Source organism: Hyperolius riggenbachi, chromosome 12 (genome assembly GCF_040937935.1).
Source record: "Hyperolius riggenbachi isolate aHypRig1 chromosome 12, aHypRig1.pri, whole genome shotgun sequence".
NCBI lineage: Eukaryota > Metazoa > Chordata > Amphibia > Anura > Hyperoliidae > Hyperolius > Hyperolius riggenbachi.
The window spans coordinates 38403934-38464881 of NC_090657.1; the positions used below are offsets into that span (position 1 = coordinate 38403934).

Here is a 60948-nt window from a genome sequence, read left to right on the forward strand (position 1 = left end):
AGCACATACCCGGCATCCTGGGGATCAGAGGCTGCGGGCCAGCAGGGAGCAGATCCTGTCTTACTCTTGGAGGAAGCAGTGGGAGGTAAGCGTAGTGCCAGTGCCTGCAATGCACAGCCCCATCTCCAGTCTGGCTTTGTGCATACATGGCGGGGGTATGCGGGCATCCTCAATGTATTGTTCCAGGCAGCAAAAAGTGTAGAACCGGCCTTGGCAACACATTAAGTGTAAAAGGGCCCTTAGAGGGAAAAAAACACCTTGGAATTTACTTTCGTCAATGCAAAATAAAATACACACAAAAATAACATAACCCATATTATGTGAACACAACTTAGAGGCAGAAGTTCAACAATAAACCAGCACTTTTTGCAGGGAAGTAAAAATGCACCTTCTATACCCCTCTCACTTCAGGCATCCTTCAAGAGTTAAGATATCTAGATACAATAAAATCCCCCATTAAACCGAACCAAATCCAGGGACTCAGCAAATCAAAGTCAAACACTTCAAAATCTAATAACCTGCAGCCTCCATTTATTGACCAACAGCCCACAACCCATCAAGCTTACACACTCAACCTGCGCAGACTTATTACATCAACCAGCAAAGCAAATATATGGATTGAATAAGACAAATGTCTTGTAACTCAAACTAAACAGGGGACAGCCACCTATTTGCTCTATATGTTTGCTTTAATATTTCCCATTCAAGGAAACTTTTTTTTTAGTATGTCACTTCCTCCTCCTCAGCAATCTGGTCTTATCAGGAAATAATTAACCCCAAATGCTAAAGGCTGATCTAATATATGGTATTTAGTGATACCTGCAGACCTTTGTACCTCTATGAAATGCCAGTTCTGTTTATTCTACTTATACAGCCTCAGTCATGTGGCAGGAGAAGAAATATATAACATACAGAGGGACTGCAGCACACAACAGGAAAACAGTGACCGGGGCTCTTGGTTAAGCTTTAACGCGCTTAAGCTCACCAACTGCGCCAAAGTGTCCCCGATCTGGTGAGTCGTACTCTAACCATGCAATGCTAGTTTTTATCAGCAGTCTAGTGGGAACTAATGCAAAAACCCAAGAGTCAACTAAATGGGAGAAAAGGAAATTAAAAACACCTCACCTTCCACTAGCTACCAAATGAACTCTCTGAACATGTGCAATCCACTCATTTATATGCTTAACTGTGCTAGAGGTGGGCGTGGTTATGTAGGCTCACAGGGGGAAAATTATAACCAAATATCAAGGGGTGAGCAGCACAAACCAACTTTTAATGCAATTTTTTTTGCAAAGCATGCACGCAGCAGTGGAGACCCCAATCCCCACAAGAATTATATATAACATACAGAGGGGCTGCAGCACACAACAGGAAAACAGTGACAGGGGCTCTTGGTTACGCTTTAACGCGCTTAAGCTCACCAACTGCGCCAAAGTGTCCAAAAACCCAAGAGTCAACTAAATGGGAGATGCCCACCTCTAGCACAGTTAAGCATATAAATGAGTGCATTGCACATGTTCAGAGAGTTCATTTGGTAGCTAGTGGAAGGTGAGGTGTTTTTAATTTCCTTTTCTCCCATTTAGTTGACTCTTGGGTTTTTGGATTAGTTCCCACTAGACTGCTGATAAAAACTAGCATTGCATGGTTAGAGTAGGACTCACCAGATCGGGGACACTTTGGCGCAGTTGATGAGCTTAAGCCCGTTAAAGCGTAACCAAGAGCCCCGTCACTGTTTTCCTGTTGTGTGCTGCAGCCCCTCTGTATGTTATATATATTTCTTGTGGGGGATTGGTGTCTCCACTGCTGCGTGCATGCCTTGCAAAAAAATTGCATTAAAAGTTGGTTTGGGCTGCTCACCCCTTGATATAGGAGAAGGAATATATGCATATTATTTTTTTTTTATCTGTGTATGTGTGTGTTCAGAGAAAAGCAACATACCCAATCTGCCCACAGTCAGGGATGGTTCTAGCTACAGTGGGGCCCTGGGGCAAAGGTAATTTGGGGGCCTGACCTTGCAACCAGATCACCTCTGAGCTGTCTGCCAGGCCTGATCCAACCCCCCCCCCCCATTCACGAAATATCATTAGGTGTCCATCATCTGACCCCTAAAAGACAATTTTACGGTGCATTATTCACCTCCTCCTTTTCCTAAACTGAGCATACAAACAGTATCCCCGCTCTCATGGGCCACCATAGCTGGAAGGGAAGGGGGCACTGTGGGGGGCCCCCACATGCTCCGGGGCATTTTCCCCCTTTGCCTCTATGGAAGTGCCGGCACTACCCGCAGTGGAAATGAAACTTATTGGTGGATCAGTCAAGAATCTCAGATTTATGACAGCAGCAGATGCTCACCAGCTCATCGCTATGAACTGAAAACTTTTGTCCAATTGTAGACACCAGAGAAAACTGGATGCCGGATTTCACAATGGTATTAGGCTTTAGAATGCATGCACATTACATTTTGGCTGGTCAATGACTAGACAATTTTACCACAATCTCTTCATAGTATTCAAAATCAGTTGACCTTCATACTACATGTAAGTGGTAAAATTGTCCGCTCAGCAGCTGGTCGGTAGCCTGTGGAAACTTGAGGTCAACGCTCATTGAAGGACACAGAGTGCGACCAGCATCTTTGTTTTCATAACCCTACTTAGGAGGGAAGCAACCTGGCTTTTAGAAGGAGGAGGGTGGGAGTACTTTCTTTGGTGGTGGTTCTAGAGAATTATTGTTTTTGTATTGCAGATTGCCAATTGCCAGATGGATTGTTGCATTATTGTACCTGATTGTCGCTCAGAATTTGCTGGCTTTGTTCTTTATTCTCTTTTTTTACGCAATACTTAATAAAAAATTGTTTGAAAAAAAATTGTCCACTCATTGGCCAACCAAAATTGAATGTGTGTATGCACCCTTAGAATAACACCAGAGTTATTTGACCCCATCCCAGCTATCTACCCACCTACAGAAGACACCTCAAGTCTTCCAAGCTAGTTCTCAAGACCGTAAGAAAGTGGACAGAGGAAGCTAAACTGCAGCTACAGGCCTGCTTTGATTGCACCGACTGGGAGGTCCTTCAGGCACCCTGCCTGGAAGAATGGACGGAGAACGTCATCTCCTACATCAGCTTCTGCGAGGAGTTGTGCATCCCCACAAAGACATTTAGGGTCTACCCTAACAACAAGCCTTGGTTTTATGGCAAGCTACGCCGGCTTTGGAAAATCAAGGAAGTAGCGCACAAGTCCGGCACACCAGAGGAGTTCAAGGCAGCCAGGTACACCCTTAAGCGTGAAGTTAGTGCTGCAAAGAAGGACTACTCCAGTAAGTTAGGCCTCAGCCTTCGATCCAACAACGCATGGGAGGTCTGGCAAGGCCTCAGGGCAGCCACAAACTTCAAACCTCCTCCTCAACACGCTCCCCCGAGCCTTGCACTAGCTGAAAAACTAAACGAATTTTACTGTAGGTTCAAAAACCAACCTTCCACCATCTGTGACCACGGAGCCACCCCCCCCCCCCCGGGCACCCCCTTCATCCACTTCCCCTAGTACGGACAGGGCCCTCCCAGTACCGTTAGAAGTCCAAGTGACCGATGTTCTCGGACACCTCCAGAAACTGAATCCAAGGAAAGCCTCTGGCCCAGACGGCTTGTCATCCATGTGCCTGAGAACATGCGCTAGCCAGCTAGCCCCTGTACTGACTGCCATTTTTCAGAACTCCCTGACAAGGGGTAAAGTACCCTCCTGCCTCAAAAGGTCCACCATCATCCCTGTACCAAAAAAAACAGGGGACACGGACCTCAACTACAGACCCGTTGCCCTGACCCCAACTGTCATGAAGATCTTTGAAAAACTGGTCCTCAGACATCTGAAAGCCTCCACCGATGCTCTCCTAGATCCACTTCAATTTGCATACAGAGCAAACAGGTCCACAGAGGATGCCATCAGCATCAGCCTGGAATTAATCATGGAACATCTGGACAGACCCAACACCTACGCTAGGATCCTCTTCTTAGACTTCAGCTCTGCCTTTAATACAATCAGTCCGGTCATTCTGCATAACAACTTAGTGCAACTTGGGCTTGATCGAACTCTCTGCGATTGGATCAAAGACTTTCCCACAAATAGGACGCAACGAGTCAAACTCGGCAGCTGCCTCTCCCGAGTGAGGACCACAAACACTGGCGCCTCCCAAGGCTGCGTACTGTCCCCGATCCTTTTTTCCCTATATACGAACGGATGCACCTCAACTGCCGACTGTGTAAAGGTCATCAAATTTGCGGATGACACCACCATACTGGGACTCATCAGCGGTGAGGATGAACGCTCCTACCACAGTGAGATCGAGCGCATCTGCAACTGGTGCAAGGATAACATGCTTGTCCTTAATGCTGCAAAGACTGTCGAGATGGTTGTGGATTTTAGGAAGCGCCCTCCCCCACTTAACCCGATCTTCATCGCAGGCACAGAGGTCACCAGAGTATCAAGTGTTCGGTTCTTGGGCACTACCATCACCAATGACTTGAGATGGAGGGAAAACACCACTAAATGCCAAAAGAAGACTCAGCAACGGCTGTTCTTCCTAAGACAGCTAAGGAAGTTTGGCATGCCGCAGGAGCTGATGTCAAGCTTCTACACTGCCACCATCGAGTCTATCCTGTGCTCCTCCATCATCGTCTGGTATAGTGGCGCCACCACAAGCGACAAGTACAGACTACATAGAGTAATCAATGCCGCAGAAAGAATTATCGGTACACCCTTGCCACCACTGGACCTCCTCCATGCTACCAGGCTGAGAACAAGGGCAAATAGGATCAAGCAAGACCACCTCCACCCCGGCGGTCGCTTTTTCAACCGCATGCGGTCCGACCATCGCTATAGAGCTATTTCCACCAAAACCTCCAGACATAGAAACTCCTTTTTCCCCCCAAGCGCCTTCTGAACTCGAGCCATGCACACAGCAAAGCTAAATAGCAGGTCTGTCACCCAGACCTAAATAGCCTGTATGTACTTAACCTGGGGCGATTCTTCATTTTTATTGTACTTGCACCTAGGACTAATTAATCAAATAGCAGCACCAGCTGCTACGTTCTACGTCTGTTCATTTTGCACATGTACTTGCACTACTATGTTTTCAATGCCTGCATCTGTTCTTCAATGCATTTCTGTATTGCTACTTGCTAGTTATGTTCTGTTGTTGTTGTTGTTGTTGTTCTTGAACTATGCTCTATGCCAATATGTACCACAAATAATTCCGGGTGCGGCAACCGCTGCACTTGGCGAAATAAATTGATTCTGATCTAAAGCCCGGCACACACTTTCAGTTATGATCGGCCAATCACTGACCAATTTTAACATCTCCATATAGTATAAGCGTCAACAGATATTAAATACTATGAGAAGATTGTGTAAGTAAACTTTCATACTACAAAAGAATAGGTAATATTGGTCAGTAATTGGTCAATCATAATGGAAACCACCTCGAGTGAAGTTAGGGTGGGGCCTTGGGAGGCCTACATGTGGCGCCCCTGTTGAGATGCAAAGTATTTTGCATGGGGCAACTCCTGCAGAGTATAGCAGGAAGTTCATTTAAGAATGTGCACATTCTGGCAAGCCGATGCAATATGCATTTGCCATGCCCGTTTAAATTTGTCAGTAGACATTTTGGCGGCCAGTATATAAAAGTCAGGCGATTCCTGGTTTGAGCCACACCTCTTTTTTCTTTTGTATGTGTGCGGATAATTGAAACTGTACCAGGCTTAAAGAGGAGCAGTCAGCCATACTATCTGAGAAAAAACAACAACACATATAGAAGTAGATAAATACTTGCTCAACTTACATAAAATATGTATTGCACTGTCCACGTTTTGCTTTTAGTGATTTTTCTACAGTTGAAAAAAAAATCCTTTTTAGCATTTCCCACTTTAAGCGTGGCTATTTTGAAGCCAATCCTGATGTAATTTCCTGCCCTGCTCTTTTCAGCCCGATTTGCCCGCCCTTCACTATAGAAAGTGCCCAATATTTCTCATGCTGAGACAATGCAATCAGAGAGGAAAAGAGGAACAGAGGTGTGGGAGGGGAAACCAGGAGGGAAAGAGGCTTCAGCCAATCAGGCTGCATTAGTTAAGTCTGAGGGGAAATGGAGAAAGAAAAAAGGACAACCCAGCATGCCCTGCAACTTCCTTTTTTTGTACCAAATTTTGTTGTGTACCAAATAAGAGTCAGGTAAACAGGGGAATGATTATTTATCAACAAGAAAAGTAATAGTGATTTTAACTTTTGGATTGCCTGGTTAGCATCCCCATTACTTGTTTACCAGATAAAAACAAATAATTGATTTTTGATTTTATGCCCGACAGTTACACTTTAACTAATTTAAGTTAGTAACTTTGTTAAGATACTGCGACCCATATGCAATTCACTTTTTCTCCTGGGTTATCTCCTAGGAGATAATTTTTCATTTTCTATTTAAAGTAACTTTTCAGCACTTTGAAATTGAAAAAGTACCAAAAAAGTACAATCAAAATTAATTTGAGTGTTTTCTTGCTTGCTGGTGACTTAAAAGTAATTTTATTAACACGTTGTGAAAATATCACCAAGTAGAAAACGCAGGAGAAAAATTGCCTATGGCCCTGTGTGTCTATTCAGATTTTGTTGCATTTGTTCTAAAATATTAAGTACTGTTGTCTGTAGTTATTGCTTATGACCGATTTTGGAAACACTAAAATTTGTGCCACCAGAGTTGGTGCTCTGTTCGTCCATTCTGGTCTGGTACGCCAGTGACAGATACAAAATTCATAGGATCGTCAGTTCAGCAGAATAATCAGGAAATCCCTTCACCATTTTGACCTCATCTACAACACCAGACTGTGCTCTAGAGCCTAGGTTCTCAATGTGTGGTACGCGTACCCCAGGGGGTACTTTCGATGGTTCCAGGGGGTACTCCGGCTTGATATACTTAAAGGGACTCTGTAACAAAAAAGTACAAGTACAAGTGCAAGGGGTACTCGGCAAGGGGAAGCCTCAGGGTCCCAATGAGGCTTTCCCCATCCCTGTAGCTGCAGGCAGTCCAGCGCTGGCTCCCCCCGAAGCTTCCCGAAATCCTCCTCAGACAATATTTACATCCCCGCTATTCGGAGGGGCACAGCGAGACCGCCGTGGGACACAGGAGGACGGGGGAAGCCTCAATAGGATCCAGAGGCTTCCCTCACCCGAGGCGAGTACCCCTCAGGGGAACTTCTTTTAGTCACAGGTTTTCTTTAACTAAGAATGACAAACTTAGAGCTTTAGAAAATGATAAATCTTATTTAAACAACACTTAATTAGCTAAAACACTAATTTGAAGCAATAGTAAATGCTTGGAAACTGTTTAGAAGCAATTATGTACTAGCATTAAATATATATTTGTCAATGGGTAGTTGTGATAATGTTTGCTATGCCAGGGGGTACTTGGTGAGTGAAGGGTTTCAAAAGGGGTACATACCAATAAAATGTTGAGAAACACTGCTCTAGAGTAGTGTTGGGCGAACAGTGTTCGCCACTGTTCGGGTTCTGCAGAACATCACCCTGTTCGGGTGATGTTCGAGTTCGGCCGAACACCTGGTGGTGTTCGGCCAAACTGTTCGGGTTCGCCCGAACTGCTGAATGCCCGGCCGAACAGGGCCCCTGTTCGGCCAAACAGGGCCCTGTTCGGCCGAATACGGCCCCCCTACGGGGTCGCAGGCATAAGGGGGGAGCATGCCCCGATCGCGGGGGGGGGGGGGGGTCTTAAATTCCCCCCACCCCCTCCGCTAGCGCTCCCCCCTCTGCCCGCTTCCCCATACAAAAGTTTGACGAAAGTAAAATAGTACCGGTGGTGGTGGCTGGCTGCTGCAGTGGCTGGCTGGCACTATGAAGTGACTGAGGAGGAGAAGTCGGAGTAGGACGCGTTGAGGGAGGCCGGGCAGCGGGCGGTTCAGCGGTAGTACCCTTGTGGTACTTCCGCCCTTTCTCTGACCTCACGTCCTCTGCGTGATGACGCATACGAGGGTACGCGTGATGCGTACCCTCGTATGCAGAGGACGTGAGGTCAGAGAAAGGGCGGAAGTACCACAAGGGTACTACCTCTGAACCGCCCGCTGCCCGGCCTCCCTCAACGCGTCCTACTCCGACTCCTCCTCCTCAGTCACTTCATAGTGCCAGCCAGCCAATGCAGCAGCCAGCCACCACCACCGGTACTATTTTACTTTCGTCAAACTTTTGTATGGGGAAGCGGGCAGAGGGGGGAGCGCTAGCGGAGGGGGTGGGGGGAATTTCCGACCCCCCCCCCCGCGATCGGGGCATGCTCCCCCCTTATGCCTGCGACCCCATAGGGCCCCCAAAAGCGGGATGTTCGGGGAGTTCGGGGTTCGGCCCGATCATGCCGAACATCGCGGCCATGTTCGGTGAACGTTCCCGAACCCGAACATCCAGGTGTTCGCCCAACACTACTATAGAGCAATGAAAATTGCCGGTGACTGCCATTGATCCTAAATTATGTATTTCTGGGATTATGGATGAACTTGACAGCTAACATTATTATTATATTTTTCTTAGAGAATCTTTATTTCTAGCCAGAAAGGTTGTCATTCTCAATTGGTTTGCCCCGTTAGTCCTAGATTACCTCAATGGATATTATTGGTAAATGAGTCCATTCAATATGAAAAGTTACTGTACTCCCATAGGAAAAGCCCCACCAAATGTACTTATATTTTGAACAAGTGGCTTGATTCTCTTGATACTCTTCTTCCAGCCTAGGCAAAACACTTTGACCTTGATCTTTGAGCACGTACGCACGCACGCACACACATGCACACACACGCACGCACACACGCACGCATGCACCATGCACACACGCGCATGCACGCACGCACGCACACACATGCACACACACACGCACACACACACACGCACACACATGCACGCACGCACACACACGCACACACCACGCACACACGCACGCACATACCACACACGCACGCACACACATGCACACGCACACACACAAGCACGCGCACACACACACGCACGCACACACCACGCACACACGCATGCACACACACGCACGCATGCACACACCACGCACAGACGCACGCACGCACACACGTACGCACACACGCGTGCATGCACGCACGCACACACACACACACACACACACCTTGTTGTTTTTTTGGATTATTTTGTGTTATTTCATGTCACCTGTTGGCGTATTTTGTGTTATTTACTTTCATTCTGTGATACTATGTTGAGCAGCTGGTATATTATTTTGCCATTTTCATTGTTGCAGCTAATGTAGTTATCCTCTCTGATATATTTGGAAGGTATTGGTCTGCTTTATTGTCTAATTTTTTCCCAGCTATTTTCAATAAAACAAACACCCAGGCCACAGCTTCTTCAGTCTACTCCCATTGGGCCAGAGGTTCCACGCCATCTCCGTCAGGATCGCAAGGCATCACATTTTTTTTTTGCCTTTGCTGTAAGACTTTTGAACTCGGTCCATGTCCCTCTTCCCACTGCGGGGACCTCTCCCATTTCTCCCCCTTACATCATAGTGGATGCTGACTGTTGTGATACTGTTGATATTGCACTGTTCAATGTTTGGGTCTTGCTACGGAATTTAATTTTTCTACTATACTCTTGTTATGATCTGTGCAATCTCCTTTGTATTACTTCCACTGTGCCTTGTGGTTGCCAAATCCATTTCGGGGCATGACCCAGTTGTGCTTGCCAAATATAAAGAGATTCTGAATTTGTGCTGCACAATACTTTTTTCTGTAAACTGTTTACATAACTCAATAAAAGTCTAATGGAGGAAAAGCCTGCCCCATAATGCTACTCGTCTCGTATCCTTCCCATAGTCCAGAGACCAGAAGTCTGGGTGGTTGGTGAAGATGCCGTGGGCACTTGCGGAATAGAGATGTTATTTTTTGTGACAAAGTAACCAAGAAAAGAGAATTGGCTCTCGGGTGCATGAAGAGGATGAAAACTTTAATCACATATATATCATAACAAACAATATACAAAATACAATAATACAAAAAAACCCCATAAATATAGAAATAAACCCCATAAAAAACTCCTCAAAAACCCTCCAGAAAAACTAGGGGCTGCAGTCCCCCAAAAAGGATGAAAATGAGCACTCTGCACACGCTTGATGGTGGTATCATTATTGTGGGCAAATCAAGAGGCCACAGGCGTTCAGGCCCAGCACATAATGGACAGCAAACAGCAATGGGTGCCAACAAAGGCTCCTAAGTAATGTTCTTGAAATGTGTAGCAGGCACAGGGAAGCAAGTTGAAAAGCGGCATCCGAAGCAAAGCAAAAGCAAGCTCATGAGCTGACAGCATAGATAACATCAAGCAGGCTAATAGCATGCAGTATTGATAACTCGTAATGCAGATGGATGGCAGATGATGAGCCTGGATAAGCAAGCAGTCCCTCAATCGCAGGGTATAAGGTGGTGAATCAAAGCACAAAGATCTTATCCCAGGATAAACACATATAACGAATGTTCTGCAAAGTCCCCCAATCGCAGGGTCTGTATGGTCAAACAGCCATATCTATGCGCTAATGCTGCTCACAAATAGTTACCAAACTTCATTGATGAAATCCGGAGCCCATGTGCATGTCAGCAGGGTTCCCTTGATGTGGCCATGCAGCTGATCCAAAGGCCAAAATGTAGAATGTCCGTGGAACCAGGAGGAACCGGAGAGGTGCAGGTGCCAGAGAAGGGAGGGATGGAGGAGAAAATCCGCGCTGTCAGGAGGAGCCTGACATGTTTCGCCGCCACTAGCGGCCTTTTCAAAGGCAGACAGCGTGGAGATAAACATGGACGCCATAACGGCGTCCATAAATGCTGAATGCGCCCGCGCGGCCCGCCCCCCCGGGCACGCCCCCCAATTCCACGCACCATCACCCCACGCCCGGCAGCTTGTCGGCGTGTGGGCGGCCCCCATCCGGAACGCAAATGCGCTCCAACCAACGCGCATCACGACAAAGCGCCACATGGCGCCCAGCGGATGACGTCAAAGGGAGCCGTCCAATGGGGAGGGTGAGCGAGCGGGGCAAAGGGCGAGGCGGGCACCGCGGGCGCATGCAGACAGACCTGCCACAAGGCAATAAATGTAAAAAAGCAACTAGTTAATAAAGAAAAAAGTAATAGAAGAAAAAAATGAATAATAATGATAATGAAAAAATACCAAATAAAGCGAACAAAACCCTTTTAAGTCTAAATTGAAGTATGTTAACTGGCGCTATGAGCCCAAATATCAGGCACCAGAACGCCAATCGCATACAATCAAATAAACCTATATATATATATTCAAACAGAGAACAAAAAAACACAAAAAAAGAAAGAGAGAGGCGGAGAGAGACCTGCCCTTAATAATGACATTATAATAATATCAAAGTGGGTATAGGTATCACACCCACATATAATAAGTGGCCCTAAAAGGCAAAAAGCCTACCGTAGGAGGAGAAGATACAGCAGCAAACAGGGAAAAAGGCGAGAGGGGCCCAAAATGGCGGGGGACCCTCACTGATGTCAACCAAAGTGCATCCAGGTGAGACAACTCGGATGGACAAAGGGTAGGGGGGGGGGGAGGGGAAAGGGGGGGTTGGAAAAAAGGAGAACAGAGCAGACAATACATAAAAGCTTCATAAACTGAGACCACATCTCATGAAACTACACGGGCAAAAAAACCCGGTAATTTATACTGTCATTTAGACCCTTAGGTTCAGTGGCTCTAAGATCAAAAATCCAACGGGACTCCAGCTGTAAAAGGGCTTTGTCAATGTCGCCACCTCTGGGGTGGATATGGACCCTATCCAGGCCTATGAAACTGATAAAGCTGGGATCACCTCTATGCTCCAAATGGACGTGTCTGGAAATCGGGGATTTAAAGTTGCAATTTGCAACATCCCCCACATGGTTTTTAATTCTTTCTTTAAAAGCTCTCGATGTTTTACCGACATAAAAACTGCCACATCTGCAGTACATAAGGTAAATAACACCCACAGTGTTGCAGTTAACAAAATGCTTGAGTTTCCATTGACGTCCATTGGGTAAGGTGATATCCCTGCCTGTTTGTAGATAGCGGCAATAAACGCACCCTCCACAGCTGTAAGTACCCGTAACAGTGCAATGTTTCTTGGGGCCGTTTTTCCCCCAGAAATGACTTGATGTAACATAATTTCGTAGTGTTTTACTGCGTTTAAAAGTTACCTGAGGGACAGGTGAAACAAACTCCCTTACCACTCTGTCATTTGTCAACACATGCCAGTGTCGGCGGAGTATCCTGTCAACCTCTCTGTTTTGATCATTATAGCGAGTTATTAAACGTGTATTATTGCTGCTGGGGATATCTTTGCTTTTTTTAGTCAAAAGGGCCGTGCGGTCTGACATCTTAGCTCGTTTATAGGCCTTTTTTAGCCAACGGTCCTTATAGCCTCTTTCTCTAAAACGAGAACGTAGTAGCTTAGCCTCTTTCTCAAAAGTGGTTTCGTCACTACAGTTCCGGCGTGCCCTCAAATATTGACCCGTGGGAATCCCACGGATCGTATGAATGGGATGTGCACTATCAGCATGAAGGTATGCATTGGAAGCTGTAGGTTTACGATACAGGTTGGTTGACAGGAGTCCATCCGGCCCGACATTGATCTTGAGATCCAAAAATGCCAAAGAGTGTTCGTTGTATTCCACAGTGAATCTCAGGTTCCAATTGTTGTGATTCAATATTTTTTGTGACATGGTGCAAATATTGTTGCAATTTGTGTGCAGCTTGAAAATGGGCCAAACAAATGCAGCGATTGACTTAGAAGCCGACCTCCATAACGGGAAAAAAAGTGTGCTGCGGCGGGGGAACGGAGGATCGGTCCAGGACTGCGAGGGCACAGGATGGCTGCAAGGGCTTGGCAAAAGCCCCAGGTAAGGGAAACTAATTTTTACAGAGTTTTCAGTTCCGCTTTAAATCCGGTGTTAAAGGACCATTATCACAAAAAAATGTTAAGAAAAACAAAAGTTTGCTTTCTTAAAACAGAAAGAATTTGCGATGATTCAGGTTAGAGTGAGCTTGAGATGTCTCCCACAATGCATCACTGCTGAATATATGCAAATGAACCATTGTTGCCCTTAGAAGCTAAACACACCCCCAGAACCCCTGGAATGCAATGATGTGTCAGCTTGTTAATTTGTACAGAGCCATAATAATCTAACATGCATACAGACTGTTTCGGATTGTTTGATCCTCATCAGTGCATGGCATGGATTAATTTGGCTCTATGCAGTAGGGCTTGTAACACCGAGAGGCACAGACCAACCAGCAAGCTCATGGTGACCCAGAACTCATTGGAGTGTGTAACGGACTACAATGGTCCTAAAAGCCCCCTTACTAAAATGCTAAGAAAAACAAGAGTTTTCTTTCTTAACACAGAAAGAATTTGCGATAATTCTAAAATGTAAAATACATACTGTAGATATAAAATGCACATTTTTTTTTACAATACCCACTTACAGTAGGTATTAAAAATCTGACAGATCTGACAGGTTTTGGCATAGTACATATCCACGTGGGGGATTTTCAGGGTTTTCATTATTTTCAAAACCACTTACTGAATGGCAGTTGCTCAGCACAGCTGCTAAAATAATGTGGAGAAGAGTAGGGTGGCCAGCCACCATCTTTGTATACAGCCTTTCCATGGAATGGTTTTGGAAAGAATATAGAAAATACTGAGAATCCCCCATGAAGAGATAGACTAGTCCAAAACATTCCAGACCTGTCAGATTTTGAGTGCCTACTGTAAGTGACTGCTACTATATATAGGAAAAAAAATAATGTATAGTTCATTTATTCATCTCATATGTAAGTAGTTGAAATTTTACAGTGTTTTCACAATAGTGGTCTTTTAATATGGACACAAGGTAAAGGTACAGCAGCCAGGACTGGAGGGTCCCTCTCTTGTCTTTGTTCATACTAGGCAAGTCCTTACTGAAAGAACCACTGAAAGAAGCAAGATTGCCGGAACACTGACAGCAGAGTTTGAAAGGTCAGAACACAATTGTCGGCTAATCTATTGATTCTAAATCATATATGTATACAGTGTGACTGGTGCCACCTGTCACTTCAAATCATCCAAGCACAGTGACCGATGCCCCATACACAGAAGTGTGCATAGGAAAAGGTGAGCGGATGGGTAATATGATTTCTGAGTGTACGGTTATGAGATTATTCAATCCCTCTATCCCCTTACTCATTCTTCCTCAGTACTCGAAGGCAGAGGCTAATAGGCACACGGCCCATATTTCTACAGAAGATGCTGAATGATGACGAGATAAGTCGCTGAAACTAGGATAACAGATGGATTGTCAGCTAATGCCTCAGGAGATGTTTTTAGATACCTACTGTCAGATACATCAGTGATGCAACCAAATAGGCTGGGAATTTAACCCACTACTCGTAGCTTCATATTTGCAAACAAAGAATATGAGTTGGGCCGAACCTCCGATTTTAGGTTCGCGAACCTGGTTCGCGAACTTCCGCGGAAGGTTCGGTTCGCGTTAAAGTTCGCGACCCGCAATAGACTTCAATGGAGATGCGAACTTTGAAAAAAAAATAATTATGCTGGCCACAAAAGTGATGGAAAAGATGTTTCAAGGGGTCTAACACCTGGAGGGGGGCATGGCGGAGTGGGATACATGCCAAAAGTCCCGGCGAAAAATCTGGATTTGACGCAAAGCAGCGTTTTAAGGGCAGAAATCACATTGAATGCTAAATGACAGGCCTAAAGTGCTTTCAAACATCTTGCATGTGTATACATCAATCAGGTAGTGTAATTAAGGTACTGCTTCACACTGACACACCAAACTCACCGTGTAACGCACCGCAAACAGCTGTTTGTGTAGTGACGGCCGTGCTGGACTGGTGCGCACCATGGCGAGAGTGCAGGTTTTGGTGGCTTTACAGCCCATATGGTCGCCTGGCTGATGTAGCTGAATGACAGAACAGTGACTGTCCAGCTGATCAAATTTGGTCTGACCACAATGAGGCAACGACCTTATTATCGTGGGTGTGCCCCCCGAGACACTCATCTAGGCGCCGGTCATTGCTTCATTGTGATACGCAAGCCCCTCCACCACGGCAAGGTAATGATCACGAAGGGGAATGGGCGCATGTACATGCCTTTTCTTTTGTTGTTGCAGCTGCCCGCTGTGCAGCCAGAAAAATTAGGCAGTCATGTACACGCACCAGAAAAATTATTACAGCGGCCGCTGCTAGCAGCGGCCTAAAAAATTCAGCAATCCGCCTGGAGTCCCGGACCCTGTTGGTGGTGGCGGAGAAGGTAGTCAAGCGGCCTGCAGGCAGACATGCTGTGTGGAGGGACTGGGAGCAACTTAGTCTTCTTGGGGCAGGCCAGGCAGCCAGTCACACGGCGTGCAGGCAGAGATGCTGTGTGTGCGGGGACTGACTTAGTCTTGGGGCGGGCAGCAGCCCTCCGGGATCCATGCCTCATTCATTTTGATAAAGGTGAGGTACTTAACACTTTTGTGACTTAGGCGACTTCTCTTCTCTGTGACAATGCCTCCAGCTGCGCTGAAGGTCCTTTCTGACAGGACGCTTGCGGCAAGGCAGGAGAGAAGTTGGATGGCAAATTGGGACAGCTCTGGCCACAGGTCAAGCCTGCGCACCCAGTAGTTCAAGGGTTCCTCATCGCTGTTCACAGCAGTGTCTACATCCACACTTAAGGCCAGGTAGTCGGCTACCTGCCGTTCCAGGCGTTGGTGGAGGGTGGATCCGGAAGGGCTACGGCGAGGCGTTGGACTAAAGAACGTCCGCATGTCCGACATCACCATGAGATCGCTGGAGCGTCCTGTCTGACTGCGTGGACACGGGAGGAGGATTAGTGGCAGTGGTACCTTGCTGGCGTTGTGCCGTCACATCACCCTTAAAGGCATTGTAAAGCATAGTTGACAGCTGGTTCTGCATGTGCTGCATCCTTTCCACCTTCCGGTGAGTTGGTAACAGGTCCTCCACTTTGTGCCTGTACCGAGGGTCTAGTAGTGTGGCCACCCAGTACAGGTCATTCCCCTTGAGGTTTTTTATACGGGGGTCCCTCAACAGGCAGGACAGCATAAAAGACGACATCTGCACAAAGTCGGATCCAGTACCCTCCATCTCCTCTTGCTCTTCCTCAGTGACGTCAGGTAAGTCAACCTCCTCCCCCCAGCCGCGAACAATACCACGGGAAGGTTGAGCAGCACAAGCCCCTTGCGATGCCTGCTGAGGTTGTTCTCCTGCCGCTGTCCCCTCCTCCTCCTCCTCCTCCTCCCCCAAAGAAACACCTTGCTCATCATCCTCTGAGTCTGACTCGTCTTCTGCACACGACTTCTCTTCTTCCTCCTCCTCCCCCCTCTGTGCTGCCGCAGGTGTTGAGGAAACAGCTGGGTCTGATGAAAATTGGTCCCATGCCTGTTCCTGCCGTAACGGTTCCTGGTCACGCTCATTCACAGCTTCATCCGCCACTCTACGCACAGCACGCTCCAAGAAGTAAGCGTAGGGAATTAAGTCGCTGATGGTGCCCTCACTGCGGCTCACCAGGTTGGTCACCTCCTCAAACGGCCGCATGAGCCTGCATGCATTTTCCATCAGTGTCCAGTTGTCGGGCCAGAACATCCCCATCTTCCCAGACTGTCTCATTCTACTGTAGTTGTAGAGGTAGTGGGTCACGGCTTTCTTCTGTTCTAGCAGGCGGGAGAACATGAGCAGGGTCGAGTTCCAGCGAGTCGGGCTATCGCAAATGAGGCGTCTCACCGGCATGTTGTTTTTGCGCTGAATTTCCGCAAAGCGTGCCATGGCTGTGTAAGACCGCCTCAAATGCCCACAGAACTTCCTGGCCTGCTTCAGGACATTCGCTAAGCCAGGGTACTTTGCCACAAATCTTTGAACCACTAGATTCATGACATGTGCCATGCAGGGTATGTGTGTCAGCTTCCCCATATGCAAAGCGGCAAGCAGATTGCTGCCGTTGTCGCACACCACGTTGCCTATCTCCAGGTGGTGCGGGGTCAGCCACTCATCCACCTGTTTCTTAAGAGCAGCCAGGAGAGCTGCTCCAGTGTGACTCTCCGCTTTGAGACAAGACATGTCTAAGATGGCGTGACACCGTCTTACCTGGCATGCAGCATAGGCCCTGCGGAGCTGGGACTGTGTAGCTGGAGAGGAGAACTGCCACTCAGCCAAGGAGGAGGAGGACAGCGAAGAGCATGTAGCAGGAGGAGAGGAGGTGGCAGGAGGCCTGCCTGCAAGCCGTGGAGGTGTCACAATTTGGTCCGCTGCGCCCTGCTTGCCATCGTTCACCACCAGGTTCACCCAATGGGCTGTGTACGTAATGTAGCGGCCCTGCCCGTGCTTGGCAGACCAGGCATCCGTGGTCAGGTGTACCCTTGACCCAACGCTCTTCGCAAGAGATGACACCACTTGCCTCTCAACTTCACGGTGCAGTTGTGGTATGGCCTTTCTCGAAAAATAAGTGCGGCCTGACATCTTCCACTGCGGTGTTCCGATGGCCACAAATTTACGGAAGGCCTCAGAGTCCACCAGCCGGTATGGTAACAGCTGCCGAGCTAACAGTTCCGCCACGCCAGCTGTCAGACGCCGGGCAAGGGGGTGACTGGCCGAAATTGGCTTCTTCCGCTCAAACATTTCCTTCACGGACACCTGACTGCTGCTGTGGGCAGAGGAGCAGGAACCGCTCAAGGGCAGAGGCGGAGTGGAGGAGGGTGCCTGTGAAGGTGGAAGCAGATAATGCACCTGATGGAGGAGGAAGAGGAGAAGGAGGGTGGCTTTGCTTTTGTGTGCTGCTGCTGCTTTTGCTCAGGTGGCCATCCCATTGCTGTTTGTGCCTTTTCTCCAGGTGCCTTCGTAAGGCACTTGTCCCTACGTGAGTGTTGGCCTTTCCACGGCTTAATTTTTGTTGGCAGAGCGAACAGATGGCTTTGGTCCGATCTGAGGCACACACATTAAAAAATTTCCACACCGCTGAGCCACCCTGGGATGTGGGCACTATGGGGACCTCAGCAGCTGATGCTGAAGGGCAAGTTGGCTGGCTGTACATAGGTGGCGATACATGGTGCCGGACACTGCCACCAGCTGTTTCTGACGAAGAGCTGCCCCAGCTTCTTTCAGCAACTTCTCTCCTCCTACTACTCTCTGACTCCCCCTCTGAACTGTCCCCCTCTTCATCTCCTCTATTGGGAACATACAGAGGATCCCTATTACCGTCATCATCGTAGTCATCCTGCCCAGCTTCGCTTGCCTCAGACAAATCCAAACTTGCACCATCAGTAGGTCCTTCATCCTCCTGACACGTTACATCCATAGTGTTGCCGCGTAACTCAGACATATGAGCTGGTGAAAATTCATCTGGCTGTAACAACAATGGCTGTGCATCAGTGATTTCACCACTAAATAATTCTTGCGAAGTGTCAAATGCAGCGGAAGTGGTGCTAGTAGTAGCGCTGGTGGCTGAGCAAGATGAGGTGTTCTGTGTCGCTAAATACTCAACCACGTCCTGACAATCTTGGGAGGTGATGGGACGTGCCTTCTTCCGAGCACTGTACTGTGGGCCAGGTCCACACGAAATTACATTTACACGACCTCGCGCAGACCTGCCGGGTGGCCTTCCTCTGGCTCTGGCACTACCTTTTCCTCTACCTGTTTTGTCCATATCGGGTATGCACGGAGTGGTATATCACACTGCGTGCACTCACGTAGGTAGGTGGGTTCACTTAACTGCACAGGTATGCGCACTGATGCGGTGGGTTCACTGAACAGAACAGGTATACAGTGGCGGGCTCACAGAACAGGTATGCAGTGGCAGGTTCACTGAACACAACAGGTATGCAGTGGCGGGTTCACAGAACAGGTATGCAGTGGCGGGTTCACTGAACAGGTATGCAGTGGTGGGTTCACAGAACAGGTATGCAGTGGTGGGTTCACAGCACAGGTATGCAGTGGTGGGTTCACAGCACAGGTATGCAGTGGTGGGTTCACAGCACAGGTATGCAGTGGTGGGTTCAATGAACAGGTATACAGTGGCGGGTCCACTGAACAGAACAGGTATGCAGTGGCAGGTTCACTGAACAGGTATGCAGTGGTGGGTTCACAGCACAGGTATGCAGTGGTGGGTTCACAGAACAGGTATGCAGTGGTGGGTTCACAACACAGGTATGCAGTGGTGGGTTCAATGAACAGGTATACAGTGGCGGGTCCACTGAACAGAACAGGTATGCAGTGGCAGGTTCACTGAACAGGTATGCAGTGGTGGGTTCACAGCACAGGTATGCAGTGGTGGGTTCACAGCACAGGTATGCAGTGGTGGGTTCACAGAACAGGTATGCAGTGGTGGGTTCACAGAACAGGTATGCAGTGGTGGGTTCACAGCACAGGTATGCAGTGGTGGGTTCAATGAACAGGTATACAGTGGCGGGTCCACTGAACAGAACAGGTATGCAGTGGCAGGTTCACTGAACAGGTATGCAGTGGTGGGTTCACAGCACAGGTATGCAGTGGTGGGTTCACTGAACAGGTATGCAGTGGTGGGTTCACAGCACAGGTATGCAGTGGTGGGTTCACAGCACAGGTATGCAGTGGTGGGTTCACAGCACAGGTATGCAGTGGTGGGTTCACAGCACAGGTATGCAGCCAGACAGGAACAAGTTAAGCCTAACTAATCTTTCCCTGAGAGACAGTCTGCAGCAGCTCGCCCTACTCTCACTAACGCAGGCAGCACACGAGTGACCGTAATGGCCGCCGCTGCCTGCCTTATATAAGGGGGGGTGGGGCTCCAGGGGCTAGTGTAGCCTAATTGGCTACACTGGGCCTGCTGACTGTGATGTAGAGGGTCAAAGTTGACCCTCCATGTGCATTATGGGGCGAACCGAACTTCCGCAAAGGTTCGCCTGCGGGACGCGAACGCGAACCACTGAAGTTCGCATGGAACCGTTCGCAGGCGAACCGTTCGGCCCAACTCTATAGATGAATGGGAGCCATTTGATGGGACAGTGAGAAGTGGTCAGACAGCTCTTTACAGTACGTTCAATGGTCAGCCCGCCTCAGTGGCGTATCTGGGTAATATAGCGCCTATGGCAAAAACCTTAATTGCACCCCATATCCATTTGCGCACCATATCCAATTGTGCCCCATATACATACTGAAAATGTCCCTCCAGTATTGATAGCCAGAGGTACCCCCAGTATACGTAGTGAAAATTAGCCTTCCAGTACTGTTAATCAAAGGTAGCCCCCAGTGCAGGTCACCAAAGTTAGCCACCCAGTATAAGTAGCCAGGTAGCCAGAGGTCGCCCCCTAGGATCAGAGGCGTCTGAGCCATTAGGCAGCTATAAATTCTTGACTAGTGGGACAGGAGGAGGGAAGGGTGCTGCTGAACTGAGTAGTGAGAGGAGAAAAGCCTCTCAACTCACTCAGGTATCAGGTTACACAGCAGCAGCAGCACCTGACTCATGACTGATTTACTGACTGATTCATTCATTTCCTTCAGCTCAATGATTCAAAGAACCACAGTAATGAATGAGTCAGTGAGAGAAGGCACTCATCCTAGTCAGGGATCCGAGTACAGCATCAGCTCCTGAAATTCATTCAGTCCCTCTGCTACTGATAACTGCGTGGAAGTAGAGACTATAGCAGCCAGGCATTGACTGCCCCCCAGGCCGCCTTTCATTCAGTGATTTAGGGTTGGTCCTGTGTCTGCTGTATTCAGGTTTGTTGTTGTAAGGCATTATAAAACACTAGGCTAGCTGATAAAAGTGCAATTAGAGGGCAGGCAAGCTGGTAAATATACACATCATGATGCAGAGGAGGGTCCGTGGGAAAAAATCTGTCTGGTCTCTCCCCATTGTTAAAATGACTGCATGTGCAGATAAGGTGTTAAACAGGTTGAAAAGATTTGACAGTCCCTAGACTCCAGGAGGGCTGCTTTCTGACTTGTGTGATTGTCTGGCAGGGACAGAAGTCCTATTACCAGCAACTAGCCTCTGTGTAATGTGGTACTGCAATACAGATAAGCTCTCTGCTCCATCTCAGGCTTTCCTCAGTCTCACTCCACTCCTCCTATCTCTGGGCTAGTGCACGACAAAATCGCAATCGCTAGCAATTCGCGAATGCGACTTTGTGAAGTGATTTTTGAAAGAATCGGTCCAATAAATGCTACCTGCAGCATGTTTTTGCGATCACAACACTGCTGTGGGAACACCCTCATAGGGTAACATTAGCCCAGCGCTTTTCAAATTGCTGTAAATTTGAAAAGCGCTCAGAAGCACTCTTGGTGTGCACCAGCCTTCTTCATTCACCTTTGTTTCCCTCTTTCCCTAGTGCTGGGTGTCTGTGTCTTCTTGTCATACAGGAAAGCTAAATAAAAGTGCAATCCTGGTGAGGCAAATATCTTCTTCCCTCTCTTTCAGCTTTTCTCTCCTCATTATTTCTCTGCATAAGGGATCAGACACACTATAAGGTAGTGAAAACCGGGATTAGTATAATAGTATAGTGTATGTCTACTGTGTGCTGTGTATAGTGTGCTCTGTGTGTGCGTGTGTATAGTGTGTGTGTGTGTATAGTGTAGTGTGTGTGTGTGTGCGTGTGTGTATAGTGTGTGTGTGTGTGTGCGTGTATACTGTGTGTTGTGTGTGAGTGGATGCCGCAATAAGTATATTTTATGGTGAAACGCTCTGCTGCGTTACAACTATTTTCTGGTGAACCCATGCCGCAATAAGTGTATTTTCTGGTGAAACGCTGCTGCATTATGATTTTCGGGGGTGGGGTTCACCACAGGAGTGGGGGGGTATGGGGCTGGGGGCAATCACGGGGATTTCTCGCCTGGAGTGACAAAATGTCTAGAGACGCCCCTGCCTAGGATAGATAACCAGATGTAGCCCTTCCTGTATAGGTAGTAAACACGTTTAGGTTGCCCTCCCAGCATAAGTAATTAGACGAGTGTGACCCCCCCTGTAGGTAGCCCCTCCAGTATAGGTTGCTAGAGTTAGCGCCCCCCCCCCCCCCCCAAGTATAAGTTATGAGCTGCATTTATCAGTATGGTGGTGGAGCATGTGGGAGGAAGAGGCAGCCATGGGTGCCTATGGTGTTGTGGCGCCCATAGCACAAGCCATGCCTGCACCCCTCTAGATACCCCTCTGGTCCGCCTAATGTAGAACGTTCAGATTCTGGTGGAAACTGACGGGCTGAATGCTTTTAGGGCTCATTTACATGAACAGTTATTCACTTGAATCTGTCAAATTACCGCTGGGAAACTGTATGAAATAGAACTGTATTAAATTGTCAGATTGACTTGATCAATTAATAGTGGTTTGTAGACAGTATATAGATCATGGCCTGTAGCACTGTGGACACCTAGAGGTCAAAAACTGGCACAGATAGCATCCCAAAAAGGCAAATATCTCTCAAAGTGGTCCTGAACTCAGAACTTCCTCTCTGTTCTAAAAGATATGCAACAGCATAATAGCCTTTAAATAAAAACATTTATTTATTACAGTTGATACAACAGAGATCCTGTAGAGCCATATATATCCCTGCCATGCACTGAGGAGGACCAACAGTCCGAAACAGGCTGTCTGCCTGTCGGGTTCTTGTGGCTCTGTAAAATGTAAAGCTTTAGGCTTGCTATACACCATCGCTTCTGGATGTAAGCCTGGCTTCAGGGGCATAAAGAGATCATTTACATATTCAGCAGTGTGCATTGTGGGTAACCACAGTTGCACATTTAAATCTGAATTATCACAAGTACTTACTGTTTTAAAAAGGCAAACACTAAGCATTATAGCGGATACAAATCCTGCAATAAATCTGCAGTGTGTCTACTTCCTGCTTTCATGGAGGCAGAAATATTGTTCATATCCTGGGCTTACAAATTAGATGCTCTGCTGTGGCAGAGGAGATGCCTGAGCTGACACAGATGAGAGATCAAATTATGGTGCACAGATGGGGCTAAACTCTCTAAATACATACAGGGCACATTTATCTAGGTTTTCTTTCTATCCTGTGCAAGAGTTTAGGTCCTCTTTAAATATGCACTTTTTTTATTGAAATGGTTTTTTTTTTAAATAATTTTCCAACATTTCCTACAGAGTCTTCACTCCAGTTGCAAGGAACAGAACTCTGTGAATCCCGGGTGGGGCTAATGAAAAAGCGACAAGAGACAGTCAAAGCAAAAGCCTGCTGTACAATCTTTGTGTATGGGTGCTTAAGGTGAACCAGAGGTGAAAAACTGATGAGATAAACAATTATAGTTGTCATCCTACTCCTAAAAATGACCTCTAAGTATTTCATGGTTTACTTTTATATTTAAACAATTACAAAGTAGGTTGTATGTTTTACTGTCTCTATTCAGTGACAGCTTATTAAAGGGACACTATGGCGAAAAATTGTAAAATGTAAAATATGTGCAACCATATACAAATAACAAGTACTTTTTTCCAGAGTAAAATGAGCCATAATTTACTTTTCTCCTATGTTGCTGTCACTTACAGTAGGTAGTAGAAATCTGACAGAACAGACAGGTTTTGGACTAGCCCATGTTCTCATAGGGGATTCTCAGCAAGACTTTCATTCTTTATAAAGATATTCCCTAAAAAGTATTTAAACAATGATGCTGGCCAGCTTCCCTGCTCGCTACACAGTTTTTTTGTCAGTTGGACAGAGCAACTGCCATTCACTAAGTGCTTTTGAAAATAAATAAATCCCTGAGAATCCCACATGATGAGATGGACTAGTCCAAAACCTGTTGCTTCTCTCAGATTTCTACTACTGTCTTTCCCCTAAAATAAGACCTACCCCGAAAATAAGGCCTCTCTTATATTTCAAGCATGCTTGAAATATAAGACCTACTTCGAAAATAAGGCCTAGCTGGGGTGGGGGGGGGGGGGGGGGCGCTGTGTGTATGGGAAGGTGTGTGGGCTCTTACCGCACCTCCCTTGTGGCTGCGTCCCCCTCCATTCCAAGTAATTTCTCCGGTGGTGGCGGCGGCGACATGGCACTCAAGCTATGAGGGCGCCCTTTGACCCTCACGCTGCACGCAGTACGCTTTGCCGGCTTGGCGCTGACGCTCCCCTCATGTAATAATCAATGTGCGCCTGGGACGCATCAGCCTGGTGCACGATTATGATAGGAAGGGAGCGCCAGCGCAAAGCCGGCAAAGCGTACTGCGTGCAGCGTGAGGGTCAAAGGGCACCCTCATAGCTTGAATACCATGTCGCCGCCGCTGCCACCGCTGGAGAAATTGCTTGGAACGGAGGGGGACGCAGCCGCAAGGGAGGTGCGGTAAGAGCCCACACACCTTCCCATACACAAAGCATCTAGACCCTCCCTCCCGAAAATAAGCCCTAGCACATATTTCCTCCCCAAAAAGAATAGAAGACAGTGTCTTATATTCGGGGAAAGACGATACCTACTGTAACTGACAGCAACATAGCAGAAAAGTCATTTATGGCTCATTTTACTCTGGAAAAAACGTACTTATTTGTTTATGTTTGCACATATTTTAAATGTTAACATTTTATGCCATAGTGCCCCTTTAAGTGTCCCAGACTTAAAATACATGAACTATTGACCATTTTATCGTTCTCCCCTGAGCTCAAAAGTTGTATTCTGCTAGAAAAACTTTTATTACTGGAATTTGCTCATCAGTGATGCTTACTATATTCCTGAGAAGGTACAGACAAGACAGAAGCTGTCACTTCAATGCCCAGAAATTAACTCTTTCAGGCAGCAAAATAAAACTAGTAAAACAGCCTGGTTATTATGTGTCGCACTGTACATACGCTGTTTATCTCATCATGTCACATGTTGCCTCGGGTACACTTGAAAATGGAGCGCCGAAATTCCATGATTGCTTGTGGGTCTTTTTAAAGGCGATATTTTAAATACTGTAGAGATCTGCTTCTGTTGTAGGTTATGGAAGGATCGCTGCGACTCCCCCCTCCCCCACTACTGCTGCTCAAGCAGACAGCAAGCAAAGGATGGGGGGAGCATGAGAATTTTACAGGGAACTCTGAAAGGAAAAATATGCAACAGAAAAAGGAACTTACCTGTGCCTAGCAAAACAGATCCCACTTCTGCATTGGCTGACCTAATAAACAAAAATAAAATTAAAAATTATTGTAGTTCAAAAAGACACATGCCCTGTTACATTTTTGATGCAATGTTGGCGTGCCGAACCAATAGTGGTATCATTTTGGATTTATATAGTGCCAGCTTCTTCTGTGGCACTGCACAATAGAGAATACAAACTATGGACAGTTACAAAGCAAGTATTATGGGACTTGGACTTGTTTCAAGGGCTCTGTGTGAGGCACATGTTGATATGGATTCAGTGTGAACCTTGGCAAACCCTGCCTATATACCTGCAACAGCATCCATTCCCAATGCATAGGATTTTACTGCCACTGGTTGTTGCTTTGGTATGGACAGTGACAAGTCTGTTATCAGCACTATGGACAGTGGCAAGTCTGTTAGCAGCACCATGGGCAGTGGTAAGTCTGTTAGCAGCACCATGGACAGTGGTAAGTCTGTTATCAGCACTATGGACAGTGGCAAGTCTGTTATCAGCACCATGGGCAGTGGCAAGTCTGTTATCAGGACCCTAGGCAGTGGTAAGTCTGTTAGCAGCACCATGGACAGTGGTAAGTCTGTTAGCAGCACCATGGACAGTGGTAAGTCTGTTATCAGCACCATGGACAGTGGTAAGTCTGTTATCAGCACCATGGACAGTGGTAAGTCTGTTAGCAGCACCATGGACAGTGGTAAGTCTGTTAGCAGCACCATGGACAGTGGTAAGTCTGTTAGCAGCACCATGGACAGTGGTAAGTCTGTTAACAGCACCATGGACAGTGGTAAGTCTGTTAGCAGCACCATGGACAGTGGTAAGTCTGTTAGCAGCACCATGGACAGTGGTAAGTCTGTTAGCAGCACCATGGACAGTGGTAAGTCTGTTAGCAGCACCATGGACAGTGGTAAGTCTGTTAGCAGCACCATGGACAGTGGTAAGTCTGTTAGCAGCACCATGGACAGTGGTAAGTCTGTTAGCAGCACCATGGACAGTGGTAAGTCTGTTAGCAGCACCATGGACAGTGGTAAGTCTGTTAGCAGCACCATGGACAGTGGTAAGTCTGTTAGCAGCACCATGGACAGTGGTAAGTCTGTTAGCAGCACCATGGACAGTGGTAAGTCTGTTAGCAGCACCATGGACAGTGGTAAGTCTGTTAGCAGCACCATGGACAGTGGTAAGTCTGTTAGCAGCACCATGGACAGTGGTAAGTCTGTTAGCAGCACCATGGACAGTGGTAAGTCTGTTAGCAGCACCATGGGCAGTGGTAAGTCTGTTAGCAGCACCATGGGCAGTGGTAAGTCTGTTAGCAGCACCATGGGCAGTGGTAAGTCTGTTAGCAGCACCATGGGCAGTGGTAAGTCTGTTAGCAGCACCATGGACAGTGGTAAGTCTGTTAGCAGCACCATGGACAGTGGTAAGTCTGTTAGCAGCACCATGGACAGTGGTAAGTCTTATCAGAAATCCTGACAAGTGGAAACCGTCCCATCCACTAGTATTGTCTATGTGAATCTGCATGCAGGAAACACATGCAGATTTGCTCTAGTGGAAACGGGCCCTTAAGAGCTCAGTCTCTGACACAGGACACCTGGGTTTGAATCTCGGCTTTGCCTGTTCAGTAAGCCAACACCAATTCAGTAGGAGACCTTGGGCAAGTCTCTCTAACACTGCTACTGCCTATAGAGTGCGTCCTACTGGCTGCAGTTTTGGCGCTTTGAGCCCGTCACGAGAAAAGCGCAATATAAATGTTCTGTGTTTGTTTGTAAGTCTGCTATCAGCAGTATGGAAGGTGGTCAGTCTGTTATCAGCACCATGGACAGTGGTAAGTCTTTTATGAGCATCATGGACAGTGGTAAGTCTGCTATCAGAACCATGGACAGTGGTCAGTCTGGATAGTGTAATGGTTAAAGGGAAGGTTCAGGGACAATAAAAATAAATAAATCCAAATCCACTTACCTGGGGCTTCCTCCAGCCCGTGGCAGGCAGCAGGTGCCCTCTGCGCCGCTCCGCAGGTTCCTGATGGTCTCCGGTGGCCGACCCGACCTGGCCAGGCTGGCGGCCAGGTCGGGCTTCTTCTGCGCTCCGTTATGCGTTTCACGCCGGCGCGCTGACGTCATTGGACGTATTCAAGGGCTGTACTGCGCAGGCACAGTAGTTCTGAGCCTGCGCAGTACAGCCCGGAATACGTCCGATAACGTCAGCGCGCCGGCGTAAAACGCATAATGGAGCGCAGAAGCCGCCGACCTGGCCGCCGGCCTGGCCAGGTCGGGTCGGCCACCGGGAGCCTGCGGAGCGGCGCCGAGGGCACCTCCTGCCTGCCACGGGCTGGAGGAAGCCCCAGGTAAGTGGATTTGGATTTTTTTTTATTGTCCCTGAACCTTCCCTTTAAGGGCTCTGCCTCTGACATGGCAGACCAGGGTTTGAATCTCAGCTCTGGCTGTTCAGTAAGCCAGCACCTATTCAGCAGGAGACCTTAGGCAAGTCTCCCTAACACTGCTACTTCCTATAGAGCGCGTCCCAGTGGCTGCAGCTCTGGCACTTTGAGTTTACCAGGAGAAAAGTGCTATATAAGTGTTTGTCTTTAGCACCATGGACAGTGGTAAGTCTGTTAGCACACAGCACAGATGCTGACATTTCACTGCAAAGGCGGCCACTGTTGATACAATTGCTGAATGATCGTCATGGACCATCAGCAGACAAAACTCTCCTACCAATCCAATCGGATTAATGAATTCGGTCAGATTTTTCAATAGATCCTGTCAATCTGATTGGTTAGGATATTTTCATCAGTTTGTGCTCCTGAACGATCAATACTGTTCGATGATATGATTAATTAGAGAGAGAACTGCACCATTAGTGGCCACCTTCAGAGAAGCTGCACTTTACAAGCACTTTCCTACTAAACTAATAATGCATCTTTTCTTGTAGGGCTTCAAATGAACACTATCATTAAAGCAAACTTGTGGTGCTGGTGGTGTTTTGGGAGATTATTCTAGCGCACAGTCTCTCCTCTTGTCTGGCTGAGGACAAGTGCATCCGCACTGGGCATGTGCAAGTAAAATCTGCGTATGCCTCGTAGAATGAAGCCACTCTTGCATGGCATGGCTGTTCTCCTTTGAGCACAAGCACTTGGTTGTTCTGGGCATTCTCAGACTTTACTCTTACATGCCCAGTATGGATGCACTTGGCCAACAAAAGCATGTGGCCAAACTTACTCCTGGAAAAGGTTTAGAGGGACCCTGCAATGGAACGGTGGGCTGCAGGGTGATCCAGGAAGCCTCTTGACTATCCAGAGGCTTCCCACTACTGGGATAGGAATCTAACTTTGTAACTTATTTTTCCTACAGGTACACTTTAAGCACAAAGGGTTTGATTCACTAAGACAAATAGCATGCCTTATCAGAGTTAATATGCCTTATCAGCATTAACATGCCTTATCAGAGTAGCATAGTGAGCGCTATGAACTTATGCCTGCTGATTAGCAATGACGAGAGCTCCACTCATCCTGCCCTGGGCCCATGTGGGTCCAGTCACTTTAAAGGATATAATACCCGCACTTTGATTGGCCCAATAGGCTGCCTGTCACTTGACAGAAAACTTGACAGGCAGCCTATTGGGCCAATCAAAGTGCAGGGATTATGTTCTGTAAAGTGATTGGACCTGCAGGGGCTCAGGGCAGGATGGATGGAGCTCTCCTCATTGCCAAATAGCAGGTGTAAGTTCCTAGCGCTCACTGTGCTACTCTGATAAGGCGCGTTAATGCTGATAAGACATGTTAACTCTGATAAGGCATGCTATTGTCTTAGTGAGTCAACCCCAAAGTATCAAATCAGACCGTACAATAGGCATGGCTCTCAATCAATAGTCAGCACATCCAATCAGCTCAGCCATTGGTTTTCCCAGAATGCATATATAGCAGTTTGCGGCTGGTCACTTTGGCACAGGGTGAGCCTAACAATGGCTCACCTTGCAGCCGGTGAAATTCCGGGCAGCATTAATTACTATTTCCCCCTCCAAGTCGTAGCAACTCGGGGAGAAGTAATTTGGGGTCTGCCAGTCACCAGAACCCCAAATTATGGCTACACAGGCCACGCACTATAGCTTTGTAGCTATAGTGGCGGCAAATTCAAGTGCCATGTGTGGCACACGCTGTGTGCCAAGAAGCCTTGCCTCACCTAGAAAGCCATATTAGTGATGTTCCTGCCATACCCTATAGCTGAATGAAAGGTCCTGTTGACATATATGCATTTGAACATAGCTGATCGGCCCGGTGCACACCAAAACCCGCTAGCAGATCCGCAAAATGCTAGCAGATTTTGAAACGCTTTTTCTTATTTTTCTGTAGCATTTCACCTAGCATTTTGCGGTTTTGGGAAGCGTTTTTGGTGTAGTAGATTTCATATATTGTTACAGTACAGCTGTTACTGAACAGCTTCTGTAACAAAAACGCCTGGAAAACCGCTCTGAACTGCCATTTTTCAGAGCGGTTTGCATTTTTCCTATACTTTACATTGGAGGCAGAAACGCCTCCGCAATCCAAAAAATGCCTCACCCTGGGAGTATGTGTTTCAGCAAAACGCCTCCCACTCTGGTGTGAACCACCTGATTGAGATACAATTACCAAGCTGCAAAAAACCCGCTCGGTGGGCACCAGCCCTACCTTTGGATTTTATACAAAATAGATTTATAATTTAGACAGTATGAAAGAAGAAGTGCTCACATTCACTTTAGCTATAAAAGTGACAGATCAGTGCTGCATAAGCCTTTTTGAAATTTAACATAAAATATGATCTTTCCATTTGAATTTGCAGCCATCTAAGAAACTCCAAAACCAGCAGTAAGCCCAGCTTGTTCTTTCTTTCTTTTTTGGCAACAGTGTTCTGTGTAATCTGAAGTGCTGTTATCATGAGTCTACTTACTAATGGCAAACTGACACTCCTATTTGTCAGTTTCCATTAGAAAGCCAGTTGAAAAAAACTGCCTTCTATGCACATTAACCTCTTGCCGACCGCGTCACGCCGGTAGGCGTGGCCGCGTCGGCAGCCCCAGGACCGCCTAACGCCAATTGGCGTAAAGTCCTGGGGCTCTGTTTTGCAGGAGATGCGCGCGCAGGCTGCGCGCGCATCTCCTGCTTGGGGTGTGGAGCTCCGCCCCGCCTTCAGTCTCCGAGCGGCTATTGCCGCTCGGGAGACTGTTAGACGGCGTAATCGCCGTCTATTTACTCTGTGCAGCGCTGCGATCGGCAGCAGTGCTGTACTGGGGACAGCCGTGTGACACGGCTGTCCCTCTGGGGGACAAGAGAGCGATCGGCTCTCATAGGCAGAAGCCTATGACAGCCAATCGCCGTAATTGGCCGGCTGTGGGGAGGGAGGGAGCGAGGGAGGGAGGGGATTTAAAGGAAGAGGGTTTTTTTTTCTTTAAAAAGCGGCAACACAAATATTTATTTAAAAAAAAATAAACATGGGGGGAGCGATCAGACCCCACCAACAGAGAGCTCTGTTGGTGGGGAGAAAAGGGGGGGGCGGGGGGGAATCACTCGTGTGCTATGTTAAAGCTGCAGTGGCCTTTTAAACTAAAAATTGCCTGGTCACTAGGGGGGTTTAGCCCTGCAGTCCTCAAGAGGTTAATACAACAAAATGAATCTGAAATTACTGTAAGTCTCTCAATTAAAGTACCGTAGTTTTTCTTTAATATACTTGTCCTCTTACCTGGAATGCTGAAGATCCAACCTTCTGGTTTCTAAAGAAAAAACAACAAAAACCTTGAGTAAAATTAGTTTTACTTTAACAAATTCTTATTAAAATACACTAGAGTAAAAAGCTAACTGAGTCGAGGACAAACTTTGAAGAATATACAAGGAAAAAAATAGGGTACTGTCAGGGCAGACATTTTGTCACTACTCCAAGTAACTTTTTATTTGGAATCAGTTTAAAAACTTTTAAAAAAAAAGTTGCTTGTGGTAACAACAGAAGGTTTTCTACACACACAGAGCTGTCCAATTTTGTCTTTGGATACACCTTGACCTAGATAAATAACAGCCTTCACAAATAATTTGTAAGAAATTTAACAGCTTGAAGAGACACTGAAGCGAAAAAAAAATATGATATAATGAATTGGTTGTGTAGTACGGATAATTACTAGAAGATTAGCAGCAAAGAATATATTCTCATTTTTATTTTCAGTTATATAGTGTTTGTTTTTTTATAACTTTGCATCGTTCTTTAATATTTGCAGTTTCCACACTACTCAGGGCTCTTTCACACCAGACAACACGTGCAGGAGCCGTTCTCCTGCATGCGTCGATAGCCTGCGGCATGTCGTCGGGTATCTGCGGTGCGACGCAATCAGTGGCGGTAGCTATGAATTGAACCAGACGGGAAAACGCCGGTTCCCGGCACATCAATGCTCCCGGGTGCGTCGGAATCGAAACGTACCGAACCGCAGCGTCGGGTGTGAAAGGTAAAATTAAAGTCTATGGACTTTCATTTTACCTTGGTTAAGGCATAGACCTGCCTTTGCGTTACAATGCAGAAAAGGGCTCTGGTGTGAAAGAGCCCTCAGCATTCTAAATGTTTTTACAGAGCAGCCTTGTGAACTATTGACCTGTCCTCTGGCAGAAAAGAAGAAATACCTTGACTGACAGTTGAGATAATAAACTTCAGAAGATAGACCCCTCTGCCACTTTCAAAGTCGTGGAGCTTAATGGCTTTTTTGCATAGAGATACCAACTGGAGTTTCTTAACTCTTCCTGTACTGGAAACAATTAGACTTATGTCTCTGCTCATAATGTTTTATTTCTAGCTGTACTATACATACAAATATTTTTTTTTCTTGAGTGTCTCTAAAGCAGAACTGAACCTGGGACTTCTGCCAGCCCCCTGCAGCCGACCTGTGCCTATGACACGACATGCTGATCTTTCGTTCCCATGCTGCAGCTCACTTTGACTTCACGCAGTAGATATCCACTGCACCTGCGCGGCCCTGGCCATGCGCATCCTTGTTCACACTCCCATCACGATTTTCTCATACTTTGCCTGTGCAGGATGCTCCTGGCCGGGGGAACGCGTACGAGGATAAGTGTAACCAGGGCGCAGTAGAGTTCGACTTACAAGTCTGCTACCACTATGAGAAGAAAAGTGACCTGAGGTGGGGGAGCGGAGGGTCGGTATGTCACGCACAGGTCGGCTGCAGGGGGCTAGCAGAAATCCCAGGTAAGTAAAACTTTTTTTTTCTTTCTTTAAGACCTTTCAGTTCCGCTTTAACTTTTCAATACTGTAGCAGATCATTCCTATGTTTGACATAACTAAGAGTCTGAGAATGCAGTCTCTAGAAGCTGCTACCACTGTCCTCTTCCTACCAGGTAACATAACTACCTGCTCTGTTACTGCGACAGGAAGTAGATGTACGATGGGGTGCTGAAGTTCCTGGCTTTCCCCATCCAGACAAAATAAAAAAAATTAGTGTGGGAGCATATGACAGCCTGATCTTAATTCCTTCCTAACCGCCTAAAGCCGATAGGTGTCTGGAAGGTGGCTCCCCCAGGACCGCCAGGGGCGTAGCAATAGGGGGTGCAGAGGTAGCGACTGCATCGTGGCCCTTGGGGCACAACTACAGTATTAACTCTTTATTGGTGCTATGCTCATAACAATATCTTTTAGAGATACTTTGAATAGTGGTAATCATTAACAAACTGTTCCCCATCCCCTTCTTGCACCTCTGACACTGTGGTTGTTCTTGGCAGATTTTGGTGCACCGTATCAATTGTTATGTATAGAGTGCTTGGAGGGGCCCATTGTAAAACTTGCATAGGGGCCCACAGCTCCTTAGCTACGCCACTGAGGACCGCCTAACGTTGATCAGTGTCAAGTCCAGTGGGAGTGTTTTGCAGGGGATCGCACACTAATGCTCACACATCCCCACCTGAGTGACAGAGCTGAGCTCCGTCAACAGACTAGCAGACTGAAAAAAAAAGTCTGTTTCATACAGCGCTGTGATCTAATGCAGCGCTGTACTGGGCCTGTCGATCAGCTGTCCCCTGGAGGGAAAAGACAAAGGATCGCTCTCTGATGCCTATGATAGACAATACTGCTGATTGGATCTCTGGGGGAGGGAGAACATATTAAAATTAGAAATAGATTAATAAAAAAGAAAAAACTTAACTCTGCAGCAGTGATCAGAGCCCAACAGAAAGCTCTGTTGGTGGGCAGGAAGGGGGGGGGATCCATATGTGTACTAAGTTGTATGGCTCAACAGCAATCTATTAAAGCTGCAGAGCACTGAATTGTAATTGTGTGTGTGTGTGTGTGTGTGTGTGGGGGGGGGGTGGGGGGAGTTGCTATGGTCCTTAAGTGGTTAATATGTAACTGTGCAAATATAAGGTGTTTTTGCGATTCTTTTCCTTTAGGAAGAAGTAAAGTTGGAGTTATGGACAACCATAAGTTTTGGTTCTCCAAAGGACATTTGCGCAGAGATGTCACAAACACTCGGGGAAGAATTGTCTTTCTCACAACAACACTTTCAAACCCTGGATATGTTGTTTCAAGACTGGGCATTTCACCCTGAAGATGAGCCCCGCAGTAGGCGCCCACCCAACCTCAACTGACCTGGCAACCAACGATACTGTCCATGAGCTGATTATTGAGGACAGGTAAATATCCACAAAAAGGATAGCCCAGATAGTGGACATCTCATTGGAGCGTTTTGGGTTTGTCATCAGTTCCATCCTAGACATGGGTACGTTTTTAGAAAAGCAGGTGCCAAAATGTTTGAACAGTGATCAGAAGGAACGAGTTGAAGCATCCAAACCTATTTTGGCCCTTCTTGAAGCTGCAGTGGACTTTTGTCTAGTTAGCGACAGAAGATGAAACCTGGTTGCACATCCATGATCTTGAAACAAATGAACATTTAAAGGAATGGCACCACAGAGGCTCTCCGTTGCCAAAGAAGTTCTGCACCCAGAAATCAGCCAAAAATTCATGGAATTTTTTGTCTGGGACAAATATGGTATTCAGTTAGTGGACTACCTACCTCAGGGCTTTAGTATCACAGGGCAGTACTATGCTAACCTCCGGGACCAGCTGGAGTTGGCAATTAAAATGAAACGCCATGGAAAGCTGACCGAAAAGCATCTTTTTTTGCAGGACAATGCACCTGCACATGTCCAACAACACACTTATCTGACCTGGTCCCTTCCAAATATCCGTTTCTGAACTTGAAGAAACACCTGAAAGGGCAACGTTTAGAGAACACTTCTGACATCAAACATGCTGCGGAGAGCTGGTTTGAGGCTCAACTTATTTGAATGGTCTACAACAACTGAAACTACACTGTATCAAGCGCATCGGTCTCGGGGAGGAAATATGTCAGATTGTTTTTTTCTTCATAACTCTGGTTCTCTTCTTTCTGGGCAAAGCCAGGAACTTACACAGACCCCCCTCGTGTACGGGAACATCTCTTTTCTCTTATTGCCAGTCAGTGCTGCCAGTTATTGTACCATTTTAAGGGTGTACAAGACAAAGTGCAGGTGACATTTAGGACACAATAGGACTGACAAGAAATTGGAATAAAACGTATAAACCGTGATTTGACCACTTCTATATGACAATTTAATGACTCTTTCAGGTAAATGCACTGATAATCGCCAGGTTTACTGACATATGAAATATAATAAAGCAATGATCAGAAATTAAATTGGGAACAAATGGACTAAAACCAAATTTTACAGTTAACAGCTGCGTCCCCAAGTGTGACGTGTGTTCTTGGTGCCAATGACTGAGTGCAGGCAGCACGTTTTACAGGCTGGAGAGGAGGGTTATTGCTTGCATTGTAAGCAGCATGGGAAATGGATCCATCCCAGCCATGCTGTCTATGCAGCCCAGTACTATGTATTGCCACACACTGCCCTGTACAAGGTTAACTAGATTGAGGCCCCTTTCACACTAGCCTATTTTCATTGCGTTACCCTCTTTAACTGCAGGGTAATGCTAAAACATTGCAACTGACGCAAAAGCAACAGTGCATTATCGGGCAACATTCACTGCGACATGCACTGACCGAAAGTCATGCAAGTTAATGGCGGCACACACATTTAACATTTTTTCATTTTATCGTTGCAATGCGCATGCACAGAAGCGTATTTTTTCAATAAACATCCATGCAATTTTTATTTCGGCCCCAGGAAGTGAGTTTGGTTTGCAGCCAGATGAAAGATTACCCTGCACTGCCCTGTTAAACTCCAATGCCTATTTTTAACGCTGGCTGTTGGTGTGAAACTGGCCAGAAAAGTACAGAATGCCCAGGACAAATTTGTAAGCGGACCACTGGATAGAAACTAAAAAACCCTGATTGGGGCTGATCAAACAAAGCGGGTAGCCGGAAGCAAAAATGGAGCAGGTGCCGAAGTGATCAGAATAACGGTTCTATTCAATAACCGAAACCCAACTCATTATGCCGGCAGCTGCTTCCCCTTTGCTGCAGAGTCCTTTGTGCCGGTCTTCATCAATCAGCCCACGTGTTTGTAATTCAGCACCAATCATGGTTCCGCTGAGGGTGGGATGTAGTCGAGTTCAAGGTTGACAACTCTGGCACTTCCTGACAGTCAGAGTACCATTAGATGATGATGGCAGGAAGTTCTGCCAGCCTGGAGAGCTGTATTTTAGAAATCTGTAGCAAACAGGAATGACTTATTCTGCCTAGTCACTATAGTGCACTAAAAAATAGAATTACAATTCGGCATAGCATACAATAGAAACCGGTTTCTTTGCCCGTATTGCTACTTGCCCAAATCCCAAGGTGATGTCAGCTGTGTAAAATTACATTCCTCGATCATGGTGCAGCAGTGCTGAGAGCCGCCATCAGTATGTTAAACCCTGTTTATATATAAAGCTTTTCATGAAGAAATAACACTAGCACTCTTCTGTCGACAGTCAGTGAAGCTTGCACACAAAAGCTCTGAATATATTTGTATTTTGATTACTAATTGCAGAAGGTAAAGCTAAAGCAATCTCGGCAACCCAGAGAGTTCAATTCGGTATCTGCACAGAGATTGAAAAGCCTCCAGGGCAAAGTGAATGTAAGGGTCTCATCCACTGAATACACTTCGCTTAGATTTTCAGATCGCTTTTGTCAATTGCAAGGACAAGGCAAGATAATGGAGATGCGATTTGATGATTTACCAAGCCCAAACTTGGTGTATTTTTTCCATATTCTTATTAGTCTATGGGAGTGCACAAAACTGCATATCAAATAGAGTACTATGTAATATCCTTGTGATCGCCAAGTTTATTTCTTTTGTAAAAAAAAAATGAATAATGAAAAAAAATCACAACAAAAATTGCATGAAACCGCATAGAGAAAGGTGTGTTAAAATGCGGAATTCAGGATTGCAAGCATGCTGCAGTGCATTTGCGATAGTGAGTGGGAGAGGCACCTTCGGCTCAGTTCACAGTAGTCCGTTGTACACATGCATTTATAAAGGCTTGTGAACTGCAATGTAGACTGGACAGAGACTTTAACCCTCTGGGCGATACAATTATATCGCCCAGGAGGTGGCGCAGCACTATTTTTTTTAATTTTTTTGTTTTTTTAAATCATGTAGCGAGCCCAGGGCTCGCTACATGATAGCCGCAGCGCAGCGGCATCCCCCCACCCACTCCGATCGCCTTCGGCGATCAGAGTAAGCAGGAAATCCCGTTCAGAACGGGATTTCCTGCTGGGCTTCCCCGGTCGCCATGGCGACGGGGCAGGATGACGTCACCGACGTCTTGGACGTCGTGACGTCAGAGGGAGTCCCGATCCACCCCTCAGCGCTGCCTGGCCTGATTGGCCAGGCTGCGCAAGGGGTCGGGGAGGGGGGCTGCGCGGCATGGCGAGCGGCGGCGGATCGGCGGTGAGCTGCGGCGATCGGAAGTTACACGCAGCTAGCAAAAGTGCTAGCTGCGTGTAACAAAAAAAAAAAATGCAAATCGGCCCACTAGGGCCTGAGAAATCCTCCTGCGCGATATACCCCGAGCTCAGCTCGGGATTATCGCTCAGGAGGTTAATGCAAAGCCTGCACGCACCGAGTAAGAATAAAGCGATCAGTTACAACAATGCAGTAGTGCGAACAGCAGTGGCGTAGCTAAAGAGCTCTGGGCCCCGATGCAAGTTTTACATTGGGGCCCCCAAGCACTCTATACATAATTGATACGGCGCACCAAAACCTGCCAATGGCAGCTACAGTGTCAGAGGTGCAAGAAGGGAATGGGGAGCAGCTTGTTAATGATTACCACTATTCAAAGCATCTATAGAATTTAATAATATCAGTACAAGACCAATAAAGAGCTAATACTGTGTAAGAAAGAGGGCCCCTCTGGCCCAAGGGCCCCAATGCAGTCGCAACCTCTGCACCACCTATTGCTACGCCACTGGTGGCACTGTTTGCTGAGCCCCAGATTAACTCGGGCCCCATACAGCAGTCCCCCCTGTAATGTCCTGAAGCGGCCCTGGCGAACAGGCCCATAGGATTGTATGGGCAGTGAGTTAACATGCAGAATTATTTTGCTCCGCAACTGAGTAGTATGAACTAGCCCCAGAGAGGGATTAAGCTGTGACTAGCCCTAGACAAGGTAGTAGATTGGGGCCCCCTTGTGGTCCTTTTGGTAAGCTGGAGTGAAGAAAGGTCAAAGAAGGTGACAGATGGGCCCACTAGACCCCCAAGCACTTGCCTAGGTTGCCTGGTGAATGATCCTGCTCTGACTATCCCTAAGTCTATTGACTATTTAGACATTCATTATGGTGTGACCAACATGTCGGGACAAAGGGAGAAGGATAAATACAATAGTGTGCATAGGTGTTAGGCTCATGTGAAAAGATGCAGTAGCAAGAAAGCTTTAAATATACTGTAATGCAATATACAATTTTGTTTATTACATTTATCACGGTCATTTCTGGACATTTTGGGCACCCAAAGCAGCCGTTGTGTCCCCCCAACATCTGAATAGGAAGTCTGTAGCCTTCATTAATTGGCTTTACAGACACCAATGTCAAATTGATGGGCAAGATACAAAGATATTGTTTATAAAAACTACAAAGGATATACGCATTAGAAGTAATACTATTTTCTATGGCTGGTATAGAACCCCAGCGCAACTACATAAATGCAATCTTATAGCCTCCGATCTATGTTTTTGGGGATGCGGCCTCTCAGCTGACTATATACATTGCTGGTGGACTTGCCCTTTTGTACAAGAGTTCTGGAGAGATAGCTTTAAGTTGGCATCTGAAATTCTTGATGTGGGGGTAGACCCGGACCCTTGTGCTGCTTTATTTCACTACCAGGTTGATACCTTAAAGGATACCCAAAGTGACATGTGACATGATGAGATAGACATGGGTATGTACAGTGCCTAGCACACAAATAACTATGCTGTGTTCCTTTTTTTCTTTCTCTGCCTGAAAGAGTTAAATATCTGGTATGTAAGTGGCTGACTCAGTCCTGACTCAGACAGGAAGTGACTACAGTGTGACCCTCACTGCCATCTAATAACTTAGTACAGTCACACTCATAACATGTGCATTATGCAACTGATCACTGTGAACTTAGCCTTATGTTCACAGTGGTAATTTGCATGAAGCACGTGTTATGAGTGTGAACTGCAATGGGGACTGGACGTAGCCTTTAATAAAAAGCCTGCATGCAAAGAGTTAGAATAACCCGATCCTTTACAATGCAGTACATAGTTACATAGTTACATAGTTATTTTGGTTGAAAAAAGACATACGTCCATCGAGTTCAACCAGTATAAAGTACAACACCAGCCTGCTCCCTCACATATCCCTGTTGATCCAGAGGAAGGCGAAAAAACCCTTACAAGGCATGGTCCAATTAGCCCCTAAAGGGAAAAATTCCTTCCCGACTCCAGATGGCAATCAGATAAAATCCCTGGATCAACATCCTTAGGCAATGATGTTGCCTAATGATGTACGGTGAACAGGCCCATAGAATTTTATGGGCCGACCAATTTGAGAGAGAGGGCAAGGCTGCTGGGTGGGCTGGCCTGCCACCAGGTTATCTGGCAGCCCCCGCACAGCATTCCCTGACCTTCTAGTGGACCCCCTCTCATGCTCCCACGGGCCTCCCATTCAGGCACCACCACTCCCAGCATGCCTTATAGAAGAACCACAGCTCCCTGCATGCCCCCATACAGGCATCATAGCACCCAGCATGGCACCACAGCACCCAGCATACCTTCCATTGTTTTGGTGCCATGCTGAGTGCTATGGTGCCTCTATGTGCATTGCTGGATGCTGTAATGCCATGCTGGGTGCGGTGGTGCCATGCTTAGTGCTGTGTAGTGCCATGCTGGGTGCTGTGGTGCCTCTGTGGGGCATGCTGGGTACGGTGTTCTGACATGCTGGGTGCTGTGGTGGCTCTACTCTACCTGGGGGACATCCGGGGCACCCAAGATTAGATCCGGTGCACGTGCCACTGATGTTTGGGGCTAGCGATGCCCCTGCCTCTCCCGGATTTACATTCTGAAATGTATCAATGGTGGTGACATCTTTAGTTCTGCCAGGTGATCTGTACGAAATGTTCATTACTGAGAGTTCTATGCACAGAGGAAGATACTGCTTGCTTAGCAGTTGGAAAAAGCAATGTAATTGGGTACACAGACTGCAAACTGTCAGGACCTTGGTTATGACATCACATTGTGGGAGGGGTTTAACCACAATATCAGCTATACAGACCTCCCCTGAGAATCCATTTAAGAAAATGTAAAGATTTCTCGTGGGAAAGGGGGTATCGGCTATTGATTGGGATGAAGTTCAATCTCAAGTTCCTCTTGGTCTAGCTCTTCTTCGTATTCCACGCTCACTAATAGCAGGTGGAAGCAGTAGGGCCATAATAAGCGCCCACGGCTAATAATGATACAAGCCTTTACAAATAATGACCAAGAGCGTTAATGATCACATACAATGAAAGAGTGTTTTAGAAGCAATAAAGCCAAAGCATCACAATCTCTATGCACATGAACAAATACAGGGAGCATCACCATCAACCAATTAACTCCTATCTGCAAGGAGAAAATGATAAAACAATTGAGTTGTAAAAGCAGATTATGCCCCATGGACAGTCTCTCCTGTGCCCACGCACCCCTCTGACCCCCACCTCATTAGTTCATGCCCCCTCCCTGCCATACACACAAAGTACCAAAATAGCCAAGTCACTGATCAATCAGAGATGAGTGAGTGTATGCTCATAGGGGATGGAACAGACAAGTGTAAGGAGGGGGGAGGGACTAGCTTATTCCTCAGCAATCACAAGACATATAAACCCTGAGAGGTAACAGAGGAGAAACCAGTTCCTTCTAATCAGCCTGCAAGGAGAGACCAAGAGAGAGAGAGAGAGAGAGAGGGATACAGCATCCTTACCTTCCTGCACATCCCCTACCTTCCAGCACACAGTAAGTAACTTGCTTCCATTATCCCAATCATTTGTTTAGTATAGTTTATAAAGTGCTGCAGAAGATGCAGGTGCTTTCTAAGTACTTAGAGCAATTCACATCAGCATCTGTCCATGTCTTTTTCCATTTGGGAATCCTTACACCTCTCTGTCCCTCCAACAGGACATGCTTTCAGGATTTCCTTAAAATACCCGATAGAGATATGGAAGCAGCCATTACTAACACTAGCATGGGTAACACAGTGGCATAGTATAGCACTCTAGCCATGAAGTGTTGGGTCCCTGGTTCGAAATCCCAGCCAGGGCACTGTTTGCAAGGAGTTTGTATGTTCTTCCTGTGTCTGCGTGGGTTTCCTCTGGGCTCTCCGGTTTCTTCCCACATCCCAAAAACATACAGTTAAGTTTATTGGCTTCCCCCTAAATTGGTTTGAGACTACAATGGACATATGACCATAGTAGGCATTAGATTGTGAGCTCCTCTGAGGGACAGTTCATAACATGGCTAGATTTACTCTGCACAGCGCTGCAGAAGATGTCAGCACTACATATATACTAAATAATGATAATTCCGGCTGTAATGCTGATTTGACAACAATGTTTTCTAAATGCAGTGCACAAATCTTTTGCATCCCCTTTTTCGTAATCATGTTCCAAGTTAGTGAATCTAAAACCTAATACACACTTTTATGGCTGTCCCCAGTACAGCGCTGCCTTAGATCGCAGCACTGTACTAAAGGTGGCCACACACACCATACATTTTTTTTTAATATCTGTTCAATTTAAGAATTGCAATCAATTTTGATTGATTTTGACTGATTGTAACATTTCAAAAAATATGACCAATGTACCACACACATGTTACATTTTTCCCCAATTATGATAAAAATGATTGGAAACTGACAAAATTGCTAGGGTGTGTATATTAATAAATTGACAATCTAACACACCAAAAAATCTTTAGAAAAATTGAAGAAAAATATCTGGCATTCCGGATAGATAAAAATCGAAGTCCGATAAGATTTTTCAGTCGAAAGAAAAAAAAAGCTTTTCGATCTGTACGGGAGATCCAATCATTTTTATCGAATTGCCGTAAAATCGGATCATTTTATTGTCTAGTGTGTGGCCACCTTTAGTTAGACGGCGGTTTCACCACTGGGAGGCTGAAGGCAGAGCGGAGCTCCGCCATCAAAGCGGGGATGCATGATCGCCTGCAAACCACGCCCCAAGGACCTTACGCCGATCGGAGTTAGGCGGTCCTGGGGCCGCCGCTGCGTACACGCCCATCCGCGTGACGAGGTCGGCAAAAGGTTAAGAACGAACCTACAGTCCCTATCTTGTTTGTTAATCGGGGATTACCTGTATATGGCTTAAAGAACTGGAGCCAAAATTCAACATGACAGACAGGAAACTGACAGTTTTTAAAAAGGGACTGAAGATGGCAGCCTCCATGCTTTTTAATACTATACTCCCTTTATAAGGGTTAGCATTAAGCTAACCAGATACCAAGGAAATGATTGTGCAATTTTGTCCTGACTTCAGCCCTGTACACACACACACACTAGTTGAAACATGGCCAATAACGACCACCTTTCCCAGGAGCCCAGTGCATGAACAGCAGCCCCCTCAACCACTTGTCCAGTGATCCGCCTGGTAGATCGATTCAGCCTAACGATTGTCAAAGCCATTGTTCCATCTACTTACCCGGCTCCCATGTGTCACATAGCAACAGAATAAATGGCTAGCCTGCAGGATAGCAGTGCGTCTGTACAGCCCCTGTCCTGCAATGTCAGCCAAAGGATTGGATCCACTTCTCTGCTGGGCGTAACACCCCGTAGGTGGGCATGAGGCTTTAAGCTGCTCACACACTATAAAAATCTGACTGTACAATCTTTGTTTAGAGACACCAATCACCTATGTACCGGGGGCACAACTAGGAATCATGGGGTCCCCCAGCAAAACATTGATGCCCCGTCCAGTATTCACCCCCCCCCCCCCTTTTCCCATCTATATGGACTTTAGTAGTGCTACAATAATGCTGCAATAATGGCTGCTTGAAAAGATTGCTTGGTTGTGCCACACACTGCACAATGTCAGGTATACAAACACAATGGAAAGAAAGTTGTACAATTAGATTTGATCTGACGTGCACATTTATCTGCATGACTCTCTAAAGCCCCATCTACACTATACAATTTTTGGGGGGATTCAAGTCGATTCATTGATTTGATTCAATCAGACATGTCAGATCGGGATTCGATTCGATTCATGTTGCCATTGTTCTGCAATGGCAAAATGATTTGAATGGAAACCCGGTTGGACATGTCTGATCAAATCGAATTGCAAAAAAAATTGTATGGTGTAGATGGAGCTTGCATGCCCTGCAGCAACACACACAACAATTTGCTTCTGGATGGATTAGATGTTGTATATAAATCAAAAGGCAATGCAAGGCTATTGATTCCCAGACCAGATTCTGCACTTTCACGCCAGTTTGACACTTAAGATGTGCGTTTGTGGTAGGATGCCCCGCCCTGCCCCCACTACCATCGCACCGCAATGCATAAAATCACAAACATATGACTTTGCAGAGTGCGCTGACAGTGTCATATGCATAGCTCCGCCTCTCCATCCCAGGACGGGGAACTCCTGGGAATCCAGGTGACGTACTTCCTGTCGTATTCAGTCATTCCGTGCATGCGTAGCACAACTCTGCCGCCAACCTTTTTTAAAAGGTATGCATCCCCCATTGACTTACATTACTTCTGCCGCTGCAGAAGTCCGGTGGTAATGCGCTGTTGTCCCTGCGTCAGCTCAGCAATGGATCGACTGTACACAATCTTAAATTTCTTATTGTCAATCCTGTACCGTGAGCGATCCATGCAACTTTGTGGCTGCCGCTTTGAACACAGTCCCTGCAGGCAGAGTATAAAGCACTGTGATATAATCCCGATCCTCTGCTGAACAATCAGTTATCAGCAAAACAAATTCAACATCATTGAATTTCACACAATCAAACAGATGAGCTCATGTCAAACGTGCAGTTTGCCGATTGTATGTGGCGTTTTAGGGAAACTAAACATACAACACAAAGTAATACAAACAATCTATATATCTGGTCCTAATAGAGAGGTTTGTGTACTCCTGTTATTGACTTTATTAATTGGCTAGTTTACATCAAATCACTTTAAAATGATCTAGCTGGAACCCCTTAAGCAGCTATATCCTACAGCAAAGACCCCCACTGCTGTGCTGTAGTCTGCAATCTTTCTGTGAGGGTTCAGTCTGTGACTGCGCCCCTTTGCGCTCTGAACGTTGATCATGAGCCAGGCAACAACTGCAGCCCATATAAAAGGGTTCATTCCAACTTTGCTGGCTTGGCCACAAATCTTGTCTCACACCAAAAGGCAGCATCAGGAATTGATCTCAATATACAGTCTGCTGCTAAAGAGATCGGCATTAAGGTACCCCTAATTACAAGATGACATTCTCCTGGTGTGGCTAATCCTAGTGACTCATATCTATATACCGGTCATATCTGTGTATCTTCAGATGACTGCTATTTGGGGAAGGACATGACGAGAGGCCTGAACAAAACCCACATGATAGGCTGGAACTGCAAGTGTCTCCTGCTCCTCCCCCTCTGCTCTGCAAACAAACTTAGATGGTCACCCAAACCAATTTGCAGAGCTTTCTAGTAATGCCTTGGAAAGTAACACACCATGGCAACACTGTGGTTTAGTGGATAACACTGACTGCATTCCTAGGGTCCTGGGTTCAGATCTGGACCAGGACACCATCTACACGGAGCTTGTATGTTCATCATGTATTTGTGTGGGTTTCCTCTGAGCACTCCAGTTATTCCTACATCCCTAAAACATACAGAAATTAAAGTCCCCCCCCTTCACATTGTCCTTAGTCTATACAGCTAGTTTATAGGGACACATGTGGCAGGGATTAGATTGTGATCTGGGGGACATGACCATACAGTTTGTTAAGTACTGCAGATAATATAACCGCTAAGTAAGTACATAAACTATTTTGTGGGGAAGGGTTTCAATTTCGGTTTGCTTTTTATTGCAGTGTCCATAAAGGAAACCTGGGGTGAAAATAAAACTGATGAGATAAACAATTTTTTATCTATTTAAAAAACTTATAAAAGTAGGTTAAATAAGTTATTGTCTCAGCTGAATGACCCAGTCTTTCACACAGTATTTCAGTGTCGCAGAGCTAAAATCTATGAACAATTGTCCTTTTTTATCCATCTCCTGCACTTAGATGCTGTTCTCTGCCAGGAAAGTGTATTATGGCTGTAATCCCTTACTAGTGAGGGTTATGCCATTATCTGACTAGAATATTTAACTATTTTAGGTGAAAATGAAAAAGAAATCAGTCTAGTCATTTGCATGCTTAGCATGGTACATACACATGCTTATCAGGTCACTGTGAATTTCACAGAAATAACACTGGGGTTACTTAACCATTTTGCATCCGGACATTGTTTCCCCCTTATGGACCAGAGTAGTATGAACGTTTTAGCTTTGTCCCCATTGAATCAGTAAGAGAAATCAAAATTTGGCAGTATTTTTCCCCATTTTGTTTTCTATGCATATTAATGGAAAAAAGGAAAATCGAAAAATACATTATTTCTCAGTTTTTACTAATCCCAGTTTAAAAATAAAAAGTGCTACTGTAGATTAAAAAAAACAAATTTTATTTTTCTATTTCTCCTGTTTTTCACAAAATGTAAAATTATTTTCCGGTCACAATTTATGGTGATGATATTGGTTACTGAAAGAAAGGTGGCTTTTTGCTACACTGTGTTCTGCTACTTAGAATTGAGAAAATATTACAAATATTTTTAATGGTAAAAAGTAGGGAGGAAAGGTTAATGGGGAAGGTTAACTAATACTTTTATTATAGAGAGGGTGTGGTCTTGAAAGTGGGTGTGGTCTCAAAAGTGGGCTTGGTTAAACAGTGTATTTTAATGTTTTAGTAAAGTACATTTTACCATTACACTTTCTCATTTGAACCGTTGTCCCCCTCCCTTTAACAGATTTCCCTTGTAGCCTAGTGGCATCCCCATACGCTCCCCCTGGCAGGCCATGCCAAGGTTCTCAAGCACCAGAAATGTCAAAGTGTGCCCTCCTGCCCCACCCTTCCTGAATGGTGCCCACTCCAGTATAAGTAGTAGATGTGCCTGGAGTATTAGGTAGGTCCCCCCCTCAGTATCAGTACCGTATATTTTGGCGTATAAGACGGCCCCCCTACTTTTCAAATTAAAATACAGTTTGGGATATACTCGTCTTATAAGACTACCCCTCTTCCAACGCCCACCAAATAAAAATTAATTTGTATGACCAGATACTGGTGCTGTACTGTATGTGGTACCCAGTATACAACAGTATATAGGCGATTGACTGCTTGTATTAGTCAACTCTCCCTCTCCCTAAGTGGATTGGTCAGCTATCCCTGTCTGCCTGTTTATCAGAGCGGTATGGAAGAATAGATCGCACTGTGCCATAAAACACGCCTCTTTCACCCTTTAGGCCCCACCCCTATATCCTATTTACTTCCTTCTCTGCCTCTCAGATCTCCCCCATGTGCGCCTGTGCCGCTTCACTACAGTCCTCAGCAGCGAGATCTGAGAGGCGGTAACAGGATAGGGCGTATCACCCGGCATCAATGACACCCGGCGTATAAGACGACCCCTGACCTTTCAGAAGATTTTCAAGGGTTAAAATGTGGTCTTATACGCCAGAATATACAGTAGTCATATGTGCCCCCAGGATTATCCTCCCCCATAGGTAGCCAGTGGTGCACCCAGTTAGGTCCCCCCCAGAATAGATATTGGAGGAATACTGGAATGGGCACTGCTGTACAGTGTAACCAAACTAGTCAAATTACATCTTTATTCAGATTTGATTAGTCAGAGCAATGAAAGATGAATGCTGACAGATGGAACTCAATGAGATTCTGCAGTTTGTACATTAGTCTTGACCTTCCCAAACAGTTTATTGTGGTAGCAACAGCCGTAGTGCATTATAGTAGCAATACTCCTGATATATTCAAGTCCATGTCTCTCCTCATGTGGAGGTGAGAGGAACTATATTGTCATTAAAATTGATTTTTTTCCCCAGTACTTTAGACAGCCTTGAAGCAGCACTACCAAATGAAAAAGGCTTCACTGTTAGAGTTGACATTTTAGCTGATGGCCCACTCAACCTAAAGGGAACCTGTCACACTATAAAGGCTACGAACGCAGACATGTTTTTAAAGGCTTAGGAAAGTAAAGTACTTGTCAAAGAGAACCTGCAACACAGGAATGTAACAAAAACTACTGAAGCCAGGATCAGCAAGATGGCCATGTTTTTTTCTCAAATTAATACTGTAAAGATCGTCATTTCCATATCCCTTTTATTACAAGTTCAGTTTACAAACAGAAATGTGAGCGCTGCCTCTACTGACTGACAGGTTACCCTAAAAAATGATTAACTTGAGCATTTGAAGACACGAAGGTGTATGTGAAGGTTTTGTTTGGGAATGACAACAAACTTAATGAAATTATGTTCACTGCCGCTGGGCTGCTCTTTCTCTAGCGCTGCACACTACTTCCTGAGAAGTGAGCAGTGCTGAAGAAAGGGCAGCTCAGGGGTAGTGAACACTGCATGGACCCCTGAATGCCAGTTTGCACTACAAGGCCACAAATTCTTTCAATTAAGGGGGTAGCATGGTGGGAGCAATTATTAACTGGCGCCCTGAGAGCAATTATTATTAACTTTTGGAATAGTTAAATTATTAACCTTTGTAATAGTGTTTGTAATGAAAACTGCATTTAATTGGTCTATTTACAATGCGGATAAAAAAAGCATAATAACTGGGCAATGCCGTTTGATACAACCATACTATGTGTAGTAGTGGTGTAGTAGTGGAGTATTACACTATGTTTTCTATCAGTTAACCACTTCGCATCCAGACCTTTTCCTCTTATGGACCAGAGCAGTGTTGACGCTCTAGCCATGTCCCTATTTAAAACAGCCATAACTTTATCCCTACTCATGACACCTAAATGATCTAGGTATCGTTTTTTTCAGGATATAGTGGACTTTCATGGGGGGGGGGGGGGGGTATTTTGACCCAAGAAAAAAAAATTCTATGCATTTTAATGGGAAAAAGAGGAGGGGGGGATGAAAAATTGCAGTAATCCTTAGGTTTCACAAGTTCTAGTAAAAGATAAAAAATGCTACAGTAGATAAAAAACATGCCACCAGTATTACGTCCCCCAAGGATAGATAGCCAGGCCTGTCCCCAGTATCAGACCCCCCAGTATAGCCAGATGTGCCCCCCAATATCAGCCCCCCCCCCAGTATAGCCAGATCTGTCCCCCATATTTGCTAGCCCCCCATATAGACAGCTGTGCCCCCTGGAATAGGGCCCACCATTATAGCAAGATGTGTCCCCGGGATCAATGTTCCCCATTGTAGCCAGATGTGCCTCCAGGATTAGCGCCCCCTCCCCATTATAGCCAAATGTGCCCCCAGTGTTAGGTTATGGCCCCCAGGACCATCAGATGTGCCCCCCATTATTAGTTCCCCACCCCGTTACCCTGATGCGCCCCAAAATACATTTCAACCCCCCCTTTCGGAACACTACCCCCACCCTCCGTTATGGGTAGCCAGATGTGCCCCCCTCCCCCTTACTACTCTGACCCCTCCGTGGCCAGATCGATAAAAAAAATGCCCCTGCAAGCAGAATATCTCACCTTACCTGGTTCCTGCGATCATCCTTCAGCCCCAGCTTCCATTCACCGCACTGCACTATGCCCTGTGATACCGAACACCGGGTCCCGGCTTGATGACGTCATCACCAATTGGCTACAAGGGAACATTTTCCCTTTCACCAATTAGTAAGGCAGCTGACAGTGCCGGGGGGGGGGGGGGGGTGCGCTCTGAAGCACACCCGATCGTGCACAGCATGGCTGCAAGCAAGTCAGTATATCTACGTCATGGTGCCTTGGAGGGTGCCACAGATAGCGTAGATGTACTGTAGCAGTGGACAAAGTGGTTAAAGGATACCCGAAGTGACATGACGAGGTAGACATGTGTATGTACAGTGCCTAGCACACAAATAACTATGTTGTGTTCCTTTTTTTTCTTTCTCTGCCTGAAAGAGATAAATATCAGGTATGTAAGTGGCTGACTCATTCCTGACTCAGACAGGAAGTGACTACAGTGTGATCCTCACGGATAAGAAATTCCAACTATAAAACACTTTCCTAGCAGAAAATGGCTTCTGAAAGCAGGACCGAGATAAAAAGGGGAATTTCTTATCAGTGAGGGTCACACTGTAGTCACTTCCTTTCTGAGTCAGGACTGCGTCTGCCACTTACATACCTGATATTTATCTCTTTCCGGCAGAGAAAGAAAAAAAAGGAACACAGCATAGTGGCAGTCTGGCTCTTTCTCCTCTTTCTGGCGACACCTAAATCGTTTATGTATCATTGGAAAGAGGAGAAAGAGAGCTTTAAAATGATATGCATCTTTCCATAGTTTCTGCACTGCTCGGAGTCCCTTTAAGTTAGCTAGCAAATGGTATCGCCTATATTCCAAACTTTCTATGCATGGAACAGATTTCCATTTCTGTTTATTTTTGTGAAGAAAATGGCAGACATATGTGTGGCTCTTGAAGGCTAATGTTGTACATGTTGTAAAATACTATACTACACCGTGCAGTTAAACAGTGTGCAAAAGAGTACTTATGGGGCTGTATAAAGTTTAATGGGTAGCGTAATCCATTGTTTATTTACACAAGCTCCAATTCTAGTCAATGATCATATGATTTTCACTTATAATTGGCTTTTAGTTGTAATAGCATGCTCATTTTATTGTGTTACTTAGCAAATAAACATGACTTAGGTCATGTTTATGTATTCATAGACAGTAAAGGGAATCCATGAGGGTATGAATATGTGGTCAGTGAATTAAATAAAGGCCCTTCAGAGCATAGCCCAGGGCCCAAAAATACTGACAATTGTAAATAGACTTGGGAAGGGTTAGTACCTTTGTTATACCCATGCATATTTTATTTTTATCCAGGGCATCCTGTTTCCACTCATGGCATTGATTTTTTCATCATCTATTTATCAATGACTCAGTTGATAATTGAGATTCTTCCCATTTGGCTGCTGGGTGGGGTTTGGCTGACATACAGAGAAATTCGATCACTATTTTCTGGATATTTCAGTCTTTGATGCCTCAAAGTAGGAAAAAAAAAAAAAAAGGCCTCCGTTCTGAAACACCTACTCATTGGCCAATCAAAATTTAAGGTGTGCACCAGGCTTAGGATCCATCTGAAAATGGCGCCTGTGAATAATGGCGCACAATGTTGCCGCTAATCCGTTTTGCCGCTTATCGCTATTTAACGTTAAAGTCTTATTGTTATTTAGCGTTAAAGCCTTATCGTTATTTAGCGTTAACACAAATAACCCTCTCTGTACCTATCCCTAACCCCTAACCCCCCCCTGGTGGTGCCTAACCCTAACCACTCCCCTGGTGGTGCCAAACCCCAAGACCCCCCTGGTGGTGCCTAACCCTAAGACCCCCCTGGTGGTGCCTAACCCTAAGACCCCCCTGGTGATGCCTAACCCTAAGACCCCCCCTGGTGGTGCCTAACCCTAAGACTCCCCAGGTTGGTGCCTAACCCTAAGACCCCCTAGTAGCGCCTAACCCTAAACCTAAGACCCCCCTGGTGGTGGCTAATCCTAACCACCCCCTGGTGGTGCCTAACCCTAACCACCCCCCTGGTGTTGCCTAACCTTAAGACCCCCTCTCATACTACATGCACAAGTGGGAAAATTGTACAATCTGTTCATAGTATTCAAAATCTGTTGTCCCTCATACTAAATGGAAATGGTAAAATTGGCAAATTAAAATTGGATGCATGTATCCATCCTAAAGTCAGCACTGACCAGAAAACTCAGTGATCTCTTCAAGGAGCAAAGTCATTCAGGGCCCGTTTCCACGGTTGCGACGCGATTTCGCCGGCATCCCGACGCTTGTAAAAACGCGTGCGGATGCGTTTCCGCATGCATTTTTTTTTTTTAAAGATTCTTTATTTTTATTTTTCAAGAATTTAAGATACAACACGAAAGGTATACAGAAATACAAAAATACAGGAAACTTGTCATAACAGGCATCCGTACAGGAGTTACCAGAGAACATTTCACTTAAAATAATGTACGTCTATATAACTACATCCTTAATCATTAAGATGCGAAATCAGGCCACAGACCGGTGTGGCCCGTAGTGACATCCTAGTGTACCTGATGAACCATATGAGTAAACAGAAATTACAGATGATATAACTGTGTGTGAGTGGGTGTCCACTTAATTGCTTAGAAAAATCAGGTGGTCCTGGGCCCATAAGGGAACATACACCAGGAACCATCAGTACTTTAAGATTACGGTTGTGGGCAAACCAGTCACCAGCTTCAGGCCCATTCAAATGGATCTAGGCTAGACTGAGAGGGACGCCGTCCGCAGGTGAGGAGAACAGACAAGCATACCCATCAGTCCAGGCAGTCTCCTGATTTCTGTTAGACAGCTATGACTGACAAGGTGACAGAGAGAGAAGGGAGAAAGAAAAGAGGTTAGAGAGCATAGAAAAGGAGACAAAGTTAAGAGAAAGGTATAAGATGTGTCAGAGGACCGCCCCGCGACGCCGGCTCTCGTTCCCCGAATACCCAGGGGTCAGTGCATGGACGTCATGGGGGTCCGCATGCATTTTTAACCGCGATTTCGCGTGCGATAGAAATTAACCATGACTCTGCCAGGGCAAAGAAACAATGAAAAAGGTGCGAAATCGCACGCGAATCGCGGGTAAAAACGCATGTAAAAAACGCATGCGTTTTTCCTATCAAATACATTAGCGGCGATTCGCATGGATTCCCGACGCAGGCGAATTCTGTGGGTCCCGCCGTGCAGATTTGGCCCGCCGCCAAATCGCTCCCGCACGCCGCACATATGGAAACAGCCCCGGCCACTTTAATGTACCAAGCCGCATGCGGATTCGCTATGGTGGAAACGAGCCCTAAGTTATTATAGATCAAAGAACAATGAGTCTGAAACAACATATTTACTGTTGGTCTTAAAGAGAAACTAGAAAGCCAAATCACACACAAGATGGGTAAAAAGTTATACTGCCTTGTCGAGTCTTTATCTTTGAATTCTCCCGCGATGCACCATGCACCATGCTCCATTGGTCACACATGGTGCTGGATTCACTAAGACAAATAGCATGCCTTATCAAAGTTAACACACCTTATCAAAGTTAACACGCCTTAGAGCAGCATAGAGAGCGCTACAACCCGCAGAGGCTCTGGGCAGGAAAAGTGGAGCTCTCGTCATTGCCAATTAGCAGGCATAAATTTGTAGCGCTCGCTATGCTACTCTGATAAGGAGTGCTAACTCGGATAAGGCATGCTATTTGTCTTAGTAATTCAAGCCCACGGACGTTCATTACCTCAAGCACTGTGCATTGGCTTGGATACTTCCAGCACACCGCAAGGGACTGCAATAAGTGTGAAAATCTCCACAGACTTTCATTGCTTTTGTGGCCCCTTGTGGCAAAATAGGGCAACGCAACACAGGTTTAGTCAAATCAAATATAGCTTTTATTGGCATGACCAAGATTCATATAGGTATTGCCAAAGCAGGGGGAAAAGGGGGACATGAAAGGGGGGTGGGGTAGGGGTACAATGGCTAAGCAGTCTGTGGACATTTTTAGGTTTACAGTTCAGTTATGCTCCTCTCAGTCTGTGGCATGCTGTGACATAGTGTGCAGCGATTGTCACTGTGGATTCCTCTTTTCCCAGTAAGATATATGTTTTTGAAAAGTGAAAGTCTGGGAATAGTTCCATCAATTTCTTAAAGTAATTGTCCCTGGTTGCAGTATATTTGGGGCAGTGCAGCAGAGGGCAGTCTGCTGGTGTGAAAGGGGCCTAAATGTTATAAGAAAATGTGTTGTGCTCATTTTGCATTGTGGCCATTTTGTAGAGGAGTTCCACAGTACAGGGTTGGGGAAGTACTTTAGCTTGTTGATACTTCTACGACAAGCTACAACAGGATAATATAAACACCAAGGACACATTTCACAGACCTGTGACCTGTACATGCGGAAAATCGTCAAGCCAAATGCAATGTGATGGAATTTTTATCATTATTCTACCTCTCAATTTTTAATATTTACGATTCAATTGCAATTTTTGCTGAGGCCATCTTCCTTGAAGTTGCAATGTCTCCTGGGATTGTTGGCCCAAAAAATGCAATGAAAATTGCATACATTGGCCTCAATTCACTAAGCTGTATCAAACACTTTTTCATACCTTTATTTACCGCATGGGTAAAACCTAATTTTGAATTCACTAAAGTGTTATAGATTTGTCGAATGTTTTAGCGATAAAACGTTCAATAAATCTATATTACACGAGGTAAATGAAATGTTTGATTAGGTGTTTGAAAAGCACAGTAATAACAATGGCCTCAATTCACTAAGCTTTATCAAACGCTCAAAAGGATTCTGCAGTCACTGCGATTGCAGCACACCACCGTGTACAGCGCTTTGTGATTCTCATCCCCACGGGGATTTTGCAATTGGTAAGAACGCATGCAAGTCTAAAATCGAATCAGCAGCCAGTGTATACAGGCCCTAAACACAAATGACTACAAGCAAATTCCAAAACACACCTTCACCAACAAAAAACTCAGTGCTCTCTTTTGTCTTTCTCTTTTGTCTTTCCAGATGGTGACCTCCCTGAAGCACTGGCCAATGATGGTAGCCATCGCAATTTGTGTCATAGTATGTCTAGGAACGCTAGTAGAGGGATATCCACCCAAACCAGAAAACCCAGGAGAAGATGCATCGCCAGAGGAAATGAATAAATATCTCACAGCACTGCGACACTACATCAACCTGGTGACACGGCAGAGGTGAGGAGCCTACTGGCACCATGGCCATCAGCACATAACACATACATCTTCCAATTCTAGTGTAGAAGGTGGTAGACCTTTGACTTCATCAACATTTCTAAAGCATCTCATTTAGGACTGGTTCACATTGCATTCCGTTCGAGTGTCCGTCCGCGTTGGTTTTTTTTTGAGGCGTCTTTATTTTTCCGATTCCTGCCACTTGGGTGGGCGATTTGTTTTTGTGCTTAGCGGTTTTCTAAACGTTTTTTTCAGAGCGGTTTTGTAATTCACTCCCTGACGCAAGTCAGGAAGTGAACTCTTTAACCCGGAAAATAATAAATACAATGTATTTATTAACGCGAGCGCAATAACCTTAATGCACGTTTTTGTACGCGTTCAGCGATTTTCCTATACCGTCCATTGATGCGGAATTGCCCCGAAAAAGGCACAAGCACAGCTTCCATAGCTGCACCGCGAACGACCCGCACGGATATGATCCCTTCTCATAGACATGCATTGGCCACGCGGTCGGGGGAGTGTTTTTAAAAACCGCAGGCGGACGAAAAAAAATACGAAAAACGCCTGCAGTGTGTCATTGTATGGCAAGTTAGATCATATGGTGTAATTAAAGTGACTACATGATTTTGGCAAATTTTTGAGTTAATTTATAGACCTCATGTGATTAGAATTTTTTTTACAAGGCTTTACATTTTTATTTCCCAAACAAAAAGAAAGGAAATTAACTTTTTCAAGCATAAAAGACCTATTGGCTTTGATTCATTAAAGGCCAGTAAATGTACCGCGAGTTAAAATTAACAAGCGCACGCTACGCGCGGTCCTCTCTCTGCTTACGCGAGTAAACCTAATTGCCACAGGATATCATGTAGTGCGACCGAGAGTCCACTAACACGGCCACTACCATGATTATTAACATAGTGGAGGCTGCGCTAGTGGACCATCGCAATCGCGCTACATTCTACTGCGCACCAACTAGGTTAAGCTCACATAAGTAAAGAGCGCACACTATGCAGAGAGGTCCACATGTAGCATGTGCACGCTAATTTTAAACTTGCGTTGTCACTGCCTAATACATTTACCGGCCTTTAATGAATCAAGACCATTGAGATAGCCACAGTTTCACAGCATATCACATCAACACCTGGCAAATAAATAGAACAGTTGCAGCTGACAAGATATGGCATGTACAACTATAGGACTATCACAGATGCAATGCCCCGTAGGCTTCTTGTAATGGATCCCTTAGTTAACCACCCAACAACTGCACAGTAAGCATTAGTGATGTTAGCTATGAGTACATAGCTACTCGTAATCAAGGGGGTTCAACCATAGCCGGTGCGGTCCATGCCAAGTTCCTACTGCCAGGTTTGAAGGAGGAAGTAGTGGAGTTAGGTGGACCACAAGTAGAATGCATCGGCTCTAGGCGGTGGCATAGGTAGGTTAACTCCGACTCTGCCACGGGCAACAATATCCAATGTAAATTTTGATTATGAGTAGCAACCTACTTGTAGCTAATATCACTACTGAGCATTCCATTATGCGGAAGGCTTGCCTAAGACCAGATTGGTAGATAATCCCAAAGCTAGTGCAATAACAACAAAGATGCCCCAACGCTCCAGTAGTCTGGAGACCTAGGAAAGCAATAAAAACAGAAAGAAAGGTGGAAAAAACAAAAAAGAAAGAAAAAGAAATAGGAACCACTCTGTGGGCATTGGCTTATTAAATATCAGCAGAAAGACAACTTGACCCCAGTATCCCAGGGAGGCCCAGAATCTAATATGGATCTACCCCTTACCCCAGGGGCGTAGCAATAGGGGTTGCAGAGGTAGCAACTGCATTGGGGCCCTAGGGCCAGAGGGGCCCAGAAGGACCCTCTCTCAACTACAGTTTTAGCTCTCTATTGGTCCTGTGCTCATAATAATCGCTTCTATAGATACTTTGAATAGTGGTAATCAATTGTTATGTATAGAGTGCTTGGGGGGCCCTATTGTAAAATTTGCATCATGGCCCACAGCTTTCTAGCTACATCACTGCCTTACCCTAAACAGAATTCAGGTACCCAGTATGGCCTTGACCTCCTCCGATTCCACAAAAAAACAGCCCACGGTAACAGGAATTCTGAATACCACACTAAATAGTGGTTTGGTAGAACGTCCCAGGTTCTCACAAGTCCCATGTGGTATCTTATAAAATAGAGAAAAACAAAAAATTGAAAGTCTGTGCTGGAACTCTCCAGCAAAGTCTGTGTGCACAATAGCTTACATGGCAGCATATCCTGGCAGTGTCGGGGCCCGTCTTTTGAAAGTAAGAACCTATCTCTCCTCCACCGGACACCTCTGGTGGATGCTTGTCCTTCCTGGACTTCTTTTTGAAAGTCATTGAGGCTCAAATAGCTCACACTGCAGCAGCTTCCTCAGGGGAGGCTTCAGAGCTCCCTGGGTTTATAGTAATGTTCATGTCTAGGGGAACTCATGGAGAAGCATGTGATTTGTTACATAAAAAGACTAAAATAATAATAATAATCAGCTGATTGATTTGCAAAGCTCTGATTTGCTATTATCACATTCTGCTTTAGCATGTGATCATAACTAGCAAATCAGATTTACATATCGATCACCTGGCCAAACTGATCACATGCTTCTCCATGAGTTCTCGACCACCACTATTCTGGGAGGAGTTGGGAGGGGGTATCAGCCAAATTAATAATTTTTCTGTTGACCACAAACTCTAGAGTAGTGGTTCTCAACCTTTTGAGCACATGTACCCCTTTGTGGGTCATCCCTAAGCCAATGTACTCCCAATCCTATATAATAAAACCTAAGACAGTGTCCCTGTGTCATCCATTCCCCGTGGCCATGTGTTGTGCTACTGCGCATGTGCAGGATGGACAGCCATTGAGACAGGAGGATGGTCCAGGGAGCCGGGTGCGCGCGCATGCGCACTGACAGGCGGCGCTGGTTTGAAGAGACCTAGAGCCCGTTTTTACTAGTGTTTTCATAAGCCTAAAGCACATTTTATGCCATAAATATAAAATGAAAGGCGATTTTATATAAAATATATGCAAAAAAACAATCACACCACAAAATATGCATAATTAGACAGCAATTAACCCAGAAATACACATAACTGGCAGCATTTCCCACCCAAAATACTTAGGCAGTGGTTTCTCCCAAAATACACAGAAGGTGGCAGCATTTCCCTGCAAAATACACATAATGCGGCAGTGCCCCCACCCCCCCAAAAAAAGCATAATATGGCAACTTTCCCACCAAAAAGAGGCGTAATGTGGCAGTTTTTTCCCCAAAATATGCGTAGTGGGGCAATAAGTGCCCCCTAATATCCCTGGTGGCGGTGGAACCTGAGAATAAAAATAATTTACTCACCTGACAGGCGATTCCTCTCTTCCCAGGATCACTCCCCAGTTGTCATTACAGCAGCTCCGCTACATATCTCCCATGCTGACGGGCAGTTCAGGGCTACAGGAAAATGGCCTCGGGATGCCATTTTCCCATAGCCCCCTCTGCTGTACTGCTACTGAGACTCCGTGCCGGACACCTCACTGACAAACACTGGGAAAGAGATCCGCCATTCTGTCTGTGGCCCCTGGGGGGCCCCCTGACAGGTGCCAATGTACCCCCATGGTTGGCAGACCCCAGGTTGAGAACCATGACTCTAGACATATTCTTTATTTCCCCCTGTTTATACATGAAAAGCTACACTTTCAATAGAATGCACTCAAAGCTATGAAGAGTACTACAGTATTAGCACTTGCTGCATGATAAAAAATGTGTATCCACTTTATCCCTAAACTGTCTACTCATGTTCATAATATTTAACAGGTATGGGAAGAGGGACAGCTCAGCCGATAATCTGCTTTCTGATCTTTTGTATGGAGACAATGGAAACTACAACAGCAGAACCCGGTAAGTGCAGGTATGTTGCATGATGTTTTCTGATCCTTAAAGCACCTCTGCATTAAGCCATTAACCTAGTGACAGGGCCAAATGCTATACTGTGCCTTTACTACCACAGCCATGAGGGATTTTTGAAGTACTACACAAAATGGATAATAAAACATGGCCATTAGTCTTCTGTTAAAAAATACAGTTCCGTTTGTGATGATCCATAAGCTGAAGACCACTATGAACTATGATGCAAATCTTTTTATCTCAAAATACATAAAGGCCTAGAGATTTAAAAGTACGTCTTACCTGAGGAAAAAGCTACCTGAGCAAAGCACAGAGATGTATATATGCTGGATCTATATATCTCATTGGGTTGTAGGTTACTTGTTTCCTCCAGGCCCCATAATCACGCCTTAAAAATGTTGAGTTTTGGCTAAAGTCAAATTTTCAGATAGGAAGAGGCAGGCTTTCTGCAATGTTTCTCTTCTCCTAAAGCGGACCCAAACCAAATATTCTTTTAATTCAAAATATTTAGTTGCACCACTCTGACACATACAAAGATAAATAAATACTCCTTCAAGCCTATGAGCATTTCAGTGCATGCGTTTCAGCCTCCTCTTTTCACAACTAGGGTTATATAGGTGGCAGCCATTACTTCTGAGCTTAGTAGGAGGTTTTAGATCATGGGTGTGTTTGTCATCAGCTACCCTCCCTCACAGGGGCGTCGTCTATGTGAAATCTCACACAAGCTGAGATCACCTCCCCTGTGACATCATCAGTAGCAGCCTGTGTTTTGTTTTTTATCTCCTCCAGTAGTCTGCCGGATTCTGTCCCGGCAATATGAAAGGCAGGGAGGGGTTCCTTCAATCAATGTAAACTATTTTATATGTGTCATCATGCAGCTGAAAAAGGCTGCTATTTATTATTATAATTTAGAAAATAGATTTTATTTCTGAAATCTTGTATTTTTAATTTGGGTCCACTTTAAGAGAAGTGAATAGGGCAGGAAAGAGGAGGGAATGAGTAGAGTGATGGAATGGAACATCGCAGTTGGCTCTCTTCTTCCTGTCTGAAAATCTGACATTTGGCTATGAGGATCCAACATGAACATACCTTTGTGCTTATCTTAGGTAGGCTCAGGTCAGGTGTCCTCCTCCTTTAGGGCCTGTTTTCACTAGTGCCTTCATGTGTCTCGGAGACACTGGCGTTTGCTCTGATACGAGTATGCATCCGAATCCCTTTAGCAGTGCCATGTATGGCTATGGGGATTTGCATGCCTGATGCAATATTTTGCTGCAACCAGCCAATTTTTTTTTTCAGGGCACACAGAATAGGAGGCAGCCTATTGATTTCAACAGACTGTTTCCCCTAGTGAATTCTGTGATTGCCCCCAATTCTGTGGATCACCCCCAGTGTGGAATTGAGCCCTACAGTGTTTGGAAACAAAAAAGACATGGAGGTTTATTGCTAATGCATTGTCACAATTAACTTCTGGTCATAGTGTCCTTACCTTATGTGAAATACAGTAGGAAGCTTTTTTATAATTATTTGCTAGACTGGCGTGTTAATGTAGCAAAAAAATCCACAAAAATAAAAACACTTCCTGGCTATTTTTATTTTCGGACGTTACAATCCTCTTTAAAGTGAACCTCCAGACTAAAAATTGACTCAGCAGAACTGAAAAGGCTTGGTGTTTCTTTAACTGTTTCACAGCATCAGAACTTTTTTTCACTTATACAAGCCTCTTTTTTAGCTGCACAGAAAAAAACTGCCCGGGCATTTTTCCCCTAATGCTGTGCAAAGCATGATGGGATTTCTGATGTTGTTCTCGTTCTGCTGTTTTGGTGCAATTTTTTTTTACATTTTGAATTTGACATTCGAAGCCTAGCGTGTGCAGCTGGGAGGGGTAATCAGGACACAGGACAGTTGGAACTGTGTCTCCTGCTCCCTGTCACCTCCTTTCAACCAAAAAGATGGCTGCCCCCATGACAAAGATGGAAGCCCCCATGAATCACAAACATTTGCCTGTTCTTTTAAAACGGGGTGGGTAAGAGATTAAATTACCTATCTATTCTAATTAACATAACTAATATAACTTAATGATAGTATGTTTGTTTAGGCTGAAGTTCCCCTTTAACCCTTTTGGGACCGGATGGCTCCGGCCCCTTAAGGACCAGAGCCGTCCTTCCCTATTGTACCCTGTGGTTACTGTGATTAGCTGAAATGCAGAAGCTGAGACAGCAGAGAAAATGGGTGCAGCAATGGAACAGCGGCAAGGACGGCATAAGTGTGTGGTGGTAAATAGTTGGAATCTACATCCTGTCAGAGCAGCACAGCCACCAGCAGGAAGTAGATTCTAACTACATTGGTATGGTTACAGAAAAATCAAACCACCAATTATTAATGTGAATAGTTCAGCCTTTTTTATACAGGACTTTACACAATGTACTCAATGATTTTTGACATCAACTGGTTCCTCAAAGGAGCTCATAACCTAATGCCCCTACCAGGGTCTATGGTCAGTGCTAGAGGCAAGCCAGTCAACCGACTAATATGGTTTTATTTTGTTCTGGGTTTTTTTTCTGGTTTGTGGAAGGAAACCAGAGAGGTCAGAGAAAACTCATGCAGAAATGGATAGAACCTTCACCATGCAAAAAAAAAAAGTGCCCTGAATGTCAAGTTAACATACGACTAACTGCTAGCCACTAGAACAGAGTTCTACCCACTCATTTAACAGAAAAAAAGCATTATAGGATTACAAATATAGTGAAGACTGTACAACTAACACACATTTCTATTTCTTTTATAGATATGAAGACTCCTACTATAAATGGTGACCCTTGGAAAAGCCTCTTCTCCCGCCTCAGAGTGACTGCTCTCCTGCCTGCCCTTCTTTTTTAGCATATCAATTATTTTTATGCCATTTTGCTTTCTGACTGGTTCCTGTATCTTTTCTCTCCATCCAATGGGGATTGTGCAGCCTGGAAGGTAACGCCCTCTTTGGGGCGTGGAAGACACGCATGTACGTTTTGTGTGTGTGCGTATGTGTACGCCATCCTATCACAAGCTGCCTCTCCCATGACACAAAGTCCATAATGTCTGATTGAGAAATCCATTGTGTCCAGATAATAAAAGCAAGTTTAACAGAAGTGACACTGAGTCCTGAGTGTGCCGTGGTCTGAATCATTTCAAAACAAAAAAACAACCAGGGTGGTTATTGAAGCTGCTCTGGGCTAGGGAATAGTGAAATCCAGATGTGCTGTTGACGGATTTAGCACTTTCATAATTTTTTTTCTTATAGAAGAATTCTGATTGGGGCCTTTCTAAAGTCCAGATACATTGGCCTCAATTCACTAAGCATTACCACATTCGGTAATGCAGAGAACAGCCGATTTTACAGATCATCTTGCCAAATGCCAATTCACAAAACCTATATCGCACTGAAAAGCAAAAATGACCGACTTGTGCGGTAAATACCTCAATAAAAG

General features: G+C 45.6%; 1 protein-coding gene across 2 annotated transcripts; it reads left to right on the plus strand.

The window, feature by feature from the left end:
- The first annotated feature begins 40490 nt into the window (after positions 1-40490).
- On the plus strand, positions 40491-60607 carry PYY (peptide YY). Of its 2 annotated transcripts, none has more exons than XM_068261953.1 (4): positions 40491-40576; positions 53371-53558; positions 57395-57488; positions 60270-60607. In XM_068261953.1, exons 2-3 carry the CDS (start codon positions 53371-53373, stop codon positions 57480-57482), a joined length of 276 nt encoding a protein of 91 aa, XP_068118054.1. In that variant the 5' UTR covers positions 40491-40576; the 3' UTR covers positions 57483-57488; positions 60270-60607. The 2 variants fall into 2 exon arrangements, with proteins under 2 accessions (XP_068118054.1, XP_068118053.1); XM_068261952.1 differs by having other exon boundaries at positions 57395-57478.
- Positions 60608-60948: the final 341 nt, after the last annotated feature.

Coding starts and splice junctions, on each gene's coding strand:
- PYY (XM_068261952.1), top strand. CDS start 53,371: ATGGTGACCTCCCTGAAGCACTGGCCAATGATGGTAGCCATCGCAATT. Junction 53,559..57,394: donor AACCTGGTGACACGGCAGAG/GTGAGGAGCCTA, acceptor AATATTTAACAG/GTATGGGAAGAGGGACAGCT. Junction 57,479..60,269: donor AACTACAACAGCAGAACCCG/GTAAGTGCAGGT, acceptor TTTCTTTTATAG/ATATGAAGACTCCTACTATA.